The sequence below is a fragment of the Capsicum annuum genome, chromosome 9 (assembly GCF_002878395.1).
Source record: "Capsicum annuum cultivar UCD-10X-F1 chromosome 9, UCD10Xv1.1, whole genome shotgun sequence".
Lineage (NCBI taxonomy): Eukaryota > Viridiplantae > Streptophyta > Magnoliopsida > Solanales > Solanaceae > Capsicum > Capsicum annuum.
Window position 1 is genome coordinate 187,196,668 of NC_061119.1, and position 72,089 is coordinate 187,268,756.

At 35.6% G+C, this 72,089-nt stretch overlaps 2 protein-coding genes and 1 long non-coding RNA gene across 3 annotated transcripts; 1 reads left to right on the top strand and 2 right to left on the bottom strand.

Annotated features, from left to right (window-relative positions):
* The first annotated feature begins 14,920 nt into the window (after positions 1-14,920).
* LOC107842340 (cytochrome P450 CYP72A219) lies at positions 14,921-18,768 on the top strand. Its single transcript, XM_016686119.2, has 5 exons — positions 14,921-15,306; positions 16,031-16,245; positions 16,760-17,004; positions 17,774-18,155; positions 18,235-18,768. Exons 1-5 carry the CDS (start codon positions 15,027-15,029, stop codon positions 18,658-18,660), a joined length of 1,548 nt encoding a protein of 515 aa, XP_016541605.1. The 5' UTR covers positions 14,921-15,026; the 3' UTR covers positions 18,661-18,768.
* Positions 15,417-20,217, bottom strand: LOC124887432. The gene is made up of 2 exons (XR_007045194.1): positions 19,074-20,217; positions 15,417-18,497 (listed from the first exon to the last, which is right to left on the bottom strand). It is a non-coding gene; the product is annotated as an uncharacterized LOC124887432 (long non-coding RNA).
* Positions 20,218-22,092: 1,875 nt separating this feature from the next.
* On the bottom strand, positions 22,093-44,182 carry LOC107842341. The gene is made up of 9 exons (XM_047396344.1): positions 44,040-44,182; positions 41,536-41,830; positions 29,241-29,250; positions 26,385-26,456; positions 25,256-25,339; positions 25,093-25,199; positions 23,964-24,060; positions 23,710-23,847; positions 22,093-22,994 (listed from the first exon to the last, which is right to left on the bottom strand). Exons 1-9 carry the CDS (start codon positions 44,180-44,182, stop codon positions 22,513-22,515), a joined length of 1,428 nt encoding a protein of 475 aa, XP_047252300.1. The 3' UTR covers positions 22,093-22,512.
* Positions 44,183-72,089: the final 27,907 nt, after the last annotated feature.

Consider the following 72,089-nt stretch of genomic DNA (forward strand, 5'->3'; position numbering starts at 1 on the left):
GCCAATATTGTTTGATCAAACTTTACATGCCACTATTTGGGTGCTTGTTTTAGTTCATAAAGTGACTTAGCAAGTTTGCACACTTAGTTGCTTTATCAGGAACCACAAAACCCTCGAGTTGTTCCATATAAATTTCTTCCTCCAATTCTTCATTAAAAAATGTTGTTTTCACATTCGTTTGATGGATTTCAAGACCATATAGCACATCTAATGCAACCAACATCCAAATGAACGTTATTCTTATTACTGGTGAGAATGTGTCGAAATAATTGAGACTTTTTTGTGTAAAACCTTTTACCACAAGTCTTGTCTTATATTTGTCAATGGTACTATCAACTTTTATTTTCCTTTTGAAGATCTATTTAGAACCTAAAGGTTTATTTTCTTGAGGAAGATCAACCAACTTTCAATTATTGTTGCTCATGATTGAACCAGTCTTACTATTGACTGCATCTTTCCAAAAGAATGAGTTCGAAGATGACATCACTTCTTTAAACATTTGAGGCTCATTTTAAAGAAGAAATATGACAAAATTTGATTCAAAGAAAGTCGACGTTCTTTGATGTATACTACGCATTGAATTCTCATCATTAGGTACATTCTTCTTTGGTTTATCTTGAGGTTTTTTAGACCCTCTATTAGACAGCTCATGTCAAGTTTTATATAGATAAATGTGTTCAAAGAACTCAGCATAATCGGATCCAATTATCATATTTTCATGGATATCCGTATGTATGAATTTATGAACCAAAATTGACATGATTTACTGCTTGTAGTTTATCAGATAAACACACAGCCTATAGTTTTTTATTCTATTTTTACTCTTTTAAGTATAGGAACTTGGACTTTGGCTAGACACCCCCACACTTTGATATATTTCAAGTTGAGTTTTTTTTCCTTTCCATTTTTCATATAAAATGGAGTGTGTTTTGCTATGGGACACGCACACTCTATTGAGTATTCAGTTTATTGTAAGGATAACTTCCCCCACAAATTTTGAGGTAAATCTGAACTTATGAGTAAGATATTCATTATTTTCTTTAACGTTTGATTTTTTCTTTTCGCAATCTCATTTAATTAAGGTGAATACGAGGCAGTAGTTTGATGGACAATTATATTTTTTTAAACATATTTCTGGAAAAGAAGATTCATACTCTCCATCCCTATGACTTCATATCATTTTGATCCTTTTATTCAATTAATTTTTAACTTTAGTTTTATGCCTACACGCGTCTATTGCTTTATCCTTACCATTTAGCAAATAAAAATAACACTATCTAGTGCAATCGTTAATAAAAATTATGAAATACTTTTTTTCATCACGAGATAGTGTTGAATTCATATCACAAATGTTTATGTGAATTAAGTCTAAGGATTGAAATTTCTTTCAACAGACTTACACGAATGTTTAGCATACTTAGATTTCACACATGTTTGACACTTTGATTTATCTCACTCAAAGTTAGGTAAAACTTCTATATTAATTAATTTTTGTAAGGTTTAGTAACTGACATGTCCTAAACGTTCATGCCACTATTCATTTGTCTCATGTAAGTAAGAAAAATTAAAACTTTTATCCATTTCAACATTCGTTACATTGATCTTAAAAAGGCCCTTGGTGAGGTAACTTTTACCTACATATACTTCTCCCTTACTTATTACAACTTTATAAAAAATAAATACACATTTGAATCTATCCTTATTCAGAAGTGAAGTAGAAATTAAGTTCTTTCGCAACTTCGAAACATGAAGGAAATTTTTTAGTGCCACCACCTTGCTTGATGTCATCCTCAAGCAAATCTTGTCTGTTCCTCCAACCTTTGCAGTAGCAGCGTTCACTATAAATATCTTATCATCAGCTTGAGTTTGAGCATATAATGCAAATAGATCTTTATTGGCACATATGTAGCGGGTGATACATGAATCAATCCACCACTTTCTAGGATTTCCAAGTAAATTTCCCTCCTAAAGTATTATACATAGACTGTTTACGTCATCTTTTAATTTAGCCATGTTCGCATGATCCTTCTTCTTATTCTTCTTGGGAGCCCGACAATCTGCAGATTTGTGGCCAACTTCGCCACAGTTAAAGCAACTTCCTTTGAATTTCTTCTTAGGATGATTGCCTTGTTGTCCTAATATTTTCTTTCTCTTCTTTGTTTTATTGGGTTTATCTTCCACAACATTCGCTCCACTTATTGCAGATTTTCCTCGAGACCTATTTTCCGCTGCCTTGTTGTCCTTTTCAATCCTTAACTTCACAATGAGGTCTTCAACAAATATCTCCTTGTTCTTATGCTTTAAATAGTTCTTGAAGGTTTTACACAAAGATAATAACTTTTCGATTATAGTAGCTATTTGAAAAGTCTCATCACAACCAAAACTTCAGTTAGAAGATCATGAATTATAACTTATAATTATTGGACTTGAACAATGATAATTTTACTGTCTGCCATCTTAAATTTCAGAAATCTTACAACAATGAATTTCTTCATTCCAGCATCTTCTATTTTGCACTTCTTTTCTAAAGCATCTTAGAGTTCCTTTGAGATCTTCATATTACTATACCATTATACAGGTCATCTTGTAAGACACTTAATATGTAGTTCTTACAGAAAAAGAACTACACAAAAAATCTGAATGCTTTCAAGCTTTCGTTACCATAAAACATTCTTTTTTCGAAGATTCTTTCAGTAACTCAAAAACACTTTTTGTGATGAACCTTTGTAGACTCAGGGTAGTCAGTTTAAATAACATATTTTGCTACCATCTTTTAAAAATCACACACCAGTAATTTTTTTTAGTTTTTTCTACCAATGTCATGGCAGGAGCAACATTCGTACGACTTGAAGTAGCAATGTTCGTTGCTGCATCATTTGTCGTTTTATTATTGACTTGGTTATCCATAGTCATTTTTACTATCATAATAAGAGAAAAAACTTTAGTATTTCAGAATACTGACAACAAAACTTTTTAACTTTAAATCACTTATTTCTAGGTTAATGATGAAGTTTTATGTTCTTCTAATCATCAAAGAAATGAACTTTAACTCGTGATGAAGTTTTCATATTTTTAAATCACAATTAAGTTCAAATAGATTAGAAAGCCAAAAACTTTAATCTCCAGAAACCCAAAATACAGATTACAAAAGTACTTTCTTTATAAATGGTGATACTTTTTTTCCACCAGATAAGCACAAAAAATATTTTTTTTTATAAATTTCTTAAGCTTGTTGTTTCGGATACAAAATTTGTATTTATTCCACAAGAACTTTAACACAAATTCAACCAACTTATGAACTATCAAAATAAAGTTTCAACAACAAGTTCCACTAGTTGAAGAACTATCAAAATGAATGTAACGGCCCGAGATCCCATCCCGAGATGTCACACGGTGCTTATGATCCTGAAGGACCACAAGCTAACCCTTTATTGATATCTGTACCTGTACACTACATAATATCTGAAATAAATACGGGAACTAGCCATAAGTTTTAACACATCTATGAATACTCATGATACAGAAAACTAAATACTAATATATTCGTCTGAAAATTCTCTAAACTATCTAAACTGCGGAGTTGATGGGAAAGGTCCCTAACTAACTGCATCAACTAAAAATAAACAAAGACTGAGGCAATAATAGTAAACTGAAATTCGTCCTCAAAAGAAGAGGACTCACTGCTACTGCTGCTGACTGGGACTGAACTGCTGAGGATACTCTGAATCCTGTGCCTCTGACCTATGGTGTCAAATAAAACACCATAGCAAAAATGTGTCAGTACAGGAATGTACCGAGTATGTAGATGAGGTAGGCTAATGTAAGGGCTCATATATGCATAATATCTAGACTGAATAATCATGAAGATGCCGCATGAGAACACATACATGAATGCACAGACCATGAACACAATCATCGTAACTCTAGATACTGACACTCGGATACTACTTTACCGCAGACTGAACACACTACTGATACTAAGATAATGAATCACTGACTCATCTAATACTGATAACTGAGAGTCTGGATGTACTTACATCAAGGACTGAATTCTGAGCTTACTGCTTTCGACTGACAACATTAGAGATCAACTTTTCTAATAGATTATTACGGAAGTGATTATCAATGATAACAAGTATGATCATGTCTGAATCTGACAACAAGAATACTCAATAGAATCTGAGATAGAGATCAAGCCTATCTAATGGGAGATCTCTAGATATGTAATAAGAATACTCAACATGGTTTGAGACTGAGATCAAGCCTCTCTGACGGGAGATCTCTAGATATGATAACAAGAATCTGTATATAAGACCAAGCCTATTTGAAGGGATGGTCCATGAATCAATAGAACTATCTGAGTTCCTCACTGAGATAGATGACTATACCACACAGTCCTGATTTTTAAAGATTGATACTGAAACTACAACTGTGGGAAGTAGTTACTTAACCAATATGCCCCAACCTACCACAGGTGGGGTCCAACCTATAACCCCGGCTGGAAGGATGTTAATACTGTGCCACGGGTAAAGACCTCTCTGGTCAAGCCTCTCTGATGGGATAACCCTCATAGGAAGTCGGCCTGAAGTAATATAATAGTCAAACCTCTCTTATGGTGACAGCCTCTACTGACGGGGACTCCTGCATCCTACATTGGCTATGCAGTTCTAGAGTTCAGGGATTGCTCCTAACGACTCGACCTCTCTCATGGGGAACCGCCATCCCTTCCCTCTCTCGGTGCTAGTTTCTACTCCCAATTGAAAGACTCTGAACTGAAATCTTAACTAAACACAACTGAACTAAATCTGATACTGATCATGTTTCTCAAAATATCTGACTGAGTTATGCTGAGATTACTTAGTTTCGTATTTGATAGAAAATGTATCGAATCATGGTATCTGACTGATGATACAGATCTTGAATAGATTACTCGAATCGCTTTTGAGATTAAAATTCAATCACTTGAATACTATTAAATCTGAGCTGATTACAAGACTGAGGCTAGATTACTAGCGATACAGAGATTACAGAGATAACTGAGATTAGTGAGCTTTCTTAAGTTTTGCACTTGTCTAAGGATACAGAGTTCTATAGTTCACTGAGTTCTGAGCATCATAGCTCGACTAAAATTATTAAGAAACTGACACGGGCTCTAGACAACAACTCTATTATCGTGTATAAATACTCTCAGGACTCGATAATATAAAAGTAAAGCATAATCATTCTTGACTAGTCATCACCATAATCATTCATTCACCATCACAAGTATTCGTTCATCATCACAAGCATTCGTTTATCATCACAATCATTAAAGCATCTCACAGCCATTAAGACATCACCTCAAGTATTTAAGGATCACAAACATCTATTCATCATCACAATCGTCAAGGGGTCACTTTAAGCATCTCTAAATGATAATCATATAATAACGTCGGGGAAATATGCTACTAGATCGTACTCCATTCAGCAAGGTTTTACTCAAATATTTAATACCTAAATCAGTCTTGACATATGTTTGGATATCATATGGCTTGGGGAAACTTCATACTATCATGTCATAACTTACTTGCTAACCACTTGGCATGTATTAAAAACTTAGCATATATCAAGAGCACATAATTGGGGAATTTACTACTATCACATCTCCACTTATTCACTAAGGTCCTTCAACAAATACTAGACATGCACGGGTTCACACTTATTTGGTGATTTCCTACTACCATGGAATAATTCATTCACTTGGGTATTTTATCAAACACTCGGCATGCATAAACTAACTCACAATTTGGGGTTTCATCTTCAACATGCTACAATGGCCCTTACGCTTCACCTAAGCTCTTTATCAAACCTAGGGGGAACATGCTTCACTTATTCAACAATTTCTACACCCATTTGACATGAACACATCACATAGAAAGTAACATAAGGAAGATTCATCACAAATATCACATGAATTCCACCTACTAGGGTCAAGACTCATGAATCTTGTAAACATACATGAATCAAAATTCAACAACACATGTAACATCAATTTCAACTCATACAAATCATTAAAAACTCATAAACATTAAAAGCTTTGAGTTTTGAAAAGGGTTCTTGAGCTTTTTGGATGAAAGGGACCCAAGAATCAACATCTACATACCTTAATCTTTGAAATTGGATGAATTCTAATGCTTGAGACTCTATCCACACTAATAATAAATAATTCTCAAAGACCATACTATGAGAAACTTGATTCTTGAAGAAATCTTGAAGAATTATGGATGAATTTTTGGAAGATTAGGGTTCTTGAATTGAAACCCTAGATATTTTCTCTTAAGAGAATTGGAAGAGTAAATGAAGAAATTAGGATTTGGATGGGGTTCCTCATATTTATAGAGACCTCCAAAAGGTAAAAAGAGACCAAAATACCCTTGCAAAAACGTCCTTAAATTGCCAAAAAAAAATAGCTGGCGACATTCATGACAAGCCGTCAATTTGGTGATAAGTCGTCACGAAATATCGTCACAAAAGGGTGAAATTTTGAGTTTCTGGTTAAGGTTGACGACATTGGTGATAGGTCATCACGGGCGTGACGGCTTGTCACAAAATATCATCACTAGAGGTAGAAATCTACCCAGGGATGAAGACATTGGTGATAGGTCGTCACGCTCGTGACAGCTTATCACGAATGTCATCACTCAGTTTCTCAGCTTGACATGCTGGAGTAAAATGGGCATAACTCTTTGCTCCAATATCGGTTTTTGACGAAATTGATATCGTTCGAAGGATAATTCAAAGAGATTTCATTTGATTATAGTAGGTCCTCTAATTCGATATATACAAAGAGTTATGGTCGATTTAAGTTAACCAAAGTTTTGACGCTCACTAAAACTTGAACAATAGGAAAGCTTTCAACTCGTCCTTGAGTTAGGAGACCTCTATGCTCTTAATTCATGCTCAAATAGATTCCCACATGATTCCAAGTATTTCATACTTGGAAAGATATTTCTGAAACATTTAGACTCAAATTTTTTGCTTTTCCAAATACGCTCTAAGGCTCAGACTGGAAGAGGATTTTGAGGGGCATTACAATGAAGTTCAAACTATTTTTTTAATTAAAAATAGTAAAACCAACTTTTGAAAACAGAAAGAATCAAGTCCAATAAATTCACAGTATATTCTTAAGAAATTAATTCCCTTAAGTACCTAAGGTTATCGAATATATGCTTCCAGGATAAAATGATTCACTCAAGCAAATAGTGGTACTTCAAATTTGCTGAATACCGAACTCACTCAATGATTGCTAATCACACAAGAGTTTTAAGAAGAAGAAAAAGATGTTTTTCTTTCAAAATTTTATCTCTACACCTGAGGAAAAAATCAGGTACTTATAGCTATCAATGTGTTGCTTCATGAAGAGAAGCAACGGTTCAGAAAGGCACATCTCTTTATAAAGGTACAGCTCTTCGAAAAGGTCACAACCCATTAGAATGGTTATAACCATTCAAAGTGAAAAAATGTCTATTTAAACTGCATTCTTTCTCTTAGTGTCTTTTTGAAAAAAACACCTATTCATTTTCCATTCACGCCTCTTAAAATCCTAATAGATATTTCTGTAATAGGTAGTGAAAGGAGCAAGTGTCCATTCTATTTTGACTCAGCCTCGTTGTATAGCCCATTCATCTGCATTCCACAAGCTGCAATATACTCTCATTTCTTGGCTATTTGGGAATGGAATTCCAATGTTTTCACGATTGTTGAATACCTTAAATGGACTATTATCTACTAAGAACCCGATTATAATAAAAAAGAATTGGTAAAATTTAATGTAACACTAATTGAAATATATGAATTCGTATTTAACTTATATATATTGATAAGTGCTACTATTATAGTGTAATTTAATTTGTTACAGTAGGCACCTGTTGATCTCCTATATTTTTCTAGTAACCTGATTGTGCAATAATTGTTTTTACTACACTTTCAGTTGTTTCAAAGTTAATCTCTAGTAAAAAAATAGAGATAAAGCACAAGTAACCCCACAAACAACTTAAGTTGCTATGACACACCTAAACTTTAAGGGGGTCTTATTATACCCTAAATTTATTTTTTTGTATTTTTATACTCCTTTTTGTTGAAGTGTCTGTCAAGTAACAAAATATTTTTATGCTCCGTGTGTGCTGACATGACTGTCATGTCGGCATAAAAGGACCACAAAAATATTAAAAAATTTAATTTAGAGGGCATGTAATAGAACCCCCATAAAATTTAATGTGTCATAACAAATTTGGGTATAGTTTAAGGGGTACTTGTATCTTATCTTATAAAATACGAATCTAACTTAGATACATTAAAACGCATAATGAATTCTCACACATTTTAACATATTATAACAGATTATCTGACTTATTTTTCCAAATTATTAATGTCCCACTTACACACTATTTGGATGGTGGTTTTCATGGTATGATATGGTATGGTTACTAAGAAAATCATATTTATTTTGATTGTTTCTTACAAAGTGTGGTATGATATGATTCATTTTCATGGTTTGGTAATCATGAAATTGTTGAGTTTGAAATCGAGAGGGCATCATGTAGAAGCTTAAAGTTGCAAACTAAAGCGGTAATAATTCAGATGATACATAATACTAAAAATTATAATATTATTATATGGTTTGGCCATTGACCTACATATGAAACTAATTCAAAAAACATTTAACCTATTAGGAGAAAATCTCCCTCTAAACTTGACTCTTTTGAGGACTACATTGCGGATGTTATTGTCTTATGGTATGGGTAGAGAGGTATCTATTTATAAAGGTCTAAAATCTTTCCGGGTTAGCCAAATATGAAAGACAATTACGTTTTTCTTTTAGAAAAAGTAAAATTAATTATGATATTATTTTATTTTCCTTCGATAGAAAATTAATCCTCAAATTTGGTAAGAAAATCAGGATAAAAATTCTAAAAGATCTCACCTTTTTTGCTTGATTTTCTTCACTTCATATGCATGATCTTCGTTCTTCACATAATATTCATTAATGCTGCTTGGTATGTTAAAAAATGGAGCCCTTTTGGGTTAAATATATATGAGTTCTTTCGGATTAAAAATATTGGAGCCCTTTGCAAGGTTAAAAGTGAGTTTTATTTTTAAAGATATAACAGTGAATTGTTAAAAATATGATTGTGTTATGAAACAATAAATAAAGAAGAAGAGTAGAGAGAGAAGAGAGGAGACTTCTTTTATTTCTTATTCTCTTGTATGTATGAGAGATTATAAGATTGATAATACAATGAACAAAACCCCTTTATTTATAGGGGAAAATACTCTTAGTTTCTAACTAAAAGTCAGATACTTCAAATCCTGATAGATATCAACTAGTCTTATTAGATCTTGATAGACATGAACTATAATGTAAATACATTTATAACACTCCCCTTTGAATGTCTAGATAGATAATGTGCCTCGTTAAAACCATACTAGAAAAAACCCAGTAGGAAAAAAAATCTAGTGACGGAAAAAGAGTACACATCTATAATAATATGCATATCAGTTGCCTCATTAAAAACCTTACAACGAAAACCTAGTGGGACAAAATATCGTAAGGGAAAAAGAGTACAGCGCATATTAAGAGTATAACACGTATTAACTCCTCCTATGAGAACATCCTTGAACCTTTGCATCCCGATATTGTGCACCATATTCTTAAAAGTTGTAATTGGAGAAGACATGGTGAATAAATCAGTCACATTTTCACTTGAACGAATCTATTACACGTTGATATCACCATTCTTTTATAGCTCATGTATGTAGAAAAACTTTGATGAAGTGTGTTTCGTTCTATCTCCTTTTATGAATCATCAATTAAGATGTGCTATGCATGATGCATTATCTCCGTATAAAATTGTGGGTAGATTGTCATATTTCACACTATATTTTTCTTGAATGAGATGTATCATGGACCTCAACCATACGTATTCTCGGCTTGCTTCATGAATAGCTATTATCTCTGCATGATTTGATGAAGTGGCTACAATAGACTGCTTTGTATATCTCCAAGATGTTGCATTACCACCACATATGAACACATAGCCTATTTGAGACCGAGCTTTATGTATGTCAGATAAGTACCCAAAATTAGCATGACTAATAAGATAGGAACTGCAAACTTGCTAACAAATTAACTAAAAAAAGGCTATATCAGGCCTTGTAGTATTTGCAAGATACATTAGTGCATCAATTGCACTAAGATACAATACTTCATAACCAAGGAGTTCCTCATTCTTTTCTTGAGGTCAAAATGGACCCTTATTCAATTTTGCATGTTTCTCATTTAAGAAAATACTCTATTGTTTTTAAAAGCTCTCCAAGAGTTTTAATGATACTCAAATCATCAAATCATATCTTATGAGGATAATAAAAAGTTTTCCAGAAACTTTATATTCTTTAGGCATTTTGAATCCTTTAGAGATTTTCATATGGATGTTTGTCAAGTAACAATATCCAATATGTCAAGTATGACATCTTCAAGTGTCTGGATTGCAAATCAAATAAGTTTACGCTTACCAAAATGCATCCTTTCAGGTCACTTGATAATATTTCTATGTCGGCATGCTTAAATTAATGTAGAATCCAGATCCTCATAATCTTTTATAATATTGCGCCAATATTGTATCAAAGATATCGTCGATGATTTCTTATTTTGTATTGATTCACAATGCGACATGACATTTTGAGATCTCATTACTTCATTATTTCCAGGTACCTAAACCTCTCATAAGGTTTCATGAAGTGTTATGTCATAGGCTCTTCAAGAGCACATTGCCTTCTTATCATGATTATTTTCTCCTTATCCTTTTCAAGGATTATTTTATTTAGAACCGATTGGTCTATCATGCTTCACGCATGCATAGAATTTATCCTTTAAGGACACAAAATAAGAGCACTTGCAGCTAAATATGAGATGCTTTCGACACTTGACTTGAATTATCTTTTGAATGAGGATCTGATGATAATTCCTAGCATATTTCATAGCTGTTATAATCTCCTCCTTATGTTAGGAAAACTAACATACATCCTCTATCTTCTTTGAGGAATCCATCTTTGTGCATCATGACATATTTATTAATCGTATACCGCACATCAAAACTATTAGATAAAATAGTTGGTTCCTGACCTTGAACCAATTGAGAGGGAAGAAATAATCATAATATATTGGTCTAATGCATACAAGTCCTATTGTATGCAATATATCATATTTCATACCAATACATGAAACTTGGTTCTCATTAATAATAGTTCAGCTATTTATGGAAGACATTCAATATTAAACCATCATCATAAAGATGAATTATCTTGATTACACAATCTAAAAATTATGCTCAATTTATATTGAACAAGTAACTTTATGAATGTCAAACGTAGGTTGACCATGAATGTACATGTGATCATCTTATTGATGCATCTTTTTAATATATCACATGATAGGCAAATGGGCCCTTCTTCACCTTTTATTCTTTTTAGATTTTGAGGGATCTAATTCCAAAATTAGCTGGTCCAACCAACTTATCATGAGAACAAGCAACATTAAAGTTCATGAAGAATTTTCTAATTCTTTAATATATGTTCAACACTCAGTATGCACATCTTCGGGATATCGTGATCGTTCATGTCAAATTATGAACTTTTAATCTAGTAAACTCCAAGTTTACCATGATATGTGTTTTTGCTTTAGTAAATTTTAGATTTATTATTATATGAATAAATTTCAGATTTACTACTTCAAAAGTAGATTTCAAAATAACTCATCTTAGCTATTCTGCCTCTTTCGAAGGTGAGTTGTCATACCATCACAATCAAGTACACATTTATATTAATAAGCTTCACTAAATATTATCATTTTCACCCCAGAGAATGGATCTGTGCTTATAATAATCAAAATTCTCATTCTCCAAGAATGGAATATAATCGTGTCTTAAGCCTATCAAATTATGATAGTTTATATATCTTATAACCTCTTTCATAATATTGCTACTTCAGGAGCAAATTGAGCCATACATATGATGTAGAAAATTTTTCTCCAGCATATCTTATAATCATAATAAGCGTGTGAAAATATTATCACTTTTAATGATTATTATCATATTGTATCTCCACGCTTATATTCATGCATTCAATCACTTGTCTTCTTTCAACAATGAAGTAAGTTATTAACTTTTAGATTTATGCTACCATATTCACTTCATGGAATAGAGCATATTAATGGAATAAGTTTCATGACCTTTTATTAAACACCCATTATTTTGCCTTAGCCATCACAATATCACCAATATGGTGTATTGAGATTCAAACTCAACATCTTATCTATATAAAGGCGTCTTAGGCATAAATCGATGAGACTTGAACCCAACATATTATCATCCTTTTGATAATATTGTTCTTGAGGGATAAATTTAAAATATAAATGGTTCCAAACCAATAATTTTTCCTCAAATCCAATAATAATTATATTAGTAGTAGCAAAGAAAAAGATAACATAAAGAATTATTAACCTTGCAATTACCTTTAGATTTATAATCTCACCTTGTTTGGTATAGTCTCGTGCTGATAACGTGTTATGAAACAATAAAGAAAGAAGAAAAGTAGAGAGAGAGGAGAGGAGACTTCTTTATTTCTCATTCTTTTGTATGTATGAGAGATTATAAGATTGATAATATAATGAACAAAACCACTTTATTTATAGGGAAAAATACTCTTAGTTTCTAACTAAAAGTCAGTACCTCAAATCCAGATAGATATAAACTATATCTTATTAGATCTTGATAGACATTTACTATAATGTAAATACATTTATAACAGATTGACAATTCTCTTCAGGTGTAGTTCTTTTTTTTGGACTTTTCTTTTAACAAAAAAATCTTCATTATCTCCAAGTTGGTTACGACTTTGATTTTGACATGTTTTCAATCTGAACTATCGGACTATTAAATCATAGGTTCTGATATCACTTGTTAGATTCGAAATAGAGAGGACGTAAATGTGGTGATAATTCAGATGACACAATATAAAATATTAAAAAAATAATATTTTTGACTTATATATTTTGGCCATTGTCTTATATATGAAACTAATTAAAAAAATTTATAATCTATTAGGAGAAAATCTCCCTTTAAACCAGACTCTTTTGAGGACTACGTTGTAGATACTATTGTGTTATAGTATGAGAAGAGAGGTATCTATTTATAGAGGTCCAAAACTTTTTTTCAAGAAAGAGATAGCCAAATATAAAAGAGAATTCTATTTTTCTTTTAGAAAAAGTAAAAGTAATTATGATAGTACTTTTATTTTCCTTCAATAGAAAATTAATTCTTAAATTTGATTAAAAAAAATAAGGAAAAAAATCATAACAGAAATCCCTCAATTTAGAGGAACAATTTGAAAGTTTAAATAGTTATTAGCGATGGAAATTGATTCTCTCTTTTTCCTAGTCAATTCACAGCGTACTATTAAAGTACCAACAATATTCTGCTATTGAAAAAATATGTTAAAGTTTCATTGCTATTAAAGAAAAAAATAAGAAATCAATACTAAAAAATGCCTCAAACCAACCTAAAAAATAATCTAAGTCATTTTTTTTAGTGCTAAAAAGTGAGAATGCAAGTTGATTGCTAGTGATCGATACCTTGCCAGGTTGGTTTTTGATTTTTTTAATTATTTATTTTGCGATATCCGATCTCTGGATGTTGATTCATACAAGAACTTTTTATTTTTTTTAAAAACAAATCTCACTAAAATATAAATTTAATGAGTATAAAGAGAAAATGCACTATTTCCATTCTAAACTATACACGAAATGGCTGAGACACACCCGAACTTTAGGAGGGTTCTATTACCTGAACTAATTAAAATCATATTTTTGGCAACCTTAGTACCTACGTGGCACATACGTGTGCCTACGTGGACCTTCAGTGTGTTGATTCACTGATGTGCCACGTATGTGCCATGTAGGACTAAGGTTGCCAAAAATATGATTTTAATTAGTCCGAGGTAATAAGACCCTCCTAAAGTTCGGATATGTCTCTGCAATTTCGTGTATAGTTCAGGATGAAAACAAAATATTTACTCGAGTATAAATAAAAAACAACATAATCTTTAACCAATAACTAAGAATGATCTGCTAGTATAAATGCATTCTTAGAAGGACCAATAATAAACAATGATCTACTAGTATAAATGCATTCTTAGAAGGACTAATAAAAAACTTAATTAGGGAACCCTTTTCTTTAGGTTTCTCATTTGGTGCCTGTTACCATTTTAAAGTCTGGACTAATTCAAAGTTGCGCCGCATAGGGCCAGTCCAGTGATCTCTATAAAGGATTTTTTTTTTTTTTTTTATCCATATTTAGGGCTAAAAATTAGGCCTGTACAATTTATACACATGCTCCATACTATAGTATGGTGCTTCCCTCATAATGCATAAGCAGTAGTTTTCAACTGTACTTTATAGTCATAAATGTACCTTATAAAATACACTCAATATTTATGTTCCGTGTCAAAAATACTGTGTTAAGTTGAATACATAGAACATACACTGTATCCGCCTCAGGCGTTTGCTACCCCTTTTACGGTAACGTTGGATTGCAAGAGTAAACAATTTATTAAGAGAATATATTCCAGGTTGATAGAGGACAGATTTTCAACTTGAATAGGACAAACTGACAGCATCACATTTTAAATCATTATGCATAAAATGCAATCACCAGAGTAGTTTACTAAATACCCAGCTTTCATCATACATCATGCACATAGATCTTTCATTATACAAAAAAAGGAAAAACAAAATATATAGTAGATGGAACTGAGACTGAATATTATGTCATCCTGTTATAATCGGATGGAGATCTCCTACCAAAACAATTGCAACTAGCAATTTATTAATAGCCAGGTCAAGTTGACATGAATAATTGAAAACTCTTTCGAACAAAATGCTTCTCGTATAAATAAGTCTATGGGAAGAGAAAATTATTGCAAGAACTGAGAAAATGGAAAGTCTGTACCAAATATATCCATTCTTTTTTGCGTTAATCATATTGTCAATTGGTGCATGGAGAGTGTTTAATTGGGTTTGGTTGAGACCAAAAAGGCTTGAAAAGTGCTTAAGGCGACAAGGTTTTAGAGGAAATCGCTACAGGATGTTTAATGGAGACAAGAAGGACATGTCCGAAATGATCAAAGAAGCTAGAAATTCCAAACCTATCAGCTTATCCGATGACATTCTTCCTAAAGTAGTACCACATATTTTTCAAACTGTCAAGAAATATGGTAGGGATTACAAATATTTCTTAATCTTATTACATTTCGTATGAGGTCACAGTGCAATCAATAAACATTTTATTCAAATACAACCACCACATCTCAACATTTCAACATTATTTTACTTATTTTGAAAAAGAAGGGTCACTGACCCTTTTTTTGGACCCAAATCCTGCCTTATGGGGGAATTCGGCAGAAGACATTGCCTGATGTGGAATTTGGGTGGAGTGGCATAAATGTTAAAACATTTTAATTAAAATACAAGATTAAGAGAAGAAAAAGAGAAATAAGATATCTTCTAATTCAATGCATTTTCTCCATGCATTTCGCTGAAGTTGTAGGTACTAGAAACATGATCTTATTAAAAATAGGCATAATGGATAAACACTCACTCAAACTTGGTTCAGCTAGCAAGGAAGCACTCCAACTTTGAGAGTGCACATCTGAACATCTCATTTTGTCTTGTAAATACTTCAACTCGTACCAATTGTGTCCCGTGGGCACTCAACACTGACGTGACACATAAATTTTGGAGGTGTCTAGATGATCATTTTGTTAGTTGAAGTGTTCAATTGATATAGTGAAAACAAACTAAGGTGTATACTCAAAAGTTAAAATGCGTACTTGACAACTGAAGGTAAGTTTGAGTGTCTATTCAAATGTAACAACTAAAAATTAAAGAGTTGAGAGTTACCTCCTCATACGAGTCTGATAAATGAAGTTGAAATTGCAGGTAAAAATGCCATATTTTGGCATGGGACAACTCCAGAGATTTACATTATGGATCCTCTTCTTATAAAGGAGATCTTTTCCAAGATCTATGATTTTCAAAAGCCTCATAATCCTGTAGCGAAATTGTTGGCACAAGGACTTGTCGGTGCAGAGGGGGTTCATTGGGCCAAAAACAGAAGGATTATGAATCCTGCTTTCCATCCAGATAAGTTGAAGGTGTTAGTTTGATAAAACAACTCTAAGACAACAAAGTTTAGGTTAAAATATTTATTTATTCCTTTTATGATGGTGGCACCCAAGGGTGTGGCCTAGTGGTCAATGAAGTGGATTGAGAATCTGAGGTCTCATGTTCAAATTCCCGCCGAGACAAAAAAACACTTGGTGATTTTTTTTCTCATCTATACTAGCTTTGGTGGACAGAATTACCTGATCTCTATTGTTGTTGGGAGGTGGTAGGTATCTCTTGGATTTAGTTGCAATAAATGAAAGCTGACCCGAACACCGTTGTTATAAAAAAAATGATGGTGACATACGGGTAAATTTGTGCATACCTTGGCTATATTCTACTGAATTACCGGGTAAATCCATCCACGTAGGCTTAGGCAAATGGAAAGAAATTAGTTAGTGTTTCGACAATTTGAACCTGAGACTTCATGATTTCCCTGATTTCGTAGATTTGTGAATAGTTATTGTATAACTAATAAGGACTATTTTTGAACTTCTGAAACAGAATATGCTGCCAGCATTTTACCTGGGCTGCAATGAGTTGGTGAACAAGTGGGATGAAGTCTTTTGCCAGAAAGATACCTGTGAACTGGATATATGGCCTTCTATTCAAAATATGAGCACCAATATTATTGCACGTACCGCATTTGGTGTTTCTTACCAACAAGGGAGAGACATATTTGAACTTCAAAAAGAACAAGCTTATCATCTTATGGAAATTGTACGTTCAGGACATATTCCAGGTTGGAGGTAACTTCACCATGCACTTTTTTGTGCTCTTCTATCCCAACTTACGTGGCACTTTTCGAATTTCAAGATATACCTTAATGTTTTCATGTTTCTTTCAAGTATTTTAATTGTCAAATATGTAATTTCTAGGACTCTTCATGTAGTTTAAAATTTATAAATTTTATTGTTAAAAACTTGAAGATTTCATGCCTACATTCACAATCAAACTTCAATTGTTTGACTCAGATAGAAGGAGTATTTTCTTAAATCAACATCTCTTCTGCTAATGTCTGTTGATGTTGACATTTCATTTGTTAATTGTTCCATATTTGATACGAGGAATTAGTTGTCGGCTCCTTATATGGTCCTGGATGATTTTTATGGGTGATTTTTATCTTATGCGTACGCAAATAAAGGATTTGACCTTTATCTGTTCGAAATTCTACCACATGCATTTGATTTACTGGTTCAACGCTATTATTTATACTTATTTGGTGGATAGTTTATCACCTATACAAGTTTGAGAAAAAATTTCACAGATAACCCCTTTTCAACCCTTGTAATTGAAAAATAGCCAGCACTATTACATCTACAGGATTTAGGCAAAAGTTACCAGGATCTAATGAACCCATAACTGTATTCTAGAACCAACTCGGACCACATGAACTAACTCTTGCGATTGAGTTTGACCTGAATTTTTGTATTTCTTGTTTACCCAATATTAGATACCAAATTTTAGTACCTTATGTTTTCTATTTTCTCGTTCAATGACTAGTATTTTTTACGGTAGGTTTCTACCAACTAAGAGAAACAGAAGGATGAAAGAAATTGAGAAGAAAATTCAAGCAACAATTAGAGGTATTATCGACGATAGATTGAAGGCAATGAAAACAAGGCATGCTAGTAATAATGATTTATTAGGTGCACTGTTAGAGTCCAGTTTCAAAAATGGACAACCTGGGAACAAGAATTCTGTAATGAACATCGGCGACATAGTCGAGGAGTGCAAGTTATTTTTTCTTGCTGGGCAGGAGAATACTTCTGTGACGATAGTATGGACAATGTTTCTATTAAGCATACATCAAGGTTGGCAAGCACGAGCTAGAGAAGAGGTTTTGCAAGCTTTTGGCCATGATGAACCAAATTTTGATGGACTAAATCATTTGAAAATTGTAAGTATTTTTTCAAATCAACGTTCAATAAGTTTTTCTATCCAAGAACTCATTTAGTGCTCGACTCAATTATGTCTAGGTCAACATGATTTTACACGAGGTTCTTAGGTTGTACCCACCAGTAACTTCAATTAGTCGGAAAATTTATAAAGAAACTAATTTAGGAGATATGAGTCTACCTGCTGGGGTGTTATTGTTGTTGCCCACAATCTTGCTACATCATGATCACGAACTATGGAGTGACGATGCAAGACAATTCAAGCCTGAGAGATTTAGTGAAGGAATTTCAGGAGCAACAAAAGGGAAAGTCTCATTTTTGCCGTTTGGTTGGGGACCCCGTATCTGCATTGGACAAAATTTTGCTTTGTTAGAAGCAAAATTGGCGATAGCTATGATCTTAAAACAGTTCTCCTTTGAGCTATCTACAGCTTATGTGCATGCTCCATACAAGATAGTGGCTCTTCAACCACAAGACGGTGTTCACCTAATTTTGCGCAAGCTATAGCTTATATTTATGTTACTAATGTTCTTACTTCCTAGGTGTTTCATTTGGACAATCTGGAGCTTACATGAAAACTCAAGTATTTGTGTAATAACTGATAAATTACAATGACTTAGCTAGCAGTGAGACGTGCATGGGATGGAAGTTTATGGATTAGTAGTCGACTTGTCTATGAAGTAATTGATGGTAAGATAAACGATAAGGACACCATTAGCCACTTGACATCCTTTAATTATGTGCTCGATCATATGAATCAAGACACCCAATATACTACTACAACAGACATTACCCATTTCTCCTGATCCCAACAACATTTGTAATATCATGCTTCAAATGCAAATCCGTAAGAATTCTAAGTTGCTGATTTCATTTTCTCAAAGAGACTCACCACCCTAAGAGTAGAGCATTGCGCTTACCACTATCATGATCCCTGTACCAAATAGAGCAGCCCAATCATCACATAAATGAACAGACAAGTCCAAAAGGAGATTCATGCACTAGCTCATTGAAGAAGCGCCAACTTCCACTCAGATATTCGAGTTAAGGACAATGAGAAATCCTCTCTACAGTCACTACGAAGGAATTAGTGCACAGATGAAATCCAGTAAAGAAATACCATTATTAGACATGTCAAAACTCTATGAAATCTGCATATAGCAGAGGAGGAGAAGAAGTAGAGAAGAGGATATTTTTTATTATGAAAAACTTACTGATTGTTCTTTTCAAGCTGGACTATATGTAGCACTAGATCAACTTGGACAGCTGTCAATTCAACTGAGTGCTAACTGATTATAAAGTCATGTTCTAGTGACAACTCATGTTTGTTACAACTGTTTTTCTCAACAACCATCTAACTAACTACTTCTCTTAACTAATTATCAATATTTCAATACTCCTCCTCAAGTTGGAGGGTGAAAAAATGTCTTGGATAACAAAAAATTATGTTGAGCTGTTCCTAGTCCTTTGGTCAACAAATCAGCCAGCTGAAACTTGGTGGATGCATGTAATGGATGTATAAGTCCTTCCTTAAGTTTTTTCCTTTATGAAATGGCAATCGATTTTGATATGCTTGGTGCATTCATGAAAGTTTGGGTTTGCAGCAATTTGCATAGCTGCCTTACCGTCACAATAGAGCTGAATAGGCATAGTTACAATAATGGACAAATCTTTCAATAAGCCTACCATCCAAATTACCGTAGTAACTACAGCTGCCATGCTGCGATACTTTGCCTCTGCTGAACTGTGCCTTACAGTATTTTGTTTCTTAGATTTCCAAGAAACCAATGAAGATCCTAACTGCAAGATGAATCCAGTCATTGACCTCCTTGTGTTGGGGCATGATGCCCAATCAGAATCACAATGTACCACCAAATCTTTTATGGGACTTCTCTTAAAAAAAGCTCCTAGTCCAGGTGAACCTTTCACATATCTTACAACTCGTAAAGCTGCCATCCAGTGTGATTGTTTTGGATGCTGCCTAAATTGGCTAAGCATCTAAACTGCAAAGCAAATGTCAAGCCTAGTAATCGTCAAGTAAATCAATTTTCCAATGAGCTTTTGATATCTATTTACGTCATCAAACAAAGGATCATAATTTTTTCCCGTATGTTCATCATGCTCAATAGTGTGAGCTTAATGTTAGCTTTCAAGGGTGTAAAGACTGGCTTAGCTCCTGCAAGTCCAACATCAGATATAAGTTCCAATGTGTACTTACTTTGATTCAACAAAATTCTATGTTGAGATCTCAATACTTCAATCCCTAAAAAGTATTTCAGATCCCCCAAGTCCTTGGATTTGAACTGACTATGCAGATACTCCTTTACATCAGTTATAAGTTTTGAATTGCTTCTTGTAAGCAAAATATCATCTACATAAATCAACAAAGCCACAATTTCATCACCACACTGTTTAGTGAATAGAGAATGATCGTGTAAGCTCTGCTTATAGCCTGCATTCAGTAGGGCAGTGGTTAACTTAATATTCCACTGTCTTGATGCTTGTTTGAGTCCATATAGTGACTTTAATAACTTACATACTCTAGTCTCCCCCTTGCTATATAATCCTTGAGGCAATGACATATAAACCTCCTCATAAAGATCTCCTTGTAGAAAAGCATTACTCATATCCATTTGGAAAAGACTCCAATCCTTAGAGACTGCAACACTTATCACTGTCCTTACAGTTCCCATCTTGACCACCGGAGAAAATGTTTCATGATAATCCAAATCTTCTCTTTGTGTGTATCCTTTTTCAACTAGCCTTGCCTTGTACTTATCAATCTCGCCATTAGCCTTGAGATTAACTTTATAAACCCATTTAGATCTTATAGGTTGCTTACCAAGTGGCAGTGTTACTAACTCCCAGGTCTTATTTTCTTCTAAAGAATTAATTTCCTACTGCATTGCATTGATCCACTCTTCATGTTGCGAAGCTTCTTCAAAGGATTTTGGCTCTTGAATTACTGAGAATGAGTTTAGATATGCTTGATATGAACTTGACAAATGATAATGTGCAACATAGTTGGCTATAGGATATGAGCAATTTGTTGTTGGTTTAAGAAGAGTGATATAATCAGTAAGCTAAATAGGAGGTTTCACATTTCTTAAGGGCCTTCTTTGCATAGGTTGAGAGATAGTCACAGGTACTACTTGAGGAATGTCTTCTTGATCATTTGTATTATCGACCACTGTATGTGCTAGTTCAACAACTTCACTATCAATAATAAGTTCATCTGATGAATCTGCAGCAGGTGAAGTCGGTGGTTCGTCAATAGATGTATTAGTGAATGTGACTAGCATAGTTTCTTGACTAAATAAATCAGGAACTTGAGTATGTTGTTGAGTAGTGTTGTTCTTGACCATTGAGTGATCATTGACCTGCAATGGTGACTGTGAACATATCTGCATCACCATCATGCTGTGCTTTAGCTTTAAAAGGAAAAACTAGCTCTTTGAATGTCACATCTCTGCTTACAAACAACAATCCAGTTCCTAATTCACATAATATGTATCCTTTTTGATTTTCACAGTAACCTATCATGATTGCTCTTCTTTCCCTCTCTTGGAACTTGTCACCTTTAGGCAAAACACTAGCATAGCAAAGGCAACCAAAACCTCTTAGGTGATCAATCTTAGCAGGTTTGCCAAACAATATCCCATATGGAGTCTAACCATCTAGGACTGAGGAGGACAATTTGTTAATAAGATACACACTAGTTATTATACATTCTCTCCAAAACCTGATGGGTATCCCACTCTAAAACTTTAATGCTTTTGCCACCTCCAAGATATGCTTGTGCTTTCTTTCTACAGTCCCATTTTGTTCTGGTGTATAAGCATAACTAGTTTGATGAATAATCCCCTTGGATCTAAATAAGTCAGTGTATCGAGAGTTAACAAAATCCGTACCATTATCTGATCTAAACACCTTAACACATACACCAAATTGATTTCATATTAAGGAAATGAAATGTTGCAACACACTAAAAACTTTAGATTTAGACTGAATTAAATAGATCCAAGTGTATCTGCTAAAGTCATCTACCTATGTCACAAATGAATGCTTCATATCATAGGTGTGTTTCTTGTAGGGACCCCATACATCCAAGTGAACTAAATTAAAAGAAGCTAAAGCTTTAGTAGAACTAACAGGAAATTTCAATCTATGCTGCTTGGCAAGTTGACAGATGTCACAATTGTTATGAATCTGAGAATGAACTTTCCTAGGTAAAGATGAGATGTGTTGCATCGCAGCTCCTGAAGGATTTCCCAATCAATAGTGCCATATGGTGTCTTCTATATTGGTGTTGAAAACTGCAGTTGCAACAGCTGTAGATCTAATGCAGTCCTGAAAAATCTATAAGCCTTCTCTTTTTTTACCAATCCCCAAGACCTTACCATTAGAGAGTGCCTGAAAGACACAGAAATTAGGGAAAAAAATAACTGCACAACACAACTCTTTGATTAACTTGGATACTGAGATGAGATTGAACTTAAATTCCGAAACATGCAACACATTGTTCAACTCATGATCTACTATAAAAACAGCCTTGCCTGCACTGCTTATTTGTGTATTTGCACCTGTTGGAACCTGTACTCTACTAGAAAGATCATCTTGCAAACTTTTAAGTGAGTGAAGAAGTTCCCTAAAAGGTGTAATGTGATGGGTAGCACCTGAATCCACTATCCATTCAGATACAAAAGCATTGGACAATAAAGCAGTTATGCCTGCCAGATTTGAAGAATACTCAGGTGATTTATCTTTGCCCATCATATCCAGCATTTGATCATATTGTTGCTCAGAGAAAAAATGTCCCATGGATGAAGAGGAAGCACCATCTGCATTAGTAGTGTTAGCTCGTGGTTTGAAGTGTGATTTACCAGAAGATCTAGGATGATAAGAATTAGCATGTGACTTAAAACCACTGGACTGATTCTGAGAATGTACTGATGGCCTGTAACCTGATTAATTGTGGTACTGTCCCTGTGCTCTATACCCTCTAGATTGGTAAGTGAAGGCCCCACTAAAGGAACGCAAACCACCTCCTTGAGTGTTACCAGTAGGTCTAACATTTGTTTCAACAACATGTCCATTCCCAGGCTTTTGACTCTGAAAATCAGCAGGGTAACCAAACCAATCTGTAGCAATCCTCCTTTAAATGATTGCGATAACCACAATATTCACAAAACAAGTCAAACCTCCTCAGAACCTCTTTCTTAGGAGTGAATTAATGTAACTGTGAACTTCCAGCAAGAAGTGTCAATGCCTCTTTTTTTTCATCAACAACTCCCAAAGTCTTTTGACTTTATTCTTGGGCAACAATAGCATATGCTTCATTGATAAAGATAATTGGTGCCTTAGACAATATACTACTTCGAATTTGACTAAAGCTTTCATTCAATCTCATAAGGAACTACAATAGTCTTTGGGATCTAAGGTGCTAGATGTAAGTACGCGATTCTTCATAATCACAACGAGGTAACGAGGCCATTATATCAAGTTCGTGCCATGCATCTTTCTATCTAGAATAATAACTAGTTACGGAATCCATACCTTGTCGCAGATTCATGATTTCTGTCCAAAGATGATAAACTCTCGTCAAATTTGAGCGATCAAAACGTTCCTTAAAATCAAGCCAAACTTGCTTAGCACTCGTACAATACAAAATACTAGGCATCAACTCAGCAGCAACTGTACAACCAATCCACAATAGAACAATGCATTACATTTTTCCCATAATTCAGCTAATTCACCTTTATACCTATGTTTCACACACGATCCATCAATGAATTCAAGTTTGTCTTTACCTCGTAAAGCCAATTTCATCAACTGACTCCATAGCCCATAATTTTCCAATCCGGTGAGCTTAATTGGTATTATGACAACTCCAGGTGTATCAAACACCTGAAAATATAAAAGATGATGATGATCAATGGTGACAGTAGTGTTACGGTCAGTGCTAGGTTCTGCAATTTCCTCCATTGAAACTACAATCAATGAGAAAATCGATTTATGTGCTAACTACTTTTTCAGCTTTGTGAGCTACTTCAATTTCTCAGAGAATCACAGCGAAGATGATGATAGCCTCTCTGATAACTTTTCAAAACTCTATGAAATCTACATATAGCAGAGGAAGAGAAGAAGTAGAGAAGATATTTTTTATTATGAAAAACTTACTGATTGTTCTTTTCAAACTGGACTATATGTAGCACTAGATCAACTAGGACAACTGTCAATTCAGCTGAGTGCTAACTGATTATCAAGTCATATTCTAGTGACAACTATTTTTCTCAACAACCATCTAACTAACTACTACTCTTAACTAATTATCAATATTTCAATAAGACAATTTAAAGAGGACCAATTAGAAATCTTATCAACGTCTGGATAGGGCAGAGGACTAAAAGATAATAAGGCTAAGAAGCCTTATCGGCACTCGGAGTCAGAGAATCAGCTTAAAACTCTCAACTTTCTAGCTCCATGTAAACAAACGGTATTACCATAACATAGGAAATTTAAATACAAATATTGCCTAGCTGTAACATAATAAGGTCTGGAAAATTATTTATCAAAAAATGGAAGGTTCAAAAATCAGTGTAAAGTAGAAATTAGAGAAAAAGCTTAAGATTGGTTGTCCAAGAGAACTTATCACACAAATTGTTAATGCACCCACTAGTGATTACTTAGGGACCATAGTGTACAATCTAGGCTGTTTTTCTCTTGACTTTGGATCTTAGCACCAAAAATTCTATTGTATATACAATCTAGGCCAGTAGTCGGAGTTTCCTCATAATATAATCTATTTCTTTTTCTCCTTAGTTGAAATAAAAAAATAAAATGATGCAAGAGGAGGAATAAAACCAATATGTAATTCATTAAGATAAACAAAAAGTTTTATCAAGCTCATCCTAAGAAGGCGGGTTTGATGAACCTAACCTGCTTCACAATAAATGGCTCGTGTGAGAGACTTAATGGGGCTGCCAAAATAGTAAGAAACCCATTTCTGTTTCCGTAAACTATTTCTGTGAAAGATAGATCACCCACTTGCAAAGGATGCTAAATGAGAAAAGGATCGAGAAAAAAGAAAAAGAAAGAAGACCCACTTCTACCATAATAAATCCCGAGGATTTGCAACCAAATTGCCTTTCAATTTCTTCAGTTGTTCCAGCTGGCTTCTTCAATCCTATATTTTAGTATTAAAAAATAGTAGCATATACAAATTGCATCAACTCAGCAGTTATAAGCGAAGAAAATTACCATTCAAAGGTACCATTATGAAAAAGAGATTAGAGAATTGTACTCCCCTTCAAAGTTTATATACACAGGGGCGGAAGTAGAGCATTCACAATGGGTTGGGTTCGGACGAACCCAATAGTTTTTGCTTAGTCCTTGTATTTGTATAGGAAAATCCATTAAGGATACATATATATCAATTGCAAATTCAATAACTAAGAAAAGCTATGGGTGCAATGACAGTTCGAAACCCAAAAACTCCAAATCTTGGCTCTGCTCAAATTACATGCCTGTTTGACTCTATTCGGCTAATAATATTATTCTGCACAGCTTTATTATCTTTCAAGAATTCAAATTCATGTAACTCCTCATACTTAGCTTCCATGTGATGCTTTCTCTATTAAACCAACTTTTTAACCAATACTTCAACACTTTCCTCAAATGTAAGTAAAAGGCACACATAGATAGACATTTTAACTTGGCCTTACCTGGCAACTCCAACTTTGAATATGCATATCTAGACACCTCAACTAGTTTCCATTGCATCGGTTGAACACTCCAACTTAGGAAATGATCATCTAGACATCTCAAAAATTTTTGTGCCACATCGTCATCGGGTGTCCACGAGACATAGGGAGACAAGTTGGAGTTTTTAATTGTCATTTGAGACCTATGTTGTTGGAGTCTCCAAAAATGTTTCCGTACGCGTATCGGATCCTTTACCAATATATTATTTTGGGGGACTCGACACGCACCCATCGACATTTTTGAAGAGTCCGAGCAACATAGTTTGAGACTAATTTAAGGTGTCCAGATGTGCACTCTCAAAGTTGGAGTGCTTACTTGCCAGCTGATGCCAATTTTGAGTGTCTCTTTATGTATCATGCATTAGTAAAATACCATGAAACATATTAAACAATGTCCTAATTAAACACCGACACACAAAGAGGATGCAAGTGCACCAAATAACATAGGCATAGAGAGGAATAACTTATTGTGCCTAATGACTTTAATCCCGATGGCACGCTCAAGAATCCGGGATTTTCTACCATCCAGATCATATTTAGCTATTCCTACAAATTCCCAAATGATTAAACACTCAGTTTTGCAGATAAACAAAAAAAGAAAAAAAGAAAAAAAGAAACCACCTTTAGGGGTCATTTGGTTGCTAGCAAAAAGCAATTTATTCATGTATTAATTTATAAATAAGTTATACAATATTTGATAGCTATTTAGAAAATAAGCTTTTTATGTATAAATCTAATTGTAACATTCCATACTTTTAACGCTCAAATATTGCTTTTAAATTGAGACTTAGGACCCCTATTTCGATGGTAAACCATGCTTAGTTGTTATGGGTTGCGTTGGGGGTGCTTTTAGGCATTGAAAATGGGTTGGCATCGCAAAAGAGACCCTCTGCAAAGTCTCCGTGCTGCAGAGGGATCGCAAAATACCACTGGAATGGGTTTGCTTTGGCCTTGCGCCACAAAGCCAAAGCCAAGCGTCAAAAGTTACTCCGTTTTGATTTAATTCAAGGATATTAAGGTCTTTTCACCCACCCAAACCGTTTCTTTTTCTATATGGATTAAATTAAGATCTTAAAACACCTTACTCACTTCTCAAAATCCCCAATCATCTTTCCTTAAGCAAGATAAGAGAAACTACCTAGGGTTGGGAATTTTAAGCTTCAAGGTTCAAATTTCTCTATGTTTTCATCGTTATCAAGGTATGTGGGAATATCCTAATTCTCATGGGTATAAGTTTAATGTTTTTAACAAACTTTAAAGTGCAATTGTATATACTTATTATGGGTTTTGATATTGTGTGAAGAGCATGCATTATGACTTTAGAATTATGATGAAGTTATGTTTGAACTTTGGGATTTCTTACCATAAGCTTGAATTATATCCATGTGAATATATATTATGGGTTTCAAGATTTGAAATAAGAGTATGACTCATGAAAATTTCCTCCCTCACGATGAAACTTAATTGCTTAATATACTATGGGTTATTCAAATGCATGATTTAAAAGCTTAAGTCATAAGTTTTACTATTCAAGGTGAATTGATATGGTGTTGTATTTCAAGAGAGGGTACTTTCTTTACTCCGAAATGTTCAGTGGTGTTAAACAAAAGATTCCATGTGATTTATGTAAGAATTTGGCCATCACATGTGAAGTATTGAAAAAAGAGTGTTTTGCATAAGTTCATGTGTTAACTGAAATAAGAACTCTTATATGATGTTTAAAACTTTTGATGGTCATTAACATGATTTTTAATAAAAAGGGCTAAGGATTTGATGGGATACAACATGGCTTGCAAGTCTAGGTATGACGATACCTATTATAGAATGCCTTTAACGAGAAAGAAAAAAACATCTTAAGTAAGATACATGTTTTAAAAGGGTAAAAATGGGCTCTAAGAGATTTAGATGGTTACCCGAAGAAAACACGAGTTCAGATAAATCATTGCCCAAAGTTGTGTTTTGCCAACGCGGGTTTATTATGATCTAAAATATGGATTGTATGCTGATGATGACCCTGTGGAATATTATGAATTATATACCCCAATTCTCATGGAAAACTCGAATTGGGTGCTTGGCCGCTGAGTTAAGAACGGATTCCATATAGCCCGTGGATTGGTACGAATGTAGGGTGTCCATCTAGCTCAGAAGTAAAACAAAGAGTGTTGTCTATGTTTTCACATGAGTGATTTGAAACTTTTTAACTATGACCGTGTTTATATATATATATATATATATATATATATATGCTAAACTGTTTTCCTAGTTCTCTTAGTTATGTTACATAAAACTATATGTTATGTTTTTGGATTTCCCTACATACCAATACTCTCGAAGTATGACCCCCTATATTTCAGGTTCTAAGGCATAGTCCCGTGGTTCAACTAACTAGCAGATTATTTCCAGATATTCAGAGTTGGTGAGCCTCCATTACTTCGGAAGGCATCTTTCCCATATGTTGATTCCTTTTTAGTTTTATGGTTCGGTTGGGAGCCTTATCTCGGTTTAGACAGACTACTATGTTTAGTTTAGTCGAGGATTTTTAGATTTATTTAGATTGGATTTGGGTTTTTTTGTGGATTTATGTCATGACGTATTAAGTTTGATTATGTGGTACAAGTTAAATGGGCATCAACATTTTTGATCACACAACTCGAGGCCAATATAAGGAGGTCTAAGCCTTGAGCACCCTAATGATCCAAGAATGTGCTTGCAGGAGTCTTCGAGCTCCTAATCAAGCAATGTCATGTTTGAAAGATAGCTTGGTGCCGAGGAAAGCCATGGCACAAGGAATAAAGAGAGCCCTTGTGGGTTATTTATGAAATAGCCACTTTTGGGCTATTTTTGTAATAGGCTAATTGTACAAAGACAACTACTATAAATAGGTGCCTTAGATATTTCATTAGTTAGTTTTTGTTTAATGATGATGATGAATTCATGAAAACTCCATTGGGAGTTTGAGTGTTTAGAAAAATCAATGTTGAACCTTGTTCAGAAACAGTTGTTGAAAGGGAGATCCGATCCCCCTTTCAGTCAACGTAAGAGCTAGGTGTTCGTAGGTAATCAATAAGGGAGGTATTTGGGTTTGATACACCCTTTGGTTGCCCTTTTGTTATCTTCTTGTGTCTATCTTTATATCAACTATTCTTTTAATCCTTTTACTTTCCCTTTGTCAATTTTGTTGTTTCTACGATGAGGAGAACAGATACAAACACTAAAGAAACGACGAAATTAACAAACGGAAAGTAAAAGGATTAAAAGGATAAATGATAGAAAGATAGACACAAGAAGATAAAAAAAAGGGCAACCAAAGGGAGTATCAAACACAGAGACCTCCCTTATTGATTACCTACGAGCACCAAACTCTTACGTTGACCGAAGGGGGATCAGATCTCCCTTACAATCACCATTTCTAAATAAGGTTAAACATTGGCTTTTCCAAGCACTCAACACTCCCAATGGTGTTTTCTTGAATTCATCGTCATCATTAAACAAAAACCAACTAATGGAATGTCTAAGTCACCTATTTATAGTAGTTTCCTTTGCACAAATAGTCTATTACAAAAATATCCCAAAAATAGCTATTTTTGAAATAACCCACAAGGGCTCTCTTTATTCCTTGCGCCATGTATTTCCTCAGCTCCAAGCTATCTTCCAAACATGACATTGCTTGATTAAGAGCTCGAAGAAGGGCCTCCAAGAACATTCTTGGATCCTTAAGGCGATCAAGGCTTAGACCTTTTTATGTTGGCCTCGAGTTGTGTGATTAAAAGAGTTGACATCGATTTGACTTGTATTATCCTCCCTTTCTTGAAAAGGATTCGACCTCAAATCCAAACCTTTCAAAACCAAAGAAAGGACAAAAAACACGATATCCTCATGGCATGAGGGTTAGAGTTAGCACAATCAATCATAGCATTTTTCCAAGGTTGCACACACTTAAGATATAACCAAGAATCCTTTATGTTAAACATTAGAAACTCATTGAAAAATTCACAAGGATTTGGTTAGGGAAATCATCAATAGATAAGGAAACTACAAAGGTCCTAATAGTATTAAATAATCTAAAAGGTAGAACTACCTTCACCGTATGAGCCATAAGACACAATTGCTTCATTATCTCTTCAAGAGACCACACCAAGGGTGGTGCCGTAATTGGTTCTAAAGTCCACAAGATCTATATAGCATTGTCACTCAAACAAGTGGACAAACCAACAATTTTCCTACCTCTACATAAAACACATTCAAGACTACCATGGATATCATCATAGGCAAAGAGGTAGTATAAAAAAGAATAAAGTATAAAAACATCATCTAAGGTGTTATTAACTATGAGAATGCGATTTGTCTCAAAATACTTAGCACATGATGTGCACAAGGATGGAGTCAAGACACTTAAGCCCATAGGACTTCTTCCTTTCAAGAAAATAATCAACTTGGCATCCACAAGTTGGGAGTTACACAATTTAAGCACAAGTGTGTCAAGCAAGGATGCAAGTTTATAAGCAATGCCCAAAGGAGACAATGACACATTTACCCTCGGGTTCTAAAAAATGATACCACTTTTGAGAAGGAGGTCATCAATTCCACTCAAGTATTGAAGAAGGGTAACACATGAATATACTCCATCCAAATTAGTTTCAAGAGAAGACTCTCTTCTTTACCTATAAGTAGTGGAACCTTGGTCAAGAGTGGAAATACACGATGGTGAACTCTCTTAGAGCTTTTTACTACTCCCCTTCTTTAAAAATCTCTTATTTTTATTGGAGATATTTCCCTTACACAATGTTGGTCCATCAAGTAGATCATAAGTCCCCAAGAAATATTTTCCATCATAGGGAAGGATACCAAAATCCTCACTCAAATTTTGCTTGTCACAGAGACCAAGCAACAAGTTGGGTGTGCCAAAAATTTCCATAGCCAAATTTGGCACCGGGGTCAAATGGATAGAGTGGCCATAGGCACGGGTCTAGACAACACTCTTTTTCCCCATAGGCTTCACCCAAACTAAAAGATATACTCTCCACATTAGCATAAGCATCATAAAAAACAAAGGGAGGGTAGAGAAAGGTATCACTCAAGTCAACTTCAACTAAGGTGTCCTCATGTATGTACTCACTATTAGATTCAAGATCATCGCTATGAGTATTCTCAACAATAGGATCACCAAAGTAGAAGAAGAAGAGATTTCTAAACAATTGATAATTTCTCCTTCAATGGAACAATACTCAAGTAGACATATACCACCAGTAACTTCAAAGGAATTATTGCTTTAGTCTTCACAAAAAATAAGCTATTCATCCTCATAACTATCAAACAAAGGTGGGGTGTCATACAAAGGATCATAACCATGAGCATTTTCGTAGGAACAATCATTAATTTGGTTTTTGAAATATTCAAGCAAATCAAAGTTATCATCTCCCAATTTATTATTCCTTTCCAAGACTTCACATTCCTTTCCCTTAAGAGTACTCTTATCTTCCAAGAAGAGAGTTCCATCTTTAGGAGGAATGTTGTCATACCATAGTGGGTTGTCATATAAGATAGAACCCTCAAGATGAGCTAAATCATCAATGCTATCCACACCACTAGGTAATTCATTAGGAGTGATTTTGTCATCTTCAAACAAGATATTCTTCTTACAAAGAGAAGGGTTTATCCACTACAAGGCTCTTCATCATCTCCATATCACTATAATAATTAGGGTCATCATTCATATCATATTCTTCTTTGGAATAGTGGCCCTCATTTTCATCTATCTCTTGATCATGTCTATATTCATATCCCCCATATTTTCCATCATCTTCGTTGACATAACATTCTTCACCATAATCATAGTCTCCTATGTTGTAGCCACAATTATCCGAGGCTATCGAAGAAATGTTCCCCTTATATCCCCTTGTACATACAAAATAAACAAATAAGATTAGTAGTAAAGCACCTCACCAAAAATCGTATAAACTCACCTTTGTGATCCTCACAATTGGAGCGGCGAATGTTGAAAGTTGCTTATACTACGGTGGACAATAAAGTGTCAATCTCTACTTGTGTTCGGAGTGGATTCTTGTTTGAATGACTCAAAGAAATAAAAACTATCTACGAACTTGAATAAAAAAGCTACAACGAAATAAAAACTAGAAAAGCTCAAAATATATAGGACGATGAAAGAATTCGAACTCAAGAACTAATCGATCAACTTAGTAGACGAATTACTAGTTGATGATTGGTTTAAGATTAAAAGAAGAGATTAGGAATCAAAAAAATAAAACTAAATAATCAAACCTTGAGAAATGGAGTTTTTAAATTGTTGAGATGTGTTTTAGAACTTGAATTGATGTTGGTGAAGTGTTGGTATGCATTTGGGGTGTGTTGGGGATGGTTTGTGTTCAAATTGAGGTGTTTTGCGTTGAGGTTGCGTTGGTCGAGCTGCTACAGCATGTGGGGCACAGCTGCTGCCTTTTCTCACTGTTTTAGGGTGTTGCTGACCTGATGGAGCAGACCAAACACACCTTGGGCGCAAGTGCAAGGTAGGTCACCTGTCTCTCTCTCTTGAAATGACCCTTTTGCCCTCTTCATGGTCCCCCATTTGTACTCTTCCTTGGGATATACTTGGAATCTTCTTGGATGCTTTAGGAAAAACACTTTTTCAGTAATTTCTTTATTTATTTTGGATCAAACAAGAACTATTGATGAAGATTCAACTTGAAGATTTGAATGTCTATAAGAACACTAAGAACGCCAAGAACACCAAGAACACTAACTTCTTCTCTGGGGCTTAGAATGAGTTGAAATTTTGAACGTAAGGACTTTTCAATGATCTAAACTCATTCCCCAACTTCATTTTCCCTAAATTCTTCACCTAGCACTTAAAATCTCGTGACCAACTTTAGAATCTTCAATCCAAGATTCCAACAAGGATAGAACACTTAAATAAGCTTCGATTTGGCTTAAATTTGATTTATAGACTCGTATAGTGTTAGAGAACACAAATATAACACTAAAACACAAGAAAAACACAAAATCAAAAACTCACAATTTGACCTAAGAATAAAAAACATGAATAGTAATGTTTTGTCGATTTTGACACTTCTTTTTTTTTTATTGATTTTCAAGATAACAAACCCAAGATTGAATTCGTAGGAATGAAATCAAGCTCGGCTTTGATACCAAATGATACGAGAGTAGTATATGATGATGAGAACAAACACAAACACTAAAGAAACAATGAAATTGACAAACAAAAAGTAAAAGGATTAAAAGGATAGATGATAGAAAGATACACACAAGAAGATAACAAAAGGACAATCAAAGGGTGTATCAAACCCAAAGACCACCCTAATTGATTACCTATGAGCACCTAGCTCTTACGTTGACCGAAAGGGGGATCAGATCTCCCTTACAACCATTGTTTCTAAACAAGGTTTAACATTGGCTTTTTTTAGAACTCAACACTCCTAATGAAGTTTTCTTGAATTCATTATCATTATTAAACAAAAAACTAACTAATGAAATATCTAAGGCACCTATTTATTGTAGTTGCCTCGGCACAACTTGATACAAGACTATGTGTGTATCAGGAGATTCCAACCAATAAAACAATAACAAGATGAACAACAAGTTACTAGTGAATCGAAATAGGCCTCACACGGCTTCACTAGACTTTGAGTTTGTGCTTTGAACAAGAAAATGAGATGAATAACAAGGTAAAAATTCTAGTAAATCGAAAGAGCCCCACTCGGCTTCACTAGACTTTTAGATTCAACAATACAATGTTAAAAAGATTACAAAAGAGATAGAAACTTGACATACAATATTCAAATATCTAAGAACCCTAACAATGAGAAAGGACCCTAAGACTAGTGAATATCAACACCAAGTTCTTACTTGGACAAAGAGGAACTCAAAAAATCCTAAGATCGTAGTTTCTAGCCAAGATACAACACAAGGATCACTCTTCTTGTGAATTTCAGTTTTGGAACTTCTCAAGTGAAGAGAGAAGTTCACAAAAATTACAATGTATTTGTTGTCTTCAATATTATGAATGAACTAAGGCCAAAATAACCCAAATGTTGTCTATTTATATTACACCATAAATGAAAGATAAAATGAGCATTTAACCATTGCCATAGGGTGAACTTGGAGTGTAAGTTTATTACACTTCAAGGCTCCTCTTCACACTTAAAAATATTTAAATCATTTGGTGGATCAAGTACCAACTCACACACGGCCATTTGCATGAACAAGTCTTGGATCAACTCACGTGCTTGGATTCGTGTGAAAGGTCTCGAGCTAGGAATTATTGTATCATTCTCTCCATCTTGAAGGGAATTTTTCCTCAAATTCGGATCATTGCCATCCTCCACCATTTCCACTAGAGAGAGGTCACCCACGTTGAAAGTGTTGTGCACTGGATATTCTGGGGGTAGATCTATCTTGTAGGCGTTGTCATTGATCCTTTCTAATACTTGGAATGGGCCATCACCCCATGACATCAACTTAGCATTCCTTTGAGATGGGAATCTATCCTTCCTTAGGTGCACCCACACCCAATCTTCCGGTTCAAGAATGAGTTTTCTTCTTCCTTTGTTGACTCACCTTGCAACTTCTTAGTTTTTATTTTCCAACCGCAACCTTACCTTGTCATCTAGATTGTCCATGGCCTCAGCCCATTTTCTTCTATCTATGCTTATCACAAGATCACTTGGCAAAGGGGTCAATCCAAAGGGGTGAGGGGGTTGATGCCGTATACACACTAAATGGGTTTCATCCCCGTGCTTGAGTGTATAACATGATTATAAGAAAACTCAATCAACGGTAAGTGCTCCTCCCAAGAAGTCATTTTTCCCTTAACTATGGACCATAGAATAGACCCTAAGGTCCTATTTACTACTTCTGTTTGGCTATCAGTTTGTGGTTGGCATGTAGTTGAAAACAACTTAGTGCCTAGCCTACCACACATGGACTTCCAAAAGTGGCTTAGGAATTTAGAATCCCTATCACTCACTATGGTCCTCAAAACACCATGAGTTTTTACAATATTATCAACAAATAAAGAGGCTACACTAGGCACATCATTATATTTGGAACAAGGAATAAAGTGAGCCATCTTGGAAAACCAATCCACCACAACAAAAATACTATCCCGCCCCCTTCTTGTCCTCGACAATCCCTATATGAAGTCCTTTAATATGTCAAGACAAGGACGCAAAGAGGTGTACAATGGGGTGTACAACCCATGGGGTTGGAGCCGTAACTTGGCTTCTTTGCACTCAACACATTAGCCGCAAATCTGGGCCACATCCTTGTGCATTCTAGGCTAATAAAATTGTTTTTCAAAAATTCTGAGGGTCTTCTCAACCCCAAAATAGCCTATTAGACCGCCATTGTGTGCTTCCCTCATAAACAATTCTCTTTACGAACTTGAGGGAACATACATTCGTCTACCCTTAAACAAGTATCCATCAAATTTGGTATAGGGATGGGAACCCGTATCTGTAACCCACCTATCCCTATCTAACTCTTTACTTTCCTTATAGATAGGAGCGAAGTGAGGCTTTCAAACTCCATTAACTTAGACGGCAAAGTAGACACAAACACATGTTTATGGGACAAAGTATCAATGACCACACTATCTTTAATCTTCTTGTAATGAATAACATAAGGGAAAGTTTCAAGAAATTCAATCCATTTGGCATGCCGCCGGTTAAGCTTGTCTTATGCCCGTAGATACTTCAAGGATTCATGATCCATTCTGATCACGAATTCTTTAGGCCACAAATAATGTTTCCAAGTGGCCAAGGCTTTAATCAATGGATACAACTATAAATCATAAGTATATTAGTTTAGAGTTGCTCCTTTGAGCTTTTCGCTAAAGTAGGCAATAGGCTTTAATTCTTGCATTAAAACCGCGCCTATGCCAACTTTGATAGCATCACATTCGACCTCAAAAGCCTTTTCAAAATTCAGCAATTGTAGAAAAGGGGCCGAGATGAGCATAGCTTTCAAGTCCTCGAAGGCCTTAGCTTGTTCATCTCCCCACTTGAAAGGCCGATCACTTTTAATCACTTCGGTCAAGGGGGAGGCAATGGTGATAAATCCTTTGACAAAACATCTATAAAAACTAGCCAACCCATGGAAGCTTCTAACTTCACCTATGGTTTTAGGAGTTGGCCAATTTTTAATGGCATCAATGTTAGATTCATCCACTTCGACCCCTCTTGAGCTCACCACAAACCCAGGAAATGCAACTTTATGGACACCAAAAGAACACTTTCCTAAATTAGCATATAACTTCTCCTTTCGGAGGACATCAAACACACATTGTAAATGCTTTACATGCTTATCAAAGGATTTACTATACACCAACAAATCATCAAAGTTTAAAACAACAAAATTTTTGATAAATGGCTTCATCACATGATTCATTAGCCTCATGAAAGTTGTTGGAGCATTTGTTAGGCTGAATGGCATAACCATCCATTCATAGAGGCTGAATTTAGTCTTGTAGGAAGTTTTCCATTCATCACCCGATTGCATATGTATTTGGTGATGGCCAATCCTCAAATTAATTTTAGACAACAAAAACAAACCACTCAATTCATCAAGCATATCATCTAGCCTAGGAATAGGGTGATGATATTTTACCGTTATCTTATTGATAGCTCGACAATCAATACACATACACCAAGTACCATCTTTTTTGGGAAATAGTAGCAATGGGACCGTATAAGGGCTCATATTATCCTTGATGTACCCTTTGTTGAGAAGTTCCTCAACTTGGTGTTGCAATTCCTTGGTATTCGTCGGGTTGCTTCTATAAGCCTATTTGTTGGGCAATTGTTAGCCCAACACAAAATCAATTTTATGTTCAATGCCCCGAAGTGGAGGCAATCTTTTTGGCAATTCCTTTAGAAAGACATCATCGTAATCCTACAAAACATGAGAAATATAAAGAGAAATAGAAATATTAGTGGGGTTTGTATTAAAATAATGAGCCAATAGGAGCATTAGAGTGTCCTCGTCATGATCCATAAATAGTTCCTTTCTTCTAGACATCATCGCCATGCTCTCGTGCCCCTTAGAATTTAGGGGCCCCTCAACTTCCCCTACTTCCTCTCTCTTGGATTCCCCCCTTTTCCCTCGATTCCTATATTTTTTAGTGTAATTCGTTTACTTGGGAAGGGAATAATGGATGAAGAGTGACCATTCAGCCATTCTTCTCAAGTGTATACCGATTAGACCTTCCATCTTGTTTCATCGACCTATCATATTACTAAGGTCTTCCTAACAACAAGTGACAATCTTGCATTGGTATCATGTCACAAAGCACCGCGTCATGGTAGTTGGCTACCTTAAAATATATCACACATTGCCATATGACCTTTAAATCACCGTATTAATTCAACCATTGCAACTTGTAAGGACTAGTGTGAGATGTAGTCGGCAATTTCAAGAAGTTCACCATTGCAATGCTAACCACATTCGCACAACTTCCACTATCTATTGCCATAGTGAACACACTTTCCTTTGCAATACATTTAGAATGGAATAGATTCTCCCATTTGGTAGGATCACCTATCGCCTTACTAATCATGGCACACCTCATTAAAAATTTTGGAACCGCACACTTCCTTTTTTGTGGATAAGCATCCTCATTCATTATCATCATCATCATCATCATCATCATGATGTGGCTCCTCCTCGACCATCTCTCCATCTTGAGTTTCAATCTCACTCTCATCACCCTCAATACCTACTTCTTTACCAAGGAAACACAATCTACCTTCCTTTAGGATTACATTATGTTAGTTAGGGCATTCATTGTCTTTATGCCCCCAACCTTGGCACTTAAAGCATTGAAACCCTTTAGGATTAGGATAATTGTGAGCTTCTTGCCTCAGAGTGATTTTATGGACTATTTTGGATTCGGCAAGCCTAGTAGTGGCGGGATGGTCCTTGTTTTTGGGCCAACCCGAAGAGGATTGAACTATATCTTTGCCCCTCGGCCAACCCGAGGTTGATTGTCCCTTTGCTTTGAATGACGACCTCTTTTAAGTTCCCTTTCAATCTCAAGAGTCGGTTGGAAAATACCTTCGACGGTATTAAACTTGTGATGTGTCAAATGAGTGGAAATCTTTTTTTCAAGCCACATTTGAATCGAATGATGTCATGACTAATTTGTTCTTCACGATGATCAAGCTTCAACATGAGTTATTGAAACTTATCATAATATGCCATCATACTTTGATTCCCTTGCCGCAAGTTGTACAATCTAGTAAGCAACTCATGTCGATAACTCTCGAGAATGTACCGTTGTCTCATTAGGTACCTCAACCGAAACTAAGGTGGTGGTTGTCCATCAATCAACTCATTACCAAATTGTTTGACGTATTCCCACCATGTGTTAGCATAGCCTTCAAAGAGAGCTATGGCGTAACAACTCTTCTTCTCATCCAAGATATCATTCACTCGAAACACTTTATCATACGCTGACTCCTAAGCAACATACACTTCGGGGTCACTTTCACCCTTAAAGATAGGTAGGCTCAATTTGATGGTATTGATGCCTACGTCTCTCTCTTGGTTTTAGTTTCCCCTTTCTTTATGCCCTTGGTATATTCTTGGATCCGTATGTCTCTCTCTCATCTTCTCCTTCCTCCTGTAAGAATCATCAAGGGCTCCATACCCTTCACAATCCTCTCTACCATATTTCTCAAAATAGACGGGATAGTTTTGGACATTTAGAACTTGATTTGGAGGGATTGGATTTGTGGGTGTGGTGGTCTTTGGTTTAGTGGAGATAGGAAGAGAGGGTTTGGATTTAGTGGAGGTATTGGATGCCTAAGTCCCTCTTTTAGAACTTGAGGATTTGAGGAATAGGTTGGTCTATTGGAGTTTCCGGTTAGGGGGTTATGGATGGTTTGGCTTGCAATATTTAGTGGATTTAGTGAAAGATTTGACAATTGTGGCCATGTTTTAGGAGTAATGGTGGCGGAGGAATTTCTATCATGTCCACTTGATGAACCATGTCGAGGAGTAGAAGGGTCAGAGTTCCTTTGACTCTCTACTTGTTCTAACCTCCCACTAATAGTCGTCACTTCTCCCCTTATAGCTCCCACTTCTGTACTCAACTTTTCAAGAGTTCGGGTCATAGCCTCAAAAGTGACCCTCATATTCCCCATTTCATTAGAATCCATGGTTTGAGACGTGGTTCCCTCCATTTTTAAGCTATCACCTACAAAAGAAACAAATAAGTTAGTTTAAAACATCTCCTTACCTACAATTTCTCGGATCACACACACTCGAGCTCTATAAGTTTTGTAGATTGGCTAGTAACCAATGAATACTTAAGGTTTAAGTATGATCTTGTCCGGAGTGGATTCTTGTTTGAAACTCAAAGAATTCGTGTTGGACTAGAGTCAAGGTGTTACAACATATTCAAACGACAAAAGAACATAAACAAATTATGACACGACTACAAGGCTTCAAAGGACCAATTGACAACCTAGTAGGAATGTACTAGCTTGCTAATTAGTTCTTGAGTCAATTAGAAGAAACTAAGAATCAATAATTAGAAACTATAATATCGAAATTGAGCTTAATTAATGACATGAACAGTAATTAAGGTGATGTGGCAGCATGGTATTGGTCACGGGTCCATACATTTTGTTCATCAACTTGAAGCCTTAATCTTCACAATTTTTGTAATGGATGACTTTGCTTTTGGAGGGAAAGTAAAGTCTTGTAACTTTTTCAAATTTTTCCAACTCAAAAGGTGAGGCTTGACTTTACTCATTCCACAAGACAAGGCTCCTTGTTTAAGGAAAAGTGGTTGTTAAATCAAGGAAGTGATGTTGGCAAGTCTTCTCACAAACAACTTTACAACTTTGTCTTGCAACCTTTTTGGATCTATTTTATTCTTTATAGTGGTCAAGACATGAGATGAGCAGAAGATCAAGATGAACACCACAACAATACTTCAAAAACACAACCACAATTCACCAATAACAGCCCACTTTAAACGTCAAGCAACAACAACTCACAACTCGGCCTACTTCAAGTTCATCATACTGCAACTTAAAGTCCACAATAGCAATGTCAATATGTTAAGCTCAATTTAGCTTTAAACACCATTTGTGTTATTGAGAAAGAAATCAACACAATAAACAAACTAGACAAACAAAATTACTGTAGATCTAACAACCATTTTTTGGCCAAAATATTCAAGAACCCACTTTTAGTAAGAGCTTCCCAAGATTGGTTTTGTGAGAACAAAACCAAGACTTGAGCTTTGATACCAAATGATATAAGACTATGTGTGTATCAAAAGATTCCAACAAACACAAGAACAACAAGATGAACAACAAGTTGTTAGTGAATCGAAATAGGCCTTACATGGCTTCACTAGACTTTGAGTTTGTGTTTTGAACAAGAAAATGAGATGAATAACAAGGCAACAATGCTAGTGAATCGAAAGAGCCCCACACGGCTTCACTAGACTTTTATATTCAACAACAATAAATTAACAAGATTACAAAAGAGATAGAAACTTGACATACAATATTCAAAGATCTAAGAACCCTAACAATGAGAAAGGACCCTAAGACTAGTGAATATCAACACCAATTTCTTACTTGGACCAAGAGGAACTCAAAGAATCCAAAGATCCTAGTTTCTAGCTAAGATACAACACAAGGATCACTCTCTCTGTCAATTTTGGTTTTGGGACTTCTCAAGTGAAGAGAGAAGTTCACAAAAATTACAATGTAGTTGTTGTCTTCAATATTATGAATGAACTAAGGCCAAAATAACCCTAATGTTGTCTATTTATATTACACCATAAATGAAAGATAAAATAACCATTTAACCCTTGCCATGGGGTGGCCTTGGAGTGTAAGTTTATTACACTTCAAGGCTCCTCTTCACACTTAAAAATATTTAAACCATTTGGTGGATCAAGTATCAATTCACACACGACCATTTTCATGAACAAGGTTTGGAGTCGTTACAACTCACGTGCTTGGCTTCGCGTGAAAGGTCTCGAGCTAGGAATTCCCGTATCACAACTAGCCTATGATAAAAATAGACCAAAAGTGGTTATTTCGAAAAAAAACCCATAAAGGCTGTCTTTATTCCTTGCACCATGGCTTTCCTCGGCTCTAAGCTATCTTTCAAGCACGACATTACTTGATTAGGAGCTCAAAAAAGGGCCTCAAAGAACATTCTTGGATCCTTAGGGCGATCAAGGCTTAGACCTTCTTATGTTAGCTTCGAGTTGGGTGATCAAAAGCATTGACGTCCATTTGACTTGTATCATTATGGAATCCTCTTCTTTTCAATTTATCTTCCATATTTCTATTTCATACGAATTATGCTTATGATCACATGCTAAGGGGCCTTCATAGTTCGGGATGTCCATCGCGGCCAGGTCCTCAATTTTGGTCGTGACACTAATATGACGTTTGGTTTTCTATTTAGAAAACAGCATAGCTGATTCATGTATAATGAAATAACTAATACCGTCATAACTAATACGTGCATAATTCTAATCAGCTACAAAAGGATCCCTTAAAATTCCTTAAAACTAATGAAACCAATCACAAATTCCCTTCAAAATTACCACGGAGTTGCTAAAAAAAGCAATATTGTTGCCAAACAAAGATTTACACTGTTCCATAGATGAAGGAAGAGGATACCACAAGTTCAAAGAATAAGTCACAGTAATATTATTGTGTTTATCAAAAACTACGCCTTCGAATCCCCTTTTCTTCAGCTCATTCCAATCAACGTACCTTATATCTGGCACAAACACATGTGGAATTGCCAAATGCTTATCTTTATACAAAATCCCAATAGAAAATGAAATTCCCTCTATGTTAATTCTCTGTCCCAATGTAGCTTTAATTCTTGCCCACCAACTTTTTGCCCGAATGAGTGATCACAACAACTTCCTGCTCTTTGACAACTTCTCTATGACGGGCTCTCTCTTTTTCATCACAAAAATAAATTTATTGAAAATATACTTGATTGTTGCTATGCTTTTCTTGTTCTTAGTTAAGTTGTGGGGACTCTTCACTAAAGTGACACCTGTATTGTCGGATTCCCAAAAAATACATTACTTTTTTTAGAGAATCCAACATAAATCCGTTGTTGATATTTTCAAAATGTCCAAACAATATAGGTTGTTGGTGATAATTGTGTGTATAACTGACAAGTGTTTTGGTGAAATAGAGGGTTCAGTGACCCAATTTGAGAGAGCAAACGCACAAATAAACATACATAAATCAACCTTGAATACAAATGATCTTGAATTTTGCCACTCCATCAAAACTTACGAATAATTTAATGAGATATGTAAATATGAAGATAGTTCAGTCTTTCTGATTTGTCAAAGCTTGCACAATTGAATAACGCTAGACAAAATTTATAATTTCTAACTGAGCAATTTAACAAAAAAGTCCACAGGGTGTTTGGATGGGCTTAAAAACTGTTTAAATCAGTTTAAAAGTATTTTTTTTGATTTATTTAGACATTTGATGAATAATAGAAATGCTTAGAAATCAGTGTCTTTAAATTAAAATAAGTCAAAAATTATAAATTGATCTAATCCAACTTTTTTTTTTTGGCTTAAAAATTATTTAATCTTGACCAAAATAACTTACTTTATTATTCGTTGCATGTTCTTGTAACTTCTAAAATACCCTTTCCCTTCCTTAACTTATTCTTCTATTGCTTGCTGTTTTCCATGTCCGCTTCTTCTCCTTCATAGCAAGCTCCTCTCTATCATAGTTTTTTTTTTTCTCTCTTTGCACTTTATAATGTTATGATTGATTAGTTCATTTCGTCATTCAAATTTTATTATTCAAAAATTATATTAATTAGAAAAAATAATATTACAAATTATTTGAAAAGATTTGTGCATGTTCCTCTTTCATCATGGTGAATGTCACTTTGATTTAAATTTTCTCATGACAAAATAGTATGGCAAGGAAATTCTTTTCATCTTTGTTGTAATCAGTAATTTTACATTACAGTGGAAATCAATTTCTTTGCTATTTTTCAGTTTCATACAATATTTTTAATAAACAATCTGAAATTATTAAAAAATAATTTATCTAATTAATTTGGAATATAAAATGACTTGAGATATAACTTGTGTTTTAATCAAGTTGAATTAGAAAATTTGCTATGATGATTTTTATGAACTTTCATAGTTTAAGAGTATTCATGTCATTTTAACAGAAAAAAATGATTATTAGCATGTTTTACCAAACACATCAGCTGCTTATTTTTAGTTTCAGCACTTTCATCCAAACACATCCAAACACGTAACTGCATATCTGTACAATAAGCTTCAGCACATCAAAAGTGCTTTTCATGCTTGTTTCTTAAAAGCTACTTTTTTTAAGCTAATTCAAATGGACTAGAAGTCTTGCTAGTCCGCGAGCCACTATTCCAATATAATATAAATCGACGAAACTAAACTAATAGTATAAATTTATTTTACACCGATAAAATATATAACTTGCACCAAGTTGATAGGAAGTGATGGTCAAAATAAGGTAGACAAAAAATCTAGTAGTTTTCATAATGTGTTTGACTAGATCCATGTCTGGTTAGCTTATTAGTTATAAGTTGTAAAATTAATATACATATAAATAACAAATTATATTACTGATTTATTCTGTTAATGGAATTTTAAAATGACATTCTTCTTTGAGATAAGATAATATATTGACATCCATTCCTCTTTGTCATTCAATATCAGATCTAGTAAAGGTAAAGAGAAATTTTAATGATAAGTTCTTGTCTCCCAAAAGGATAAATATAATGAAATTTATCATAATCTAATTCAAAATTTTAAATTTTTTCTTTCTTACTACTGTAATTTAGGTAGTTGTTAAATATAAAACAAAGTAGTAATTAATTTTGTCATTTCTCAGGCATAATATTTTGATATGGTGCACTGCTCAAATTATTAATTAATGTCTATATTTTTGTCTATTTTATGAACTACATTGCATATATATTCATTTGATTAAGCTCAACTTGTGTTTGTGAATTGACGGATATAATTAGTGTTCCTGGAGAATTTTGCGAAGATTGAGCTTGATTTGGTGTCAATACCGAGCTTGTGGATAATTGAAGGCGTTAGGATCAATATCGAGAAGCAAGACGAGCCTAAAAGGATGTTTAAAGCAACTACAAAAATGATACTCAAAGAAAAGTGGAGAGATTGCACTATAGTGTGAAATTGGAGGTTGAAACATGTCTCTATGCCACGGAAGCTAAGCTCCATTTTTTGGCGTGGAGCGGAGATGGCCAAAATATAAATTGCAAGAAAAAGTAATGGGGAGCGATACTGTGGTGCCATGAAGCCGATGCTCCGTAATTTCAAACTGCCATGGAAGAAGTTTCTCGATAGTTTTTTTACACTCTACTATAAATAGGACACTTGTTTAATTTAATTATTATCATTACGTATGTCTGGAAACAGAGAAAAACATACGAGGTCTTGGATTTAGGGTTACTTCACTATGCTTCTCTTTTATTTCAATTATTCTATGAATACTTTGAATTTTATGATGTTGATTTTAAGCATGAGTTGCTAATGACCTTTGTTCTGGAGTTGAACTGAATGCATGATTGGGTTTCGTATTATCTAGTTGGTTAAACATTGAATTATTACATGAGTTGTTTTTAAACTCTTGCTTTTTACTATTTTGATGCTTGACCGACATTGAAATACATCTATAATCCTCTTATGAACCCAAAAAGAGAATTATTAGGCCAGAACGAGGAGTCTAAGAAACAAGTTCTTATCTCTTATAAAGAAAGGATTTGATCTGCATTTAGGGTGGGAATATACTTAGAACGCCTTATTTGGTTTAAATACAGGAAGATAGTTTAATGCATCAAACTGAATTATTGTATCCCCGCTCAACGATTTAATTGCAAAATTCTTTTACTTAGACGATTAGAGGTTCGAAAGATCATAATCATATTATCAAACTTGTGAATCAACAACCTGATATACAAAGTAACCAATGAGAGAGTCATAATATACATGATAGCAATACGTGCCTTGACCTTGAAATTTTTCCTTGATATCGATTACAACTTTGTTTGAATTGTGCTTGTTACATTTTATTACCTATGCTTACTATTAGTTTGCGAGAACTTTATATGTCGTCTCAATATATCCCAACACTTGTTTGAAATATTATTAATGACTTAATTAATTGACTTGCTAAATTATTAGTCCCTGTTAGTTTGATATTCGGCTCTTAAAGAGCTACGATATTACTTGTCGGACCGCATACACTTGCATGTGTGGTAGGCTGCAATAAGTTTTTGACGACGTTACTGGAGATATAAGAAATTAGTAATTTTCTAAATTATATTTTCAATAATATTATACAAGTGTTGACAACTTGATATTAGCGTGTGAATTTTGCAGGTTTAATATGTGCCTTGAGCTAGAAAGAGGAAGAGAATTGGTTGAAATGTATTTGGAGCTTGAATGAGTATTTCGTTAGCGGCGGAGAGTAATATCTCTTCAATATCAAATTCAACAACTCCAGCTGGCCGATTCGATAGAAATTGTTCCTACTAAAATGGCAGCAGCTAGAATAGTTCGCAAAGTTGAAATCCTACTCTCCAATAATGTCACCAATAACATCCGTAAATCAGATGCCAGAGGTTGATTTAAGCTAAAACAGAATATGGTGAAACTATTGCATACTAACGGATTGTTCATGGGACTATCTTATGAGGATCCACAACTTCACTTGTAAAATTTTCTTGAGATCAGCGATATTGCATTCCCACAAGAGTCTCGTCTGACTATTTAAAACTCACCCTCTTTCCTTTTTCTCCATTAGGGGAAGCTAAAAGGTGGTTAAAGGTTGAACTACCTAATTCCACCCCTTCTTGGGATGATTTGGCACGAAAATTTTTTATCAGTTTCATTCCTTCTAGAAAGACTACAAGGTGAAGTAGTGAGATATTAAGCTTCAGGCACTAAGATAGTAAAAATCTATGTCAAGCCTGGGAGAGTTTCAAGTCCATACTTCGTGATTGACCACACCTACATCAGGCTAATGATGTTTTAGTGAAGACTTTTATAGAGGGACTTGAGCCCAATATAAAGATTCTTTTTGATTCAGCAGCTGGTGGACAGACATTGGAGAAAACATACGAGGAATTGTACACACTTCTAAATCATTTCTCTCAAGAGAACATTGTATGGAATGAAAATGTGTGGATGAGAACCACTTAGAAGGTTGCAGGGTTGCTAGAAGTTGATCAATTTATAGCCATCACAACACAAATTGCTTCTCTGCAGAATCAAATGAACACTCAGTTCAGTAACTTGAATTTGGGGCATAACAAGCTTCTATTAATGACGTGCATGATACTTAGAATTGGTTTGAGGTATGTAGAAATGGTGATCATTCAACAAATATTTGTACAGCTAATCTGAAATCAGTAAACCTTTTTGGGTAATACACAACACCAAGGGAATCAAAATTTCAAAATATATATACAAATTGGCAAAGATACCCCAACTTCTCATAGGATGGAAATCATGGGTAGAATGTAAATCAATATAGAATCCAAGGAAATCAAAATTTTTAGCTGTAGGCTCAAGGTAGTCATTATAATGCTTAGCCTGGTAATATTGAGCAAATATTTAAATAGATTATGGAAAATAAAGCACGAATGGTAGACGACATTAAAAATCAATAATTGGCTACAAAGACCATAGTGGTTTAGTTAAGACAGCTTGTTAAGGCACAAAATAGTATAACTTAGGAAGGTTTACCCAGTGACATAAATCTAAATCCTAAGCAAGTTAATGTGGTTTCTACTCATAATGATATGCAAGTAGAGGAGTTAGAGCCTACAAAGGCGACACACATAGCTGTGGCTAGAGATGAGAAGCAACCTGAGACTGAAAAATTTAAGAGCAATGAGAATAACACAGGAAGTGTGAAGACACCTCTTCCATTCCCACGGAGGCTGAAAAACCAAAAAGAGAAAGCATGTTTCAAAAGTTTATTGAATTGTTAAAACAAGTTCACATTAATATTTCTCTTATTGATATTTTGCAGGGAGTCCCTAAGTATGCCAAATACCTCAAGGGCACCATGTTGAACAAGAAAAGGATGACTGAAAATGCTACTGTTGTACTTATTGAAGAATGCACATTATGGATTCAGAATAAACTGCCTACAAAGCTCAAAGATCTGGGAAGCTTTACTATTCAAATCATAATTAAGAAGTCTGTAAGAGCTCAGGGATTTTGCGACCTTAGAGCAAGTATAAATTTAATGCCCACTTCTTTATTTAAGAATATTGGATTGGGTAGTCCGAGGCCTATTATAGTGGTTTTGCAGTTGGCTGATTGCTTACTTGCCAGGCCTGATATATAGTGAAAGATGTGTCGGTGCAAGTGGGTTCACTTATATTTCTAGTGAACTTCATTATACTAGATTTTGATATGATCCGAAAGTCCCTTTTATTTTCGGACATCTATTTATGGCTATTGAAAGTGCATCCATTGATGTAGTTGTTGGGTAGCTAACTATGCGAGCTCATGATAAGGTTGAGGTATTTGGTGTGTACAAAGAAATGAAGTTTCCAGCAATCTATGAGGAATTGTTTATCATCATAGTGATAGATCTTGATTCGGTGCTCCCACTTATTACTTTCATGGATTTCTTAGAAAGGGCTTTAGTGGGACATGATATCTTTGGAGATACAGAAGCAAATGAGATGGTTTAAATTCTAAATTTAGCGAATGTGTTAATTTATAAGGGTGAAGTTGTGTATTTAAATAGGTCCCTCGGTCCTTCTCCCATGAAATCTATTGATGAAGCTCCAAAATTGAAGCTAAAGGCCTTACCCTTACACCTCAAATTTGGTTTTTTGAGGGATGATGATACCTTACATGCTATTCTCTCTGCAAGATTTTCTGATGTATAGGTTCAAGATGCATTGGCATTTCTAAAAAAAGAAAGAAAGATAGTAGGTGGAAGACGTCAGATATTCAGGGATAAATCCCACCTTTTTCATGCATAAGATATTCACAGAGGAAGGACAAAAACCTAGAGTGTATTAATATAGGAGATTGAACCCAGGCATGAAAGAAGTAGTAATAAAGGAGATAATTAAGTGGCTTGATATAGGTATTGATATCCTATTTTCGACAACGGATGATTTAGCCTGTTTAGTGTGTTTTGAAGAAGGGAGGTATGAAAGTGGTGGCTAATGATAAGGATGAGTTGATCGTAACTTGCACAGTAATCAGGCAGAGAATTTGCATGGATTACAGAAAGATTTATGATGCTACCTGCAAATATTAGTACGTAATTTCTTTCAATGATAAAATATTGGATATACTTGCTAGGTAGGAGTATTACTGCATTTTGGATGGATATTTTGTCTATAATCAGATAGGCATAGCACTAGAAGACCAAGAGAAGGCTACATTCCCCTATCCTTATAGGACGTATGCCTTCAGGAGAATGCCATTTGGATTGTGCAATGCACCAACCACATTCCAACGATTCATGATGGACATATTTTACAACATGGTGAAGGACCTTGTTGAGGTATTTATGGATAATTTATTTGTCTTTGGTAACTCAGTTGCAATATGTTTGCAGAATCTTGATAAGGTTCTAGAAAGATGTGAGGAGACTAATTCGGTGTTAAACTAGGAGAAATGTCACTTTTTAATCAAGCCAGGCATTTTCCTTGTCCATAAAATATTGCAAAAAGGATTAGAGGTAGACCGAGAAACATCGGAGGTTTAGAGAAGTTGCCACCCTAGTGTCAGTCAAAAGTTTGTGCAGTTTTCTCGGGCATGATGGATTCTATAGGAGATTCATTAAGGATTTCTCAAAGATAGAAAGATCGAATGTAATTTGCTCAAAAAGGAAGTTAGGTTTGAGTTTGTGGCTGATTGTATCCAAGCATTCGAGGAGTTGCAGAAGAAGTTGATAGAGGCTCCTATTTTGATAGTTCTTGATTGGGAGATCCCCTTTGAGTTAATGTGTACGCAAGTGATACATCAGTGGGAACAATATTGGGTTAGTGGAAATAGAAAGTTATTCATTTTATATACTATGCCAACAAGACCATAGATGTTGCCAGACCAATTACACTATTATTGAGAAGGAGGTGTTGGCCCCATTATATATTTTCGACAAGTTCAAATCCTTTTTAATAAGGACAAAGGTGATAGTTCACATCGATCATGCTGAAATCAAGTACTTTTTATGAAAGATGCAAAACCAAGGCTCATTAAATAGATTTTGTTGTTTCAAAAGTTTGATCTTGAGGTCTGAGATAGAAAGGGGGCAGAGAAACTGGCAGATCACTTATCACGACTCGAGGATCGGTGTCATGTAGCTAAAGATGGCTATATTCAGGAAGAGTTACAATATGAACAACTAATAGTACTAAGTATATTTGATCTCTCGTGGTATGCAGACATATTGTACCTATTGGTGAGTGGTGTGTATCCTCCTAAAGCGATGAGTCAATGAAAAAAGAAGTTGTACTATAATTCATGCTTGTTTGTGTGGGATGAGCCAGATTTATTTAAGTAGGGGGATAATCTAGTTGTTCAAAGGTGTGTTCCAGAGTGTCAATATTGACAAGTGCTTGAGAGTTGTCACTCGCTACCATATGGAAGTCACCATAGAGAAAAACACACAACCTATAAGGTATTACAATCAGGATTGTTTTGGCCTACTTTGTTCAAAGATTCTTTTGCTTTTGTTAAATATTGTGACCAGTGTCAAAAAGTGGGGAGTATATCTAGACGCCATGAAATGCCTATGAACAATATTCTTGAGGTAGAGATTTTTGATGTTTGAGGAATAAATTTTTGACACAACCCGAACCGAGACTTTGTCATAATGGGCGTCCCAAGTCTGACCGGAACCGGAGACCACCCCCATTACCTAACCCAACCTCCAGCCGTCTGCCCTGAGTTGGCTAAATTTTGAATATATAACAATATAGTGTAACTATCCAGATTACAAACTCTGGGATAGGTCTATTACCGAGACTGATCCAACTAAGTTAGACATCCCATACCAACCGTCAAACCATACCAAGCCAAACCTAACCATAGATCCAACGATAACCAAATAAGTTCCATTGATAATTAAATAATCCCAAAATAAAAGAGGATGGAACAACCAATAATATCATCAACTGGTATCAGCCCTAATACCAATACCAATGCTAAGGCTGGTACCAATACTGATCCCGCCCATTCCAACCTATAGTAGTTCTACAAAAGCCTCTAACCAAAAGAATACAAATATCCGATTGGGATATGCCCCCAATCATAGCCAAAACCAATATCCATAAATAATCCTAAGTGTGAAATAACATCCATGAAATAGAGCCTTCCGAATAGATGAAATCTCACCACTTAATACAAAGCTGACCCCTCCCACCCGCCCCGAATGTCTGAATGCCAGGGTTCCATTACCAAGTTTAAACCATGCACAAGTTCCATTGAAAAGCCAATATTATAGTGAAAACATTGTTATAGGCATTTTATCACACACTTTGGGGGCATAGTATTTCCAAAACCAAAGTCCATTACCAAATAACCATTCCCATGCAACCAATTATCCATAACCACCATCAATGCATAGAAAAGCATAATTAAAAACATGGGAAAACCATAACCAAGCATTTATAACCAAAACCCCCAAATTATATTTGAAAAAATGATACAACATTCAAATCATGAAAACATCATATAAAACAATGCCTTTAGTTGGAACTAATAATAAGGGAAGAGAACATGCCTTAAACTAAGATAATGATGGAGAGAAATCACCAAGACAAGCCCCAGTTTACTCCTTAAGATGAAACCTAATTTTCTTTGCCCAAGAACTCTAGAGAGGATTTAAGAGTGTTTTCCAAGTGTTTAAGGATAGAATAATAGTGAAAATAACCTCCCAAGTACAATATAAGTCATGGATCCTTATTAGTATAAGTAGGAGAATGTCCAGATTACCCTCACTTAAACTGCATTAAATTTCCGACATACGACTGACCCTTACGAGTTTTACCCATCCTGTAAGAGTAGTACCCACAACTCGTACCCTAGGCTTTCCCCCTTGGACCCTATTTTGTCCAAGGGATGATGCACCTAAACCCAAGTTGTATTCAAGTTTATGACTAGTAACTATAAACGTTTCGCTGGCAAAATAAAATCCAGGATGTTTGAACATTAACCACCATACAAGTCCTAGGAACGACTCAAACCCTAGCTTACATCTCATGGTGAGATACTCATACTCAAATCAAACTTAAGATACCAAGTCTAAGGTTAAGTGAAGTAACTAAACAACCTGTACCCAACTATATGACTCGTACCACCCAAATCGTACCTATTCCAGTAACTACGTCCATCCTACCTACCAATATTGGCCAGCATAAGACTGGATCATACCATTCGTACCCATGTACGACTCATTCCCCTAAGTCATATATTTCCCAGAAACCAAAAATCAAGGAAATCTTCTAAGGTCCAAAAAATAGGGTATTTCAGTCTCCCCCACTAGGAATATTCGTCCCCGAATGACAGACAAGTTATGGGTAATCACATGTATGAGTCATTTGCATTGTCAAATATAGTTCCAATATTTAACATGGTTTGAAAAAAATAGACAAAGATATTAATCTTTCCTTTATCAAACATAGAAAATAAAGATGTGTTGAAGACACATACCTTACGCACGAATCCCAGGAGCAAAAAACAGATGCAGATACTTGGATTTCATATTCTCTTCTGCTTCCCTTGTAGCTTCTTCCACCTTATGGTTCTGCCACAGAACCTTAACCAAAGCCATATCCTTGGTTCACAATTGATGAACCTACCTATCCAAGATCTCAATCAGGACGTCTTCATAAGACAGAGTGTCCAGGATACCCAACCTCTAAAGGAAAAATCGATGAAGGATCACCAAGACAATTCCTCAACATGGAGACATGAAATACCGGATGAATGGAGTTAAAACGAGAATGCAACTCTAATTCATAAGAATTATTTACAACCCTCCGTAAAACCACATAAGGACCAATATACTGGGGACTGAGCTTTCCCTTTTTACGAAACAACATTACTCCCTTTATAGGAGATACCTTGAGGAACACCTTATCCCCAACCTCAAACTTTAAGTCTCTACACCTTGCACCCGCATAGGACTTTTGGTGACTTTGGAAAACCTTAAGCCTATCTCGAATCACCTTTAACTTTTCCATAGCCTGATAGACCAAATCCAAACCGAACATATCTGCCTCACCAAGCTTGAACTAACCAATAGGAGATCTACACCTCCTACCATACAATGCCTCAAAAGGGGCCATGCCAATACTAGAATGATAGCTATTGTTGTTAGAAAACTCTACCAAAGTTAGATGCTCACCCTAACTACCACCATAATTAACTACATATTCCCAAAACATATCCTCCAATTTCTGAATAGTTTTTTCCACTTGTCCATCCGTCTGAGGATGAAAATTAATACTTAGACTCACCTTAGTACCCAATCCCTTCTGAAAAGACTGCCAAAAATGAGATGAAAACTATGTACCATGACAAGAAATAATTGAAATAGGTACCCCATGCAACTTCACAATCTCCTAAAGATATAACTTAGCATAATCCTTCATCAAAAAGGTAGTCCTCACTAACAAGAAGTGAGCAGACTTTGTCATCCTATCCATGATGACCCAAATCAAATCATATTGATTCTGAGATCAAGGAAGACCGGTAACAAAGTTCATATTGATTACCTCCTATTTCCATTTGGGCAAAACAATTTCTTGATATAACCCACCAGGTCTCATGTGTTCAACTTTAACTTGTTAACACACCAAGAACTTGGTAACAAAATCAGCCACGTCCTTTTTTATACCATTCCACCAATACATCTCCTTGAGATCATGATAAATCTTTATCGAGCTGGGATGTACAACATAGCACGATTCATGCACCTCATCCAAGATTCTTTGTCCCAACCCATCTACATTTGGAACACACAACTTTCTTTGGTACCATAAAGTACCGTCGCTACTAATATCAAACACCATTAACTTCTGCATACCCACATTACTCTTGATTTTCATCAAGAAAGGATCTAGCACTTGCTTCTCCTTAATGTACCAATAGACGATCAAACCATTTCCTGTACCATCACCCCACCATCCTTGGAGTCCAAAATATGAAATCCATGGTTTGGCAAGCGGTGAATATTTTCTACCAACTTCTATTTTCCTTCCTCTATAAGAGGATAAATCCACATAGATAACCTACTAAGAGAATTAGCAACCACATTAGCCTTATCTAGGTGATAGTAAAGACTCATGTCATACTTTTTGAGAAGCTCCAACTATCTCCTTTGCCTGAGATTTAGATCCTTTTGAGTGAACACATATTGTAGACTCTTATGATAAGAAAAGATATCTATATGTACTCCATACATATAATGTTGCCAGATTTTCAAAGGAAAAACCACCACCAACAACTCCAAATCATGAGTAGGATAATTCCTCTCATGTAGATTCAATGGCCTGGAAACATATACAATCACCTTCCCATGTTGTATCAAAACACAACTAAGTCCCACCCTAGATGCATCATGATAAACCATAAACCCCTCACTACCCTAAGGTTATGTCATGATTGGAGCCAAGTATAGCTTATGTTTCAACTTTTCAAAACTCCCCTCATAAGCATTCGACTAAGATAACTTCACCTTTTTTTGAGTCAACTTAGTCAAAGGAGCAACTATCACCAAAAAGCTCTTCACAAACTGCCGATAATACCCTGCCAAACCTAAAAAACTCTAAATATCGATTGGAGTCATGGGTCTAGGACACGTTTTAACCATAACCACCTTTTGTGGATCTATCATGATCCCCTTGCTAGAAATAATATGACCAAAAAAAGTTATAACAATTAACCAAAGCTCACACTTGGAGAACTTTGCATACAACTGTTGTTCCTTCAAGGTCTGCAATACCACACGGAGGTGATTAGTATGATCCACCTCACTTTTGGAATAAACTAAAATGTCATCAATAAACACAATGACAAAGAGATCCAAGAACTACTTAAAAACCCTATTGATCAAGTCCATAAATGTTGTCGGGGCATTAGTAAAATCAAATGACATCACCTAGAATTCAAACTGTCCATATCGAGTACAAAAAGATGTCTCAGGGATATCCTTTTCCCTAATATTAAGCTAATGTTACCCCGACCAAAGATCTATCTTAAACAAGCACTTGGTACCTTACAATTGATCAATAAAGTCATCTATCTTTGGAAGAGGATACTTCTTCTTGATTGTTACCTTATTCAACTATCGATAGTCAATGCATATTTGAAGGGAACAATACTTATGCATGAACAACACCGGTGCACCCCATGGGGATACACTAGGACGAATAAACCCCTCATCCAAAATATTCTTAAGTTGCTCCTTGAATTTCCTCAACTTAATTAGAGCCATTCTAGAAGGAGGAATAGATATTGGACGAGTGTTCAGAACAAAATCAATACAAAAATCTATTTTTCTATCTGGAGGAACACCGAAAAGATCATCTGGAAAGACCTCAGGAAACTCATTTACCACCGGAACTGACTGTAAAAAAGGACCTTTTGAGTTAAAATCTTTAACCCAAACCAAGTGATAAAGACAACCTTTAGAGATTAACCCCCGAGCTCTAAGATAAGAACTAAACCTTCCCCTAGGAGCTAGGGAACCACCCTTCGACTCTATAACCAGTTCACCAAGAAACCTAAAGACAATCTTACCGGTTTGACAATCAAACAATGCATAACAAGAGTGTAACCAATCCATTCTTAGAATAACATCAAAATCCACCATATTAAGTTCAAAAAAATCCACCAGAGTTTGACTATCACCAACAAATACCACACACCCCATATAGACTCTGTAACGCCCCAAAAATGAGCCCCAAAGTGTCACACGGTACTTAACGATACAACTTTTCCTAAGCTAACCCTTTGAGCCTGCTACTTCATATAATAACTTGCTTAGAGATGAAATAGACAAATCACGAGCACTGTTATATCAAATCATAAGAAATACTGTGAAAATACTATGTCCAAACAACCATAATACTGGAAATCTCAGAATACTAACAATCTGATAACTAGTTTGATAAAGCCTCTACTACTCAAGAACTAGAGAGCCATTGGGATAGGTCCCCAACTGACTTATAATTAACTAAAAAGAAATGAACAACTACTAGATAAACTGAATATCTGAAGATAACCGATCCTCGAAACATGAGGACTCACCACTATGGAGATATAGATAAAAGCACTCGGGGATCATTAATGAGGCTAGGATGGAGCACCTGAACCTACATTATGAGATAATGTAGCACACAGATGTATATGTGAATTAGTACTTTGGGAATGTACTGAGCATGTGGGGGTGTATGTAAATAAATAATCAGTATCACAAGTCTTAATAGAAAATATGCATGCTATAATAAATGACTCACATAGCTTGAATAAATTCTCATAAGTTGTGGTTAGGAAATAGATAATAGAAATCATGTAAGTCATTTCACTTTTTTCTGTATTTGTATTCTTTCTTTGTTCTCAACTTGTAAATTAGATGAAATCTTAAAACATTAACTTTCAGGACATAAGCTATAATCTCATGAAAGATAGAAACTTCTAGGGAACATAATAAACATGACATTTGAAAACTTTAGGAATCATAGGGTCATAGCCTTCAAAATCAATATACCTTCAAACTTACACTATTAGCTTAAGGATATTAAAACTTCTTCAAAACTCAAGAACTTGACACTTTAGGAACTTTCAAACTTGAGACTCTAGAAAACGTAATACTTTGGGACACTTGGGACTCGGGATTTTATAACTTTGGGATTTTTTTCTAACCAACATAAACCATGTGAGCTACATGGAATCCAACATCTTGCCTACATTGGGGAAAGATGTTCTATCCTTACCATCAAAGTAGAACCTTTAACTTTTAGTGATCACTAGCTTAACCTACTTGGGGAAAATCTGAAACCTATGGGGGTATGTAGTTTTGGGGCATGAGACCTCAGAATCAAGCCCAACTCAGTGCTAAATGCTACTCTCTTACTTATCTCAAAACTTTAAGACAATCCACCTTAAAAAATTCAAAAATATTTAATGGGAGCCAATATGCTTCCTCTTTATCTCAAATCAAACAAATAATGTGGATTTCTTTCTTAGCTTAGGATCAAAACTCCATTCTTTTCTTGAAATCTTGATAGACTTTTCATCAAAGTTTTAAAATCTCAACAACATGGAAATATAAGTACACTTCTTGGAGTATCAATAATTCATCCTCAAAGAATCACAATTTCACAATAAAGTTCAACTCATGACAACAACTCTTGGAAATTCTTGGAAACATGATATCAATATAGGAATGCACAATTTATATCATGAACTCTCAATTTAGATCATAATTGAACAAAATAATCATGCAATTCAAGACTTGAACAATTCCATAATTTCATAAATTTGAACTATAGCAAAATAATATGATTTCATCTTGGAAATACAAAGTTCTTTAAGAAAATCTAAAACTTTTAGGCACAAGAATGAAAGAGTGTTCTTGTTCGAACCCCACATACCTTGAAATTAAAACTTTGAGTGAGTTCTTGATTTTGGGTTGCTATTCTTTAAATTAATGGGTGCTTGTTGTAGCCCTTGGAATGAGGATTCCAATTCTCAAAAAATTATTGAATACTAATGGTTAACTTTTGAGTTCTCTTGAAGTTTGTTTAGAAACCCTAAGCTAAGTTCTTGGTGGTTTTTGATGAAAGTGTGAATCATATAGTATATTTTGGGTGTAATCTCGTGTTAAGGATGATAGAAGAGTGGGAAAATACCAACTTTACCCTTAATGAGATGGAGAAAAGAAACTGAAAACTGGGCACAAAGGCTATGTCCTGGGCGGCGCCTTGCCCAGAGCCTTTGCTGAGGTGGGTAGAGCCTTGCCCAGAGCCTTTGCTAAGGTGGGCGGTGCCTTGCCCAAAGCCTTAGCTAAGTTGGGTGGGACCCCTTAATAGCCTTTAGTTATTGGTTTGGCATCCCAAACGTTCCCTAAATGGATTCCAAAAATTCTAAAACTCACCCGAGATACCTTACAACCTTGCCCCATCGCAACGTAATGACAAAATCAAGAAATGAAGGTCGGGAAGGTCGTGAAATAATTCATCTAAGTTTAAGGGCTTAAAAATGAACTAAGTGTTGGAAAACTTAGCTAAAATTCTAAGTGTTATGCTTATTTTAACTTGCTTCGAAGGCATTGATGACCACGAAACTTTACGGGGTCTTACAATATCTCCCCCTTAGGAATATTCATCCTCGAATATAGATTGATATGTTTAGAACGTAGAGAAAATGAAGGATTCATAGCTTTAATATTTGGCTAAACTGAATTTACTTCATTCTAAACGTTTGGATACTTCATAGAATACGTAAGCTTATGATAAGAATGGTTATACAACTGCAACTTTAATTAGAAGGTGACTGAATTAAGAAAGAATAGTATCTTCGACTTGATTTGAACTTGTAGAGAAGAGGTGTGGTTACTTGGATCGTCTATCTGCTTCTGCTTCCCAAGTATCACCCTCAACTAACTGGTTTCGCCACAAAACTTTGGTCAAGGGAACTTCTTTGTTCCTTAGTCTCTGGACTCGGTAGTCTAGGATTTCAACTAGAACCTTATCAAAAGAAAGACTATCCCGAACGTCAGTGCTTCCCGAAGGATCTATAGCAATAGAATCATCAATACACTTCTTAAGCATAGAGACATGGAAGATAGGATGAACAACTGACAGTTCTGCAGGCAACTCTACTTCATAAGATACTTTCCCAACACAGTTAAGAATGCTATAAGGGCCAACATACCAAGGACTAAGCTTCCTCTTTTTTCCAAACCTTTTCACCCCTTTCATGGGTGAAATTTCAGATACACCAAATCATTAACTTCAAACTCAAGGTCTCTTCTTTTCACATGTGCATATGACTTTTGACGAGTCTGAGCTGTCTTCAACCTTTCTATAATTAACTTTACCTTCTCCATAGTCTCAAACACTGCACAGGTCTAATCACAGTAGCTTCACCCACTTTAAACCAACCTATGGGTGACCTACACCTTCTACCATACAAAGCCTTAAATGGTACCATCCGGATGCTAGAGTGATAACTATTGTTATAAGTAAACATAATCAATGGTAAATGCTCATCTCAACTACCTTTGAAATCAAGAGCACTTGCTCTCAACATATCTTCTAAAGTTTGGATAGTTCTCTTAGCCTGACCATCTGTCTCCGGATGAAAAGTAGAACTCAAATGCACTTGGGTACCAAGACCCCTTTGAAAAGCTCTCCAAAACTGTAAACTGAACTGTGTACCCCTATCAAAAATAATATACAAGGGAACTCCATACAATCTGACTAACTTCCGAATATACAATCTAGTGTAGTCCTTAGCTGCATAAGATGTGTGCACAGGAAAGAAATGTGCTGACTTAGTCAGCATATCCATAATCACCCAAATAGAATCATGATGATGACGCGAAAGAGGTAAAACAGTCACAAAGTCTATATTTATCTCTTCTCACTTCCAAGCGGGGATACTAAACTCTTGCATCACACCACCAAGCCTTTGATGCTCTATCTTAACCTGTTGGCAAGTTTCATACTTTGACACAAACTCCGCTATATCTTTCTTCATACCACTTCACCAATAGATTTCCCGCAAGTCATGGTATATCTTGGTAGCACTGAGATGAATAGGATATCGCTCGCTATGCACCTCTGTCATGATCCTCTATCTTAGATCATCAACACTAGGAACATATAATCTACCCTGCAATCTCAACACACCATCTCCCCCTTGGGAGAAAACCTCTGCTCTTCTTCTATGTAACAACCCTGTCATAAACAATGTCCTTCAACCTATAAGATGCCAACTCTACACTTTCTTCCTCAAACACATGTATCACCTGTGTGATCTTTCTAACCCCTTCAAGATATAACTGTGGGTCCTCACCTACCTTGGACCCATAGAACTCTAGCGGGTTCATCCATATGAAATCACGAAACCTAGCAGCAGCTAAATCCCCTCCCTGCTATTTCAGAGCTGCGGCCTAGTTATTGGCCTGAACATTCGCAGTGACTGCTTGGGCTAGCGCCTGAAAAACTATTCGGAACTCGGCAGAGGACACATTTTTGTTCAAGGGATCAGCAGGCTGAGGTTGCTGATCATTGTTGTTTCTGCGGGCTCGATGAGGAGGCATTTTTTTGAAATAAGAAAGCACGAACTAATAGCTAAGAGAGACATCTTTAAGAATAATAGACTCTAAAAGAAAGAAATGACTTTTTCCTAAACGTTTCATAGCCCCCTACTCATAGATGTGGCACACTACACACCAATATCATGACTCTACTTAACGCGGCTTGTCAGACTCCCTAAGACTCTTTAAAACTTAGGACGATACCAAGTTTGTAACACCCCAAAGATGGGTCCCGAATCATCACACGGTGCTTAAGGCTACAAGTATCCCTAAGCTAACCCTTTGAGCCTGCTACTTCATAATATAACTTGCTTAGAGATAAAATAGATAAATCACGGGCACTGTTATATCAAATCATAAGAAATACTCTGAAAATACTTTGTTCGAACAACCATAATATTGGAAATCTCGGCATACTAACAATCTAACAACTAGTTTGACAAAGCCTCTACTATTCAAGAACTAGAGAGCCATTAGTATAGGTCCCAAACTGACTCATACTCAACTGAAAAGAAAAGAACAACTACTAGATAAACTGAATGTCTGAAGATAATCGGTCCTCGAACCATGAGGACTCACCACTATGGATATATAGATAAAGGCACTCGAGGATCACTGCTGGGACGGAGCACCTGAACCTATATTATGAGGCAATGTAGCACACAGACGTATATGTGAATCAATACTTTGGGAATGTACTAAGCATGTAGGGGTGTATGTAAATAAATAATCAGTATCACAAGTCTTAATAGAAAATATGCATGCTATAATAGATGACTCACATAGCTTGAATAAAATTCTCATAAGTTGTGGTTAGGAAAGAGATAATAGAAATCACGTGAGTCATTTCACTTTATTCTGGATTTGTATTCTTTCTTTGTTCTCAACTTGTAAATTAGATGAAATCTTAAAATATCAACTTGTAGGACATAAGCTATAATCTTATGAAAGCTAGAAACTTCTTTGAAACTTAATAATCATGACACTTGAAAACTTTAGGAATCATGGGGTCATAGCCTTCAAAATCAATATACCTTCAAACTTACACTTTTAGCTTAAGGATAGTAAAACTTCTTTAAAACTCAAGAACTTGACACTTTAGGAACTTTAAGTCTTGAGACTCTAGAAAACTTATGAGACGTTGGGACACTTAGGACCGGGATTATATAACTTTGGGAGTTTTTTCTAACTGACATAAACCTTATAAGCTACATGGAGTCCAACGTCTTGCCCACGTTGGGGAGAGCTGTTCTATATTTGCCATCAGAGTATAACCTTTAACTTTTAGTGATCACTAGCTTAACCCTCTTTGGGTAAATCAGAAATCTACGGGGGCACGTACTTCTGGGGCATGAGACCTCGGAATCAAGCCCAAATCAGTGCTAAATACTACTCCCTTACTTAGATCAGAACTTTAAGAAAATCCACCTTAAACAATTCAACAATATGTAATGGGAGCCAATATGTTTCCCCTTTATCTCAAATCAAACAAATAATTTGGATTTCTTTTTTATCTTAGGATCAAAACTCAATTCTTTTCTTGAAATCTTGATAGACTTTTCATCAAAGTTTTAAAATCTCAACAGCATGGAAATATAAGTACACTTATCGGAGTATCAATAATTCATCCTCAAAGACTCACAATTTTACAATAAAGTTCAACTCATGAAAACAACTCTTGGAAATTCTTGGAAACATGATATCAGTATAGGAATGTGCAATTTATATCATGAACTCTCAATTCAGATCATAATTGAACAAAATAATCATGCAATTCAAGACTTGAACAATTCCATAATCTCATAAACTTACAATATAGAAAAATAATATGAATTCATCTTGGAAATATAAAATTCTTTTAGAAAATCTAAAACTTTTGGGCACAAGAACGAAAGAGTGTTCTTGTTGAAACCCCACACACCTTGAAATTAAAACTTTGAGTGAGTTTTTGACCTTGGGTTGATATTTTTGAAATTAATGGGTGCTTCTTGTAGCCCTTAGAATGGGGATTCCAATTCTCAAAAACTTATTGAAAACTGATGGTTAACTTTTGAGTTCTCTTGTAGTTTGTACAGAAACCCTAAGCTATGTTCTTGGTGGTTTTTGATGAAAGTGTGAATAGTATGGTATTTTTGGGGTGTAATCTCGTGTTAAGGATGATAAAGGAGTGGAAAAATACCAACTTTACCCTTAATGAGATGAAAAAAGAAGCTGAAAACTGGGCACAAAGGCTATGGCCTAGGCGGCGCCTTACCCAGAGCCTTAGCTAAGCTTCGCAGCACCCCTTAATAGCATTTAATTATTGGTTTGGCACCCTAAACATTACCTAAATGGATTTGGGAAATTCCGAAACTCATCCGAGATACCTTACGACCTTTCCCCATTGCAACGCAACAACAAAATCAAGAAACAGAGGTTGGGAAGGTCGCACAAATAATTCATTGAAGTTCGAGGGATCAAAAATGAACTTAAGTGTTGGAACACTTAGCTAAAATTCGAAGTGTTAAGCTTCTTTTAACTTCCTTCGAAGGCTTTGACGACAAGGAAACTTTACGGGGTCTTACAAACTCTCTTAGCAATAACCAAGTCACCTATCGGGGTAGAAATAGAAAAAGGATCTGAAATAACCTCAGGATCAAAATCAATACATACAACCACAAATGAGGTCACATAAGAAAGAGTGGACCCAGGATCAAGCCGATAATACACGTCATGAGAAAAGAGTTGTAACGTACCAATAATGATATCAAGTGATGCCTCAGATTCCTGTCGAGATGCAAGAGCATACAACCTATTTTGTCCAGTACTGGTACCATAAGTAGGAGCAAACACCGAAGCCACACTACTAGGCAATAGAGTAGAAAATGAAGCAACTGGAGCTTTGACCGCTTCTGAAGCTCCCTTGCCAACTAAAAAATCTTTGGCATATGGCCTAGCTGTCCACATTTAAAATACTTGTCCCTTCTTTTATCACAATAACCCTAATAAATACGACCACAAAACCGGCATAGAGGGCATGAAGGAGCTGACTGAACCTCACTCACCTGAGATTGGGCACCCTTTGATCAGAAATTATCACTACCTTGCTGACGCCTATCACCCAACTATCTCGGGTAAGGAGAGCTAATAGCAGAGAAGGAACCAGAACTCCATCACTTTTTTTGGCCATTTACCTCCATCCCAACCACCTTGCAACTGAGCACCTCCCTGGTCAGAATACCTACTTCTCTTACCCATCCTATCTCCGAACTCTGCCTATTTTCTCTTCTTATCCTCTACCTGCTGCTTATGGACAACTAACCTCGAGATATCCATATCCTTGATTAGCAAAGTAGTCTTACTTTCTAAGGTCAAATCCCAAGATAGCCTAGAAATAAACTTTCTCATCCTCTCTCTAATGTCAGTAACCAAATAAGGAGCATACCTTAACAACTGATGAAATTTCAAGGCATATTTCTTGGCTGACATTCTCCATTGATTAAGATTCAAAAACTCCTCCTTCTTTGCTTGCCTCAACTCTTGAGAAAAGAAACGATCCATAAAATTACCAGAAAAGGCATCTCATAAGGACAACTCCTCTACATCACCTCTGTCCCTATCCTACTCTTCGTACTATTAATACACAACATCCTTGAGCTAATAAGCTACAAAGTTTACACCTTCCATATTAGTGGCCTGAATAAACCTAAATATCTTCTCTATTTATCCAAGAAACCCTGAGGATCCTTCTCCACCTTCACACCAATAAAAGTAAGAGGATTCAGTTTCATAAATTGACCAACCCTTATAGCCTCAGCAGATAACCCACCAAACATATCCTGCTCAGCCTGAGCAGTGACTAACTGAGCAATAGTATAAATAAACTAGATAAATTCCATAATAGTCACCTCACCCTGAGAAGGACTAGTAGCAATCAGAGGAACACCAGAACAATAAGGAATAGGACCCTGAGATCGAAGACAAACTCCAGAGTAGGACCTACCCTATCAAAATTATCCCTAGATGGGACTAAAGAGTTTCCTTGAGTTCTAAATCTATGAGGCATGATTTGAAAAGTGAACAACAAAGGATTATAGAAGAATTTTAGGACTTAGACTCCAAGCTTGAAAATAGAATACCAAGAAAGTGAAACATTCCTAAATGCCATGTAATCTCTCTCTTATAAGTGTGACATGCTACACACCCTTAAAAGAGACTCTAGCAGACATGGATTTGAGGTTTTTCAATCTACCATGAACCTAAGGCTCTAATACCAACTTGACAGGACCCAACTCGGGGCCTTGTCGTAATGGGCATCCCAAGTCTGACCGATATCGGAGACTACCCCTGTTACCCAAGCTGCAGCTGCCTACCCTAAGTTGGCTGAATTTCAAATATATAACAAGATAGTTTAACTATCCAGATAATAGATTCTAGGATAGGTCTATTACTAAGACCAACCCAACCAAGTCTGATCGTCTTATACTAACTGTCCAACCATACCAAGACAAACCAAACCATAGATCCAACCATAACTAAATAAGTTTTATTGATAATTAAAAAATCCTAAAATAAAAAAGGATGGAACAATCAACAATATCATTAATCGGTATCAGCCCCAATACCAATACTAATGCTAAGGCTAACACCAATACCAATCCCGCCCATTCCAAACCATACTAGTTCCACAAAAGCCTCTAACCAAAATAATACAAATATTCGGTTGGGATATGCCCCCAACCATAGCCAAAACCAATATCCATAAATAATCCAAAGAGTGAAATAAAATCTATAAAATAGAGCCTTCCGAATAGATGAACGCTCACCATTTCAATCCAAAGCTGACCCCCCAATGTTTGAATGCTAAGAAAAAGGAGTAGAATAGCCGGTTCCTGCATCATGTGGGGATAAAATGCTCAAAAATAGGTTAGCGGGTGAATGCTAACATGAACTCAGGATAAGGATAAAATAATGCCATTTATAAAATCAAGTAAAACCATCCATATTCAGACAAACCATATATATATAGTATTCCATTTAAAACCTTTACCTGGGCTATGTAGCTCTGCTATCCTAAACCACCCATGGGCTAGAGGGGTTCAGCTCCCCTAGCTGAAAGGGCCCCAGTTTGTGAAGCCGTATGACCAGAGAAGAAAACTTAGGATGACTAGTACATCCCCTAAAATATAAAGTATGATATCGTGCAGATGGTCACTAGGAAAAAACCTCACATCGGCAAATATGAGTTTCCATTTTTGATCTCTCTAGGACCTCCACCTTCCATGGCTTTGCTACATACCTCCCTCCTTTAAGACTAATTAAAACCATTTTCCAACCAAACCATTATTCTATTATTTTTAACCAATTCTATTAGTAGTGGTATCATCATACCAACTATAGCTTGCTAGTATTGTCCTTAGACAATCCTTAGGGGATTCCCATGTATCCCACATGATTTCTAATTAACCAAAACCATGGCCACCAAGTCCTTTTTGATCAATTCAAAACTATTTAAAATAGTCATATCATTTAGGGTTCCATTACCAGGTTTAAACCATGCACAAGTTCCATTAAAAAACTAATATTATAGTGAAAATATTGTTATAGGCATTTTATCAAACACTTTAGGGGCATAGTATTTCCAAAACCAAAGTCCATTACCAAAGAACCATTTCCATGCAACCAGTTATCCAAAACCACCATTAATGCATATAAAATCATAATTAAAAACATGGTAAAACCATAACCTAGCATTTATAACCAAAACGTCCAACTCATATTTGAAAAACCAAAATCATTCAATATTTAAATCATGAAAACATTTTATAAAACCATTACTTTAGTTGAAACTAACAATGAGGGAAGAGAACATGCCTTAAACCAAGATGATGATGGAGAGAAATCACCAAGACAAGCCCCAATTTACTCCTTAAGATGAAACCCAGCTTCCTTTGCCCAAGAACTCGAGAGAGGATTTAAGAGTATTTTCCAAGTGTTTAAGGATAGAATAATAGAAAAAATAACCTCCCAAGTTCAATATAAGTTGTGGGATGTTATTAGAATAAGTGGGAAAATTTCTAGATTGCCTTCACTTAAGCTGTATTAAATTCCTGTCATAGGGTATGACTGACCTTACGAGTCGTACCCATCCTGTACGAGTGGTCCCCACCTCTCGTACATTTTATAACAACCTATAAAATGCTCATTGAGACCTCACTATATCAATTGATATGTGGGAAATATTGTCATTTGCCTATAGAGCTTAAGTATTGAGCGTATTGGGTGGTGAAAAAGTTGAATCTTGACCTAGAGATCGTAGGGAATAATATTTGCTTCAATTTTATGAACTTGATGAGTTTTGCCTACACACTTATGAATAGCGTTAAAATCTACAAGGAGAAGATGAAACAATAACATGAAAAACATATCCTACCCCGATTCTTTGAGCCTGGCCAAAGGTATTGTAGTTTAATTCGCGGTTAAAGCTTTTTTCTAGAAAATTGAGATCAAAGAGGTCTAGGCCATTTGAGGTTGTTTGAATGACTCCTCATGGGGTGGTTGAGTTATGGCGTGAGGATAAGAGAACAAATTTTCTTGTAAATAGGCAAAGAGTGAAGCATTACTGGGTCGATTATGAGGATAGACAAAAAATATCTATTACATTTGCAGATGCTTGATGGTGAGCTGGGTTATGCCGTTAAATCAGGCATTACATGGGAGGAAACCTGTGAATGTAATGTACTAGCATAGGTTTCTTATTTAAAAAAAGAAAAAAAATAGAAAATAAAAACACAAAAAGAAGTGTTGACCCATGATCGAAACTACGACGCTTCGTGGGAGGAAAACCAACTTTATAACATATTTTGTTATTTTTGGTGTAGCTTTGTAGGTTTAATGATAGTATTGACATGGGGCATGGGAATAAGAGCGCTACAATTGACTTCGAGAAACTACTTAGTTTTAAAATATGCCAAGATAAGTGAGAAATAAATGTACCATGAAAAAGGCAACCAAAAATTCCCCAAGGCACCAAAATAGTGGGCATCCATGATTTTAGCGTGTCATAGAGCCTGGTCTCTATTTTCTCTCTATATCACAAAGGAAATTTAATTTCCAATCCCACAAAATAGTGGGCATCCTGTGTTAATGGTGTGCCATGGATCTTGGTCTCTATTTTATCATAGTGTTATTGAGGGAATTAAATCCCCAAGATCACAAAATAAAGGGCTTCCTCGATAAGGGCTTTGCACGCATTTAATCCATGGGATAAGGGTGTGTGACAGAAGGGGTAATTTCAATGTAAATTTATTTAAAACATTAAGTTAAACCTGATCCACCCCATTTTAAACAAATATATCCCCAAATTCCCTTCCAAATTTCATAATGTAGCATACTACTCCATTAAATTCCTTCACCTCTTAACGTGTTACATGCTGAATTCTCTCCAAATTATTCTCTCTTCTTCTCACTCAAGCTTAATGTGTAATCTTTCTTACTTTTCTCTCTCTTGAATGAAATTGATTGCAATGGGAATGGACCATAAAAGTATGTTGGTTCGATTTTTGTAAGAGTGTTAGATATATTAGATATGTGTTAAGAATATTGAGCCTCCATGTTGTACACTTAACTAATCTGTGATTGCGTAAAGTGTGTGGTTGTTATCTGAGAGCCGAGTAGGGTATGTGAATACTTTCTTAAACATGTGGCTTGTGACAACTATTTTGTAATGAGAATTAAGTGTTGAAGTAGTTGGTCTTATTCGTAGGATGTTAATGAGTGTTAAGTGTATTGTTTGTGAAGAATCATCATTTTCCTAGCAATATAGTCATTTTGTTGTTTGAATTCATATGTAAAAATTTTGGAAATTTGTGAAGTACAATTGCATGGTGTTACTTGAAGTCTGAGTAGAGTTTCATAGCTATAATGTAACCTAACTCGTAAACTATTGACTGTGAACGTAACTAATAAATGGTAACATATTGTATAATAATCTGCTTTTTGCTCCTACGAACATTAAAACAAGTAGAGTCGGTTGAGTTTGCTTCTGTGTACTGGGAACTAGTACTGATACATGGAAAGAGGGAAATTCTGAGTACCCTCACTTTAAATCTAGTACACTCACGCTAGCAACTATTGTGTGGTGGTCCCTAAGGCCTCTTGCATTAAGTTTTTGCTAGTATTGCAACTAATTGTGGAGTGGTCCCTAAAGCATCTTGTAATTAGTTTTGGCTAGCCTTTTTGAATTTAAATTGACGTAGTTATTTTATATTATTTTGGATAGGTCCCATATCTGGCAAGCAAAAAAAGGGCAAGGGAGTTGGTCTCTCAAGCAAAGGAAGAAAGTGAGTTCATGTAGGTGCTTGTGTGTCAAAGCTCCAACAGTCATAAGAGGGCAGGCATAAAGGCTTGGTATGAGGTGAGTGATGGATGATGGAACGAAATGGTATAGTAAGCATTCAAAATCCAAGTATGCTCCTGATGAAATAATTGATAAGGATAGTTTGAGAAGGAAATTCCCATAAATTATGTGGTGAATTGAGCAATTAGGGATGAACTTTGTGTTTGATGAGATGATGGAGTCCAACTTGCATCTAGTCAGAGAAATTTATGCGAATTGGGATCCTCGACAACCATACTTTGAGGTCTAGATTAAGGGACAAGTTGTGAAGTTTGAGGCATACCATCTGAATGCCATCTTAAGCACTCTAGAAGATGATTCTTTTCATCTAAGGAAGATGAAAATTGTGCCACCATATCCTACAATTCGATATTTTGACAACGAGGTGGACTCACCACAAGGAAAATAGTTACCATTTAACATTCCCTTATGCCCATATGTATTGAGAAGTTCACATGTGGTTGAAGATTATTTGTCATTGCCTCATACCAAGTAAAGAAATTATGAATATTTCTTGGATCACATTTGTTTGGTCTATGCCCTTATGCAGGATGAGTTTGATATAAATGTTAGGGCAGAAATCAAATCTGCTATGAAGAAAGAACGAAATCATCAGGGTTGTTGGTATGGTTTTGGTAGGCTCCTGACTAGGTTTCTGAGAATCCATGACATTGAAGAGGATTCTTTGGATTACATGACACAGTTAGAGAGGCGTCCAATTGATTTGACCATAACTAGAGCAATGGATGTTTCTCATGGGCCTATACTTACACTAGCTGAGAACCATGATTGAGATAATGAGACCATATCCTACATATTTGGACTGCAGATATTGCAACTTTCTATTGGAGCTAGGGTAACGACTATAGATGAGATGCAATGAGTGGAACTGGATTATCTATTGGGTCACCATGCTAGGGCATTGCTAATGATTGGGATAGATTTTGTGAAACCAGTGGAAAATGATGTTGCCACTGATGAGGATATACGTCTGTAAGTTTTAAACATTTATTTTGATGATGATGAAGATGAGGTTGACCCATACTTCAGTGATGAGGCCTAAGGCCCTGATGTGGATGGCAGTATGAAAGATTGACCAGGGAGTTTTCCAAACACCTCACTTTTACACTTGTGTTGTTCTCGTAAGCGCTGGAGATAGTGCTACATTTCAAGTGTGGGGTGGGAGAATTGATTTTGTTATTTTATAGTTGTTGCTACTTTTTTGTGTCTCGGGTGTGAAGACAATTCAGTAGTTACTTTGTTTAAATTTGGTCTGTAATAAATACATATTAAAACTTATGTGTATGTAATATTAGTAATTATTGGAATAGTTCTTTAGTTAAGTTGTTTCATTATCTTTTATTTTTGGGTTTCTCAGCTTTGGGTTTTGGTTTTTTCCTAAGGATAGTGCCTTTGAACCAATTAGTATAACACCCTGTGATTTTGGCCCTTACCAATTTCTAAAATTTTATCCTCACTGTCCTGACTACAACTTACCCTATGAGTCGTACGGAGACTTGACGAGTCGTTAGACCCTAATTATAGCCTGACCAGTATGTGTGTCTAAGTATTTTTCTTTGTGTATTAGTGGCTCACTACGATTTGTGAGGACTCATAATGGGTCACTGTGTGCAAATTCTAAGATGTCCAGTGTATACCCAAATGGTTTCTGTATTAACTACAACTAGACCCTACGAGTCGTAGGGTCCTATTATGAGCCACGGTATACGAGTTGTAAGGTTAACGGCGTATGTTCCTGGTGAAATTGTCTTGACAATGACTCATGGAGATGAGTGGTAATGAGTCGCAACGAATTATTATAAGACCCGTAATGACTGACGGTTTATTTTCCAGTTTTTAATGAGGGTATTTTAGAAATTTCCTTGGGTATTTTAGAAATTTCCTTCTTATCCCAATAATAAACCCACAACCTATAAACATACTTGGGGCCCTATTTTCATCAATAACACACTCCAAATATTATTTCTTCTCTCTCAAGTATCTCAAGCATCCATACTTAAGGTTTCCATGAAGGAGGGTCAAGTAAAGCTTCAAGGGTTGGATTCTCTCCATAATCTTGGGTATTTTAGGCATGGTACTCTTCCCTAATTGTTATTTTATTAAAAACATGTGTCTTAAAGTATTATCCATATGGTTTTGAACAGGGGTTGAGGGTTTTGAATAATTGTTATTTATGTGATATTTCATACTGGTATATGCAGTGGTTATATTTCACATGGGGAAATTTTAGTTCCTACTCTACAACTAGTGCTCCTTATTCAAAGCCGTCAGGTGATCGTCACTTTTAGAATAGTGCTAGTCCCAGGGCATAGGGTGCCCAGACTTAGGTTAGTGGGGCTCAGTTAGCTCCATCATATCCCCCTTGCAGATTTTATGGTTAGGTGCATCGTGGTGTCCGTGATGAGGGGAGAACAAGTGCTTTAAATATTTTCAGATTAGTCATATGCAGAGTGATTGTCCTTCTAGGGATGGTTCTAGGGAAAATAAGATTTCTATTGATACTTCATTAGCTCCAGCACCAAAGGGTGCTACATCTGTTTCTGGCCTCGGCACTGGTCGGAACCGTTTGTACACTTTTGCCACCCCCAAGATTTTGAGGCATCCCCTGATGTTGTCACTGGTATGCTCATACTTTTACCTCGTGATATATATTTTCTAATTGATCTCGGGTATACCCTCTCTTATGTGACCCCTTATGTGGCTATTCATTTTGGTTTTAATCTTGAGTATATTTTGGATCCCTTTTATGTGTCTACCTCGATGGGTGACTATTGTAGCTAGAAAGGTTTATAGGGGTTATATGATGTCGGTATGTGGTAGGGATGTCACAACCCAAACTAGGGTCGGCTGTGATGGACATACCAAACCATGAAGGCCCGGAACGTCCTTCTCTATCTGGTAATCATGCACAACATTCATATATTAAAAGAAAATGCGAAAACATAATCTGCTATAGAAACATGGTCAATTCTAAATTCAACATAATTATGGAAACTGCAATTCAACAACATCTAAATAACATCTGACTTAGTCTGTGAAATCTCTACTACATGAAAATCTGACAACTGTCTGAAATTGGGACAAGGACCCCAGTAGACCAAATCTGAAACAAGTGACATAATCTTAAAAGACAGGCCTTTTAGAATAGAGAAGGCTTACCACTGCACAATCTGACCGGCTGTCTGAATTATCTACTGCTTATTTGGACCCCTAGACTATGCCTCAGAACCTGAGAGGTTGGAGGGGGAGGAGATCAATACAGATGTACTGGTACGCAGAGCATGTCCAAAATAATCATTTATTATTTAACATAAATGAGAGAAATTTAAAATATTTCATAAGTATATCATGTAGTAAGAATTCACATGGGCATTTTAAAGACTCTGTAAAAATCATCTCAGCTCTGAGAAATCTGTGTTACTTCTGCGCTAGGTGGTATACCCTACAACTCTGAAAAATTCCATGGGTTATATGGAAACTGTCATTGACTCGACAGCAAAGCCCCCAACCCAAGTGTGACAGAAGGGTCGAAGTCTCTGAATCTACTACGCCACATGGCCGTCGCTAGCGTACAATAATAATTTACCCGTATTAGCAAATACGGTTCCAGGATAAGAGTTTGCTTGTACTCACGCCTTCTTCGGGTAACCACCTAACCCTCTTTAAGCCCATTTTTAAAAATCTATCAAAACATATAGTCTCTGAAAGCATACTCTGAAAACATGCTCTGAAAACATAATCTGTTATGGCATAAATACATATGGCATCGTCATACCATTGATTTGCAAGTCACATCTCTGAGCCATTATTAGTCTATCATAATCTCTATATTCAAAACACAAGTTTTGAGACTAGCATTTCAATAATTCAATTCAATGAATCTTTCTTTTTTTTTCAAACCTCATGTAAACACATGCAATTCTTTCTCATACACACAAAAACATATTGATATCAAGAAACACCCTCTCAACCATTCCAAATCATGTTCAAATACCAGGATATTGAAAAAACATCTTTTAAATCACAAAACCATAATTTTTAATTAAATACAAGAGAGGGAGTTCATAATTTATGCTCTCAACAATCTTAAATCTCAAATTCATACATATACATATATATGTAAATCAATTTAGGGGAAAAGACTACAAGGACAAAGCACTAGTAGAATTGAAAATTTTGAAATGCATAATCAATAATATAGTTTTCAAAACCCCTATAAAATACATGCATCAAAATCTTTAAATCATGCTTTAACAATTTCAAGCCCATGTAGTTTTTAGGATAAAACCCAGTACCTCTATTTCGGAGAATAATGAATGATTCTTGAAGCTTACGGATTGGGGATTCCAAATCTTTAATTATCTTCAACAACTCAGGGTTGAATCT

Coding starts and splice junctions, on each gene's coding strand:
- LOC107842340 (XM_016686119.2), top strand. CDS start 15,027: ATGGAAAGTCTGTACCAAATATATCCATTCTTTTTTGCGTTAATCATA. Junction 15,307..16,030: donor TCAAACTGTCAAGAAATATG/GTAGGGATTACA, acceptor TTGAAATTGCAG/GTAAAAATGCCATATTTTGG. Junction 18,156..18,234: donor GACTAAATCATTTGAAAATT/GTAAGTATTTTT, acceptor AATTATGTCTAG/GTCAACATGATTTTACACGA.
- LOC107842341 (XM_047396344.1), bottom strand. CDS start 44,182: ATGTTTCAACCTCCAATTTCACACTATAGTGCAATCTCTCCACTTTTC. Junction 23,848..23,963: donor GATGAAATTGGCTTTACGAG/GTAAAGACAAAC, acceptor TTGGTTGTACAG/TTGCTGCTGAGTTGATGCCT. Junction 22,995..23,709: donor AATCATGAATCTGCGACAAG/GTATGGATTCCG, acceptor CTACTAATGCAG/ATGGTGCTTCCTCTTCATCC.